This window comes from Athene noctua, unplaced genomic scaffold, assembly GCF_965140245.1.
Source record: "Athene noctua unplaced genomic scaffold, bAthNoc1.hap1.1 HAP1_HAP1_scaffold_44, whole genome shotgun sequence".
NCBI lineage: Eukaryota > Metazoa > Chordata > Aves > Strigiformes > Strigidae > Athene > Athene noctua.
This window is the reverse complement of record NW_027437540.1, coordinates 829,379-899,247: the sequence shown is the minus strand read 5'-3', so window position 1 is coordinate 899,247 and position 69,869 is coordinate 829,379. Positions and strand designations below refer to the sequence as shown.

The following is a 69,869-nucleotide window of genomic DNA, read 5'->3' as shown; positions in this document are numbered from 1 at the left end:
TGTCTGGTGGTTCAAAACTTGTTTGTTATCAGCGGTATTTTTAATGAGCTAACGTGCCAGGTAATTGTCCATATATTTTTGGAGACAAGCACATTTTAGACATGGGTGTGGCTTTACTAATAGACTGTGCAAGGTATTCCCAAGGCAGTTGTGTGTTTTGTAATACAAACATAAAGGAAAAAGACTCTTGGGAGGAGGAGGCACAGGAAGAGCATCTCTCCCCATGGAAAGCTCAGCATCGCTTGGGGCATGAGGGAGCTGGTTTCTCTCTATGCGATGACAGTACAATTGACCTCGGAGTTTCAGTTGGCATTCTGAAGGCAATGAGAATCAGGCCTTTAACTTTAATCTTAAAAATCTAGATTCTCCTCTGTGGCACAGCATGAGTTTGTTAAACCTCCGGTCGTGTCCATTAGTCTCCTATAGCTCAGCATCATAAAGCTCCTTGCAGGGCAGGGTAGGATTGTTCAGAAGGTGTGTAATTCCTTCGCCTGTGCACTCAGTGAGCAGTAGTACAGTCTTTCATACAAGCCTGCAATAATTGTTCTGTCCAGTCTGGAAACTGTTGATGTGAGGCAAATTCATTTTGGCTTATGTTCAGGATTTCAACTAATACATTGGCTTATGTGGGGTTTGGATTTCTTTGGGCTCTTGGAGATTCATTTGCTTTTCAGATAGAAAGGCAGATTTAGTTCATAACTGTATCTTTCTATTCAAAACCTGGGCCAGTCATAAGCTGGCGGTATGAAAGTTGTCCTGGCAACGTAGAATGTGACAATCCTGTCCTCAGCCCAGGCTGTGAAAGGCTGTTGGTCAAGCCTGGGACCTGCTAAAGTCAGGCCTCCGATACTTTTTAATTTTTATCAAGTTTTCCACTGAAAACTACTTGTGAAAATATACTTTCAAATGTATTAGTTTACACTGTCTAAACAAAATCAGATTAATGTGAAACATCGATGTAAATTCACACATGAATATTAATCTGTGAGCGGTCACTTTTCTGGTTACTGGTTTTTTTTCCTGATGTTTACATCAGGTGAGAAGAAATCTTTGTTCACAAAATAGTTTGTGTTAATCATTGTTTACTTTGCTGTCCCGAGAAATGTAAAGAACTGGAAGGTTGACTCTGGGAAGACACCGATGTTTAGAGCAGGTATTGGAGATCTCTCAGTTTCGTTAGAAATTGGGTTTATAGATCTACGTTTGGATCCTTTTCAATAAGAAAGGAGCAGGATGGCTGCAGGCGCTAGGTGCATACAGGTCCCGTAGGATTTCTGTGTGTCAGTGCCGCGCCGGGCGCTGCAGCCTGGGCTCAGAGCTCCCCGCAGTTCGTGGCAATCTCTGCGGTGCCCTTCGCGGGCTGTCGGAGTCACTGTGCAAAGACACAGACGGGCTGATGCAGCTCATAGCTCAGGAGTCGTGGGAATCGGTAGAATGTACTACAGGATTTAGAAATGACTGAATTTTGATTTTTTAAATTCTTTTTAAAGGGGAATAGAGTTTTTTGTTTGTTTGTTTGACAACATGCTCTGTGTTCATTACCTTAGGAAGTGCTTTTGCTCTGCAGAATGCAATGCGGGTAAGTCCCGGGCGATAGATAACCCTGTTTCGGGAAAACAAGGTACTGTGAAATGTTAGACTGAGTACAACAAAGCGACCTTTCTAAGTGTTCCTGTTGGCCCTAAGTGGTTAGGCATGAAAGGTGGGCTTGCTTAAGAGGAGAAAAGAAGGATAGATGTGATTAAAGAAAAACAAATATGCAAATCTCTCCCTTTCAGACATCCGAAGCAGTTTAGGACCATTTGATCTGTGGTCTTGGCAAACGTGTACTTTGAAACCCAGTGAATTCTCTTGCAAAGAGGGAACACTATAAATGCAATAACTGAAGGTGAGATTGGGATATCCTTGGGTAAAAAGAAAAGTAAAAAGTGCTTCATTCTGTAAAGGGTGCTGCTTGGACTGGTGGAGCTGCTGAAGGCGCAGTGCACTGTGACTCCCAGAGTTCAGGACCAACTGCTGAAGGGAAGGTCAGAGGCATTTGCTGAGGCTTATCGGAGGCCGCAGCCTCGGCAACAGCGTGTGCTGGTGTTTGGCAACGTGGACGTTTCCCTGGCAGGAGAAGAGTGTCTGTCTGTCCTGGGGATGACGTGAGTCGGTGACTCTCGTGCCTGGTCCCTTGGTGCATCCACTGAGGGAACCCCTACTGTACCCACCCGCCTCTCTTCCTTTATGCCTCGGGGGAGATATTTTTAAACTCGAGAATCCGGAAAATTGATAATCTTTGCAGTGAGTGGGCGAGAAGGCAGAATAGCTGGATAGCTGAGCAGAAAGCCCCGTCAGCTGTGAGCTCCCCAGGCGCCGAGCACCGTGTGATGCGTGGAACGGAGCGGCCGTTCCTGAGCAGGAGGGGCCGTGGTCGGGCTCCACGTGCCCACAGAGCTTCCCAGCCCCGCACCTGCTGGGAAGGGGCTGCTGGGGCCCAGAGCTGGATCAAATCCCTGTGCGTGGCACTGTGCTCTTCTCCTTGAAGCCATGTGCAGATAATACCTACTGACCCCAGATGTGCTCTGGCACCTGGGCTGTGTCACAGCCTGTAAGGTCTGACCTGATCCCTGGTGGCCAGGGCACAAGTGTCCTGGGAAAGGCTGAACATGTGCCCAGCCCCAGAGCGATGCCAGGGCAGTGACATGGTGTCTCCGTGACCTCTGAGGACACGGGTTTGAAGCTCAAAGTATGAGCTGTGCCGGGTCTTTCTTCAGAAGGCGTAGATGTTGCTGCTGTGTGATAGTCCCTCCCCAGCTCTGTCAAAAGCAGGAGCACATCAGCCTGTGTGTGCCCGCAGCTGTGCCACGGGCTGAGCGCGCTGCTGGCCTGCGGGTCGCTGCACTCCCCTGCTTACCTCTCCCCGTGTCAATTTTTATGCTCTGTATTTCTGATAGTGTAGGCTGATATTGCCAGTTTTTCTGAATTTTTCTGATTCCACCCCCCTCCGCGGGCTGTACGCCGGTCTCTGGAGAGAAGGACTGATAACGCTAAGGAGCCTGGCTCCTGCCCTCCCCATTGCTGGGAACCGCTTATAACAGCCCCTCGTCTCCTCAGGGCCGGGCACAGCTGTGCCTGGGATGGGGTCGAATGGGAACAATACCAGAGAGAGAAAATAATTAGAGGGTAATAGCAATTTTTGGCTGCAACTTTTCTATTCTTGACAGTTTACCTCTGTCCCTTCTCCCAGCCTTTAAAGGGTTTTTATAAAGAATGAAAAGGTAGGATGGAGAGAGGGAAGAAGGGGGAAAAGGAAGAAAAAAATGCAGAGAAGGTGGGAAAAGGAGAGAAAAATGACAGAAGATTGTAAGGGGAGAAGGGAGGAGCGGTACAGAAAAGGATCTAGAGAAGAAAATTAAAACAAAAAAGTGAAGAATTAAATTCTGGTTTAGAAGGTGTAGAATGTTGTTACTTTAGTTCTAAGAAACTGCTGAAAGGTGGAAATATTGAACCCTTAAGAAGGACTTGTGGAAGCTTTTACTTAAGTTCTATTCCATTAAAATGGATAGATAAAAGTAGCTGCTAATAAGCATTCGAAAAGGCTGTTGGTGATTTAAGAAAAATCGAAATGAAGTTCGACTATTTCTGAAACGCTTCTGTGAACAGTTGCATAATTTTGAATGTGTGGTATTTCCTGCGTTCAGAGACACGTTATAGGTGTCTGCCCTATATATCTCTCTATTGTAGCTACGCAGTAATTGAAGACTACAGCCTGTTTTTCAGAGAAGCTCCCAGTTTTGTGCTAAACAGAAACTGAGGTCTTCCTTGCAGTAATATTTACAGTCCTCTGGAATACTATGGTTAGCCAGGTAATAGTTGATGCTTTTCATTTTAAAAGGTCGTACGGTAACATTGAACAGATGGAACTTTTAGGTACGGAGTTTCCTTCTTTCTTTACACAGTGGAGCCTTCACACTTTGGCCTGGAGTGTACTGGCGTCACGAGGTGTGACCTTGGACTTTGGTTGATTTCTGCCAGGGGTCTTCTCATCCCAGGTGAGAAGGATTGCCCAGGTTCTGCCGTGCCCGCGCTGCTCTCCCAGCGTGTCCCTCGGCGCTGCCTTCCCCTGCACAGTGACGCCTCCTCCAGCCCTGCTCTGAGCAGCCGATAGAGTGGGTGAACTTCCCCGCCTCCGGCCGCTCGCAGTCTGGTTTGTGTGCCTTTCCCATCCTCAGCAGCTCTGTGAGGAGGAGGAGGAGGGGTTATATTTTCTCGGCGGAGGCCTCAGCTGGCAGCGAAGGTGGCAGTTTGACTGGAGAAGGGGGTCGGAAACGTTGAGCAGGAGGCGCTGTGGTGAGGGGAAAGGCCGGTGGCTGGATCGTGCATCTTTAGAAGGGAAGAGGATTGGTTGGGGGGGGGCACTGGGAGAGACAGAGCAAAGCACAGGAAGGGTGTTAGAATGAGCGTGCAGTTGGAGACTGTTTTTCACCCTCTAAAGGGTGTAACGTTTACTTCACTTGCTATATACTCTACTCGTCCATACAAGCAGATAAATAGTTACTGGGTGTATAGATATTTGTACATTAAAATTATATTTTACGTAATATGTCTTATTTTAGATGTATTTTCATATATATTACCTATTTATCTTTTTTCTACAAAAAATGATGTACATAATGCAGTAGCAGTAGAGTAGTGCACTACCTTATGGAAGTATCTTCACTTCCATCATTTGATTATTCCCGTTGCAGGCTGTAAGCCTTTGCCCGTGCCCCAGTGCGTGGATCATTCAGTACAGCACTGCTAATGCTGCTTTGATGAGATGGAGTTCTCATGGGGATGCATGCTCAAGGGTGACTGTTCCAGAAATGACTGCTCTGAGTCTGACACCCGTGGAGATGAACTTACTCAGGTGCTGGAATTTCCAAGCATTCTGTTGTATCCCCAAACTGAATGTAATTCACCTTCTGACAGAAGTGGGGTTCAAAGCATGTGAGTATTACCACACCTCGAATTAGTTCATACCTTTTCAGGACGAGGATGGGATGATGTTGACCATGTTATGCAGCGTGACGGGGTCTCCCAGCAGAAAGGTCAGACGTGCCGAGATGGTACCGAGGGAGCGTTCGACTGCAGAGTCTGCAGCGGCTGGGAGAGCAGCAACCTTCACAGCGTGTGAGCACCAGGGCACAGGCCGCACTGCCCCGTGTCTTTAAAGCTACTTCTGTGCTAGCCACAGACTGAAACAAAAATTTTGGAGATGATAAAACCAGCTTCAAACTGCAAATAGTAAAAAGATGGCAGAAAGCAGTGGATTAAAAAAGGGGGCTTGACTGGCGGTTCTGAGGTCAGGTTGTTCTGCCGGCTTCTGCATCTTGGGGGTCTGCACAGTAAAACAATTGGCATGAATCCAGTTGGGTCATTGAAGGTTCAGTTCACGTTAATTCTCTCGTCTTAGGTAATAAATGTAATTAAAATATGTAACTGCACATTGTATAACAGGCTGGAAGGCTGTATTACAGTCTGTTTATGGTAGGGCTTTTCTGGCTCTCTGCAGCCCTTGCAATATTACTCGTTAAAGGGTAATTCAGGTTCGTTTGCTGGTTTCAACCAAAGAAGCGGAGTGAAAATCAGGGACAGCTACAATGCAGTAAGATTATTTTTGCCCCCAGATTGCTGAGCAGACTCCTCTAGCTGTCGGAGAGGTGAAATATGTGGCCTGACTGAAATTCCAGGTGAGCTGTTGGTCGTCCTGTTGCGGGCCCTGGCAGGTGCAGACAGGCGCTGCTGCATCTCCCCTGTGAGACGGGGGGTGCCGGTGGAAGCGCCGCAGTTCTCTTGCCCTGGGCTGTGGAGGGCAGCCGGCCTGTTGGGGCACAGCGCTGTGCTCTGCCCCCTCACACGCTGTGTCGGTGTCTCAAGAACACAAGAATTTGGCCTAGAGAGCAGCGATGCTGCGTGTTGTGCCCTTGGCCCAGCACTGAGCTGGGTGGAGACCAGAGCTGGGACTTAAGGACAGACTTGACCAGTTCGACTTGACTGAAACACTGACCCCATCTAGCATGCCGAATCAGATGGGGGGGTGTTCACTTTTCTTAGATCAATTACATCCTGGGCGATAGATTCCTGCAGTAGTTTCTGCCAGAGTGAGCCTTACTGCCAACAGTCTTTGCTGAATTGTTGCCTGCTGACCTTTTCCTCATGATCTGTAGCCCTCTGACAGTACTGGCTGTGGATCAGAGTCGAGCTTCAGAACCATTTTAAGAGGCATATTTCTATTTTAACATCTTTTTTTTTTCCCTTTTTGAAGTTGGGGATATCATCTATTTGTGATCTATCTTAAGTCATACTGCCCTGTATGTTTATGGTTTGATTTTTTTTTCTTGCCCTTTTCCCCCCCTCCTCAATCAACATAATCAGAATTTCGCCCATGGCATTTCCGAGTGGTGATTTTTCATATGACAACAATAAGGGTGTTTTCCTTCCGTTTGATTTTATTTTTGCCATGGGCTACAAGCCTTAATGGTTTCCTCAATACAAATATGTTTGATGGGAACATCATTTCAGTGGGCATTTCATAGTATGTAATCATGGTGATGTTCATGTATGCCTTTTATCTCAATTTCTCAAAAAAATACGCTCTTGGAAACACGAATAAAATTTTTCTTTTGTACAAAGGGCTTTACCTGAACTCCTCAAAGTGCTTGGAATTAATGCTTTGCCTTAATACAGCAGGTGGAAATTTATTCTGCCGACCATCTTGTGATAAGCATTCTTCTCTTCAGTAGCACTGGCATGTGCTACTGAATGTACTACATTTCACATTTTATGTGAAACCACATTCTTTATTGATTTTGCACCATTTTTCCTCAAATTCTGAAGAACTGTAGCTGCCAGAACTTTCCAGGCTGATTTACTGTTTCGCTGAAACCTAATACTGAGTCTTCAGTCTTCTGAGCATCTTTCCCCAGATGCGAATTTCAGTTTCTCTCTTCCCTGATGATGGTTGGTCTTTCTGCTGTTGAAAAACCTGGTTTTCTTCTTCGGGTAATATTCACATTGCTCTACGTTGTAGCTCTTCTTCTAAACGGTGTAGAAAAACATAACCGCAGTGTAGTTGTATTCATCATTTCCAGCAGCTTTGTGTTTTCTTTCCTTTTCTTGAGTTAAATGAAAACTATTAAAAATGTCAGAAGCTTCTGAAGGTGGGTTTTGGGGGCTGTGACCTCACTGATATTTTATGGGGAAAACACCCTACTTCAAAATGGTTTACATTCTCCTTGCACTCTAGAAAGCACTGAGTTCTCTCAGAGTCCAGGCGTGGTGGAACTAAGTATGACACTATTTAATATGTCAAGTAAAAATGAGTTCAGGGGTCACTTAGCTCGGAACAGAAGGCACAGGTAAGAAAACCTGAAGCTGTCTGGTAAAACTCATAGGAAAAAACCTTTTCTAAAAGATGCCACCAACATTCCCAAGAATGAAGGTCAGCGAAAAGCTGGTTATCGAGCGTCTGTGGTGTCCGACTTGTCAGGTGTCACTTCAGTGCCACAAGGCAGCAGCTCACAGTTGGAGGTTTCAGCAGCATCCACGGGTTTGTGCATGAAGACAGACTGTGCTCAAACTGCATCAGGGCTCCGGGGTTAATCGGCTGCTGTAGGCTCAGTCGCGGCCCCAAGCAGCTCTTCCCATCGCTGAGGGCTTCCTGGAGGATTAAATACAATCTAACATTGCTGTGCTTTGGGGTTTTTTGAAAGAAAGATTGAGCTGTAGAGCAAAACGCTAAATTTCAATCACACTCTTAAGAGTGATTTTTTTTTCCCTGCTTTGCTAAAAGTAATTTTCTGTTTGAATTTAAATGTTTGAACCGGTTTCCATGGTGCAGTATTTCATACCAGTTTTCATTCTTTTTAAAGTCAGAATAACAAAAGGTAGATTTAATCTGTGCTTTTGAAGGGGGGTATTATACTTTGCTAGCCCACAGTACAGTTTATCAAGGGAAGTAAATTGAGCCACACTTGAATGTTGTGGGTTTTTTGCTTTGAGGGTATTTTGTTCCTTTCCTGAGCTCAAATGTGAATATATTACAGATATTAATGTGGTATTCACGTCATCTGAAACAAATTCTTATTTTGAATGAATTTTGATTACAGCTACCTTAAATATTTCCTCCCCTGCCAAAGTGTAACTTCAAAAAGACAAAACTTTCCGTATTAGGGGTTTCTTTACAAAATCTCTACTTTGCGCTTTTTCTTATTCTTTTGGAGGTCTTCATAAAAATTCTGTCTCAGTTTAGCAAACAATTATACATTTTCCCATGTGCACCAGGCATTATGTCAAGTGCAAGGTCCTGCACCTGGGTTGAGGTGATATCAGTACAGACTGGGGGAGGGATGGATGGATGGATGGATGGATGGATGCAGAGCAGCTCTGTGCAGAGGGACTTTGGGATATTGGTGGGCAAAAAACTGGACGTGAGCTGGCAGTGTGCACTCCCAGCCCAGGAAGACAATCATCTCCTGGGCTGCGTCACAAGAAGCATGGCCAGCAGGGTGAGGGGGGGATTCTCCCCCTCTGTTCCACTCTGGGAGACCCCCCTGCAGGGCTGGGTCCAGCTCTGGGGCACCAACAGCAGAAGGACACGGACCTGCTCGAGCGGGGCCAGAGGAGGCCACGGAGATGCTGGGGGGCTGGAGCACCCCCGTGAGGACAGGCTGGGAGAGTTGGGGGGTTCAGCTGGAGGAGAGAAGGCTCCGGGGAGACCTTGGAGCAGCCTTTCTATATGTAAAGGGAGGTTTTAAGAAAGATGGAGAGAGACTTTTTACCAGGGCCTGTAGTGCCAGAACAGAGCGCAGCGGGTTAAAACTGAAGGAGTACGTTCGCACTGGACAGAAGGAGCGTACATTTTTTTTTACAGTGAGGGGGGTGAGGCCCTGGCAGAGGTTGCCCAGAGCAGCTGTGGCTGCCCCCTCCCTGGAAGGGTTCAAGGCCAGGTTGGACGGGGCTTTGGGCAACCTGGGCTAGTGGAAAGTGTCCCTGCCCGGGACGGGGGGGTTGGAGCTGGATGATCTTTAAGGTCCCTTCCAATCCAAACCATTCTATGGTTGTAAGTGATAATAAATAAGTAATGAATTGTGCTCATTCCCACTGTAGTCCACAAACTAACATGGACTTGGCCTGGGAAGGCACCTTTGACACCAGCCGCCATGGGGAATTGTCCCTTTTTGAGGATCTGGAGCTCACGCCCCCGAACAACCCCACGACAGCCAACCTGGGCTTGAGAGGAGAGGGGCAGCCCGTGGGCTGTGCCCAGGGACAGGAGCAGGTCCTCACCGAATCCAAGCAGAACCCCCTCCAGTTTGAAACCTAGATGGCCCCGTCCCTGCTGCAGCATGCCTGGCGTGAAGAGGCAGAAGATGACCTCTCCCACTCTGTCAACGTCGGGCAGTTGTTTGAGCCCAGCGGTGCCTCTTTCCCAGCGGATGGGAGCGACTGGAGCAGTCCGGCATCTCTCGTCCAAGGGCCAGACACCCTTCAGAGCCCACACAGACTTTAGGAGGACGCTCCCCCCATGCTGCTGGCACTGCCAAGGGACAAGATTTTCCAGGGACAGAGACATCTGCATTGACACTGACCAGCTTCATTCTCAGACGACACAGAAACACTTGGGGGAGAAAAAAATACCACCACAAGAACTGCTTGCTGTGTCTTTAAAGGACCCATCAGCAGCCTCTGGTGCGGGAGTTTCCTATAGAGAAGAAATGGAACACTATGGATTTTTTTACTTTTAAAGGAAGAAATGTGAATTATGTCTATATTTTTACCATTTAGTTAGCTAGTCAGTTATTTTCCGTGGACAGGAGATATGTTCTGCTTAGAGAAGAAGTAGTTTATAAATTCAGCACGTTTGCTTCTTGAGATGTTTTTCTATAACCTATTAAATATTCTGTATTCAAAGAACCCTCTATTTTAGCAGCAGCATCCCTTAACAGCGGGGCGATAGGGGAAATGCAGTTTGGGTCGGGGTCGGGTTGGGGGGGGTGCGGGGCTACAGGGGCGGCTCCTGTGAGAACCTGCTGGAAGCTTCCCCGGCCCCAAGGCGGCCCCGCTGCCGGCCAAGGCTGAGCCCGTCAGCGCTGGTGGCAGCGCCGCTGTCAGAAGGTGTTTAAGAAGCCGGGGGAGGAAGCCCCAGAAAGAGCTGGAAAAGCTGCAGCGGGGAGAGGAGGGCAGAGTTTGCGTGTGCCCCCGTGGGAGGGGCGTTCTGCGAGCGCGCGCATCGCTGGGAGCTCGCTGGGAGCTCGCGGGTGGGCGCAGGGGCGGGTGCACGCGGGGTGGGTGCGTGCGGGGGGTGGGAGGGTGCATTCCTCGTGCTGCAGCGTGTGTGTGTGTGTGTGTGTGTGTGCGCAGACTCGGGGTGTGTGTGCACACTGCGCCTTGCGCTCTGTGTTCCAGCGTGTCTCTTGCAGCGCGGGTGTGCGCACGCTCCAGGTGGGCATCGCACCTTCTCTTTGTACCCCGCGTGTGTCTGCAGGCAGTGTGTGTGTGCGCACGTGCCCCAGAGATCTCTGCGTGTCACATTGATTTTTCCTGGCCTCTTTTTGGCCCCCACGTGCCGGTCTTCTCTGTGCCGGGGTGGCTCTGAGCACCCTCCTCTCCGGTAATCAGAGACCCCATCCAGGAAATGATTTATCTTATCTCTGGAACTTGGGGAAGCATCTCAGTGACTTCTGAGGGGAAAAAAAGAGGAGGGGAAAAAAAATTTTAAGAGGGTTATTAGTCAAGAGTCCCCAGCTGGAGTTGCCACTTTTACTAGAAGAGGGAAGAGTTGCGGCAGCGGTTTGCCAGTGATGAAGTAACGGTGGGGCGGGAGGGCGGGACGGGCTCCACCGGGAAGTTGTGAGATGGCAGGGAAAGCACAATGAAGTGAACAACAAGGCAATAAACCATGGGGCCTTTGGTGCAGATGCGGAAGGAAGAGGAGCTCTGTGGCGGCCAGCTGGGCGGTGCTGGTGGCAGGGCCGGGCCGGAATGCACCCCATCCCTGCGCCCCCGCCCCGCCCTGTTTGCATCCTGTGAGCCGTGGCAACCGCGGAACGTGCTGGGGCTCCCTGGGCAATGGGGCCGTGGCAACCTCGGAACGTGCCGTGGCAACCTCGGAACGTGCCGTGGCAACCATGGAACGTGCCGGGGCTCCCTGGGCAATGGGGCCGTGGCAACCTCGGAACGTGCTGGGGCTCCCTGGGCAATGGGGCCGTGGCAACCTCGGAACGTGCCGTGGCAACCTCGGAACGTGCCGTGGCAACCATGGAACGTGCCGGGGCTCCCTGGGCAATGGGGCCGTGGCAACCACGGAATGTGCTGGGGCTCCCTGGGCAGTGAGCCTGCAGCTGGGCAGTCACGCAGCGGATGAGCAATGGGCTGCATCAGCAGCTGTCTGCCTGTCCCGGCGTTTCTCGCCCCCAAACCCTGCCGGGCGCCTCCGGCCCCTTCCCCTTCCCGCCGTGCCAGGATCCGCCGCCCATGTTGGCGTTGGCGCCGCTGGACGTCCCGGCGCGGCGGCGCCGCCACCCAGTTCTGCCCGGCCCTGGCCCGGCCCCCGCTTACCCCAGGGCCGGCCGGGAGCCGCAGCATCGAGGCCGCCCCCTCCGTCCCTGCCTCCCCCGTGTCCATCTCCTTCTCCTCGGGCTCCCCCACCCGCCTGGAGCCGCTCGGCAGCCTGAGCGCCGGCACTGAGCCCCCGGTGACTGGTCCGGGTCGGGAGCTGCCAAGCCCGGCCCCGGAATGGAGCAAGGGGGCCGCGGTGCCGGTGCCGGAGATCACCTCGGCGGCCCATCTCCGTTCCAGGAGCGGCGGGGAGCAACGCGCGGCCACAGCAGCGCCAGGTCAGAGCGGGCTGGGCCGGTTGAGCGGGGGGGCTTTTGGGCGGCCAGGGCAGAGCGGTGACGGCCCAGTCTGGCACACAGGGACGGAGAAGGGGCGGCTGGAGGAGCTGTACCGGCAGGGGCAGCTACTGGGGAGCGGCGGCTACGGCTCCGTGTACTCGGGCACCCGCCTCTCCGATGGCAGCCCGGTAAGTGGCGGGACGGCGGCGGGGCGGGGGGAGGAGGAGCAGGACGAGGAGGCTCATCCCGCCGCTCCCCTTGTCTTGCAGGTGGCCATCAAACACGTGTCCCGGGAACGCGTCACAGCGTGGGGTGAGCTGGTGAGTGACCGGGGCTGCCGGGAGAAACCGGGGTGTCACGGCCTGGGGGATAAGGGGAGGCCCAAGAGGGTGGAAACCGGGACACCACGGTGGGAGCGGGTGGGGAGTCACTGGGGGACACGGAGCATCCCGGGGGAATGGCCTGTCCAGTACCGGGGCGGGGTAGGAGGGGGGCACAGGAGCTCCCCCTTGGCAGGGGGGACCCCCAGGCACCGGTGGGGTCGGGTGGGGGCACTGGGGCACCCCAGGCGGGGGCTACCGGCCCCCTGCCCCGTCCCTCTGACGGCATCGCGTCCCCCCGCAGCCCAGCGGCACTCGAGTACCGATGGAGATCGTGCTGCTGAACGCCGTGGGCTCCTCCGGCTTCCGTGGCATCAGCCACCTGCTCGACTGGTTCGAGCTGCCGGACAGCTTCGTCCTGGTGATGGAGCGTCCCGAGCTCGTGCAGGATCTCTTCGATTTCACGCTCGAGAGGGGATCCTTGTCGGAGGAGGTGGCGCGGGGGCTGTTCCGGCAGGTGCTGGAGGCCGTGCGGCACTGCAACGCCTGCGGTGTCCTGCACCGGGACATCAAGACGGAAAATATCATCATCGACCTCGCCACCGGCGAGCTGAAGCTCATCGACTTCGGCTGTGGCACCTTCCTCCAGGACGCGGCCTACACCGAATTTGCCGGTGAGCCCACACCCGGGGGGCTGCTCCCGGCACTGCACGGCCCGGCCTGGCCGGGCACCGGTTCCCCCTTGGGAGGGGGCGTGGGGGAATTAATTACTCATCCGGCTGCCAAGTTGCTTTTTGGCGCGGGGTGGATGTTGTGAAACGGGAGCCGGCTCCCAGCCGCTGCCACCCACCCTGCCCGGGGCTGGCGAGGGGGGAGCCAGCCTGACAAAAACAAACACCGGTGGGGTAGCAGAGGGTGTGGGTGCGGGGGGGCCTGCAAAACCCTTATACTGGCCAGTTTGGTTTGCAGGCCTGGAAGGGCTTGGGCTGCTCCGCTCCCCTTGTTTGCCTTGGCTTTTTAGATTTTTTTTTTTTTTTGGCAAGGGGTTTTTTTTGCACGTAACAGCCGGGCCCGTGCTGACCTCTTCTCTCACCGGTGGCTTTCTTTACAACCCTTTACAAAGTTTGTAAGCAAGAGTCCCATGCTGGCGAGGGGGTGGCGGGTCACACCGTGTGTTGTCCCCTCCGCCACTGGTGAAGCCCCCGTGTCCCCAGGGACGCTCGGGTGAGGATCTGGGAGTGGGCAACATCCACCTGACGAACTCCGCCTGTCTCCTGCAGGAACACGAGTGTACAGCCCGCCGGAGTGGGTCCGCTTCCACTACTACCACGGCTGGTCAGCAACAGTCTGGTCCCTGGGCATCCTGCTCTACGACTTGGTCTGCGGGGACGTCCCCTTCGAGCAGGATGAGGACATCGTCAGGGGCCAGCTCTTCTTCCCCCAGCCGATCTCCCTCGGTGGGTACCCGGCGTCGAGGCGGGCAGCGGGTGTGGGAGACGGCCCCGGGCGCAGGAGCATCCCCGCTCTTAGGGCTGTGGAGGAGGGTGATGTCCCGGGGTCAGCTGGGGGAGGTGGCGCGTGAGGAGGGTGATCTCCCGCGGTTACCGGGGGGAGGTGGCACGTGTCCTGCCATCCCGCTCTCCTCCAAAACAGCTCCTGGACTGGGAGGTTTGGGGGTAGCTCTGAGCACAGCCAGCATGGCCCGGGCACTGCGGACGGTGGGGGAAGGTGGACAGGAGCCTTCTCTGACCGGCGGTATCTGGTTTCTCTCCCCAGAGTGCCAGCATCTTATCAGGTGGTGCTTGTCCTTGCAACCTTCAGACAGACCATCCCTGGAGGACATTTTCAACCACTCCTGGCTGCAAGGCATTCACCAGCCCTGGGAGATGGCAGACACCCCGCCTGCACGCTTTGGCCTGGGACCCTGGCACATAACTGTCGGGGGAGGCAGCGCCTCCGCCAAAGGCCTGACACAGAGAGAACTGTTTGACCCTGACCAGCTTGTTGTGTACCCCCGAGCAGCTGGACAAGTCCCGGAGGAGCGCTCTGTCAGGCTGAGAATGGAAATGATAAGGAGAAGAAATATACTGTGGTTGTCAGATACCCGAACAGTGGGGAATTTCCAGAAAAGTAGCAATAAAGTAATAGTCAAAGAGCCGTGTAACCAATGAGAATGATGTGTGGATAAAAGGATAAAGTAGATAAGATATGAGAGGAGCCGTAAAGGAGGCTATTCTGCTGCAAAAACATTGTTGTGTCCATCTCTACCACAACACCTCTCCTTGGGTTCTCCTGACCCCGCGTGACAGGAGTAGGACATCAAAATTAAATATGAACCTGCGCTCTCTGCCTGGCTCCTACTTCCGTGGACAAGTCACAGATTCCCTGCCCAGCCTCACAGGGTTCAAGTCCCTCCCTGTCCTTCAGCAGCCGCTCTCATCCTGCCCTTTCCCACCGCCTGCGTTTGTTTCCCCTCCAGTTCTCCCACAAACACGCATCAAATGATCACTTGACGTGGGGAATTTTAATACGCTGCGGGTAATTCAGGTTACCGCTCCTGTCAGAGGAGGCGATTCAGAGCGCGCTTCGCTAGAGAATCCTGCCCTTGAGACAGAGACCGTCTGGAAACAAAAGAAAAGAATAAAAACAGAATTGCCAGAGAGATTGACTGCACCCACCTGCATTCTGCAACCCCAGCAGGCTCTGCTGGCGAGGACGCGCGACCAGGCTGGTCGATGCCCCTGTGTATTTGAAGCACACCCAGAAACCAAAGGCGGCGTTCAGGCTGAGCAGGGATGCCAGTGGGAGTTCTAGCAGAAACAGAGAAGTTTTTACCGTCGCTTGAGCACGGGGAGTAACCAAAGTGTCTTGCTTGCAAAAACGGGCTTATGCCCATTCAAAACAGGTCTAGTTATTAGTGCTGTCGGTAAGTACCAATCTGGGCAATAGCCAAGATTTCTTCACCTTTTTATACCAGAACCCTTGGAGATTATTTTCCTTCCTGTATTGAGATAATCGGTACGGCTAAAATGGAATGTTTAAAGATGGACAGTTATTTTCCAAATCTACTACAATGAAGTTGCACAGTATTTCTCAAAAACCATCTTCTGTCAGTTCATCTGTCACTCATCTCAGGATTTTTCTCCTCCTCCTGCTTCATCCTCTAACCATATTTGATACAGCTGGCTTAGAGTCTGCTCCTCCAAAACAAACTTGAATTCTTGTGAAATGCCATCCACGCCCGCAGTACAACAGAGCAGGGAAATCTGACGTGTTCCCCAAAGCCTTCCTCTACACGGTCAACAGATTTAAGGCACCAACTAAGTTCTTCCTATCTAAGAGAGCTGTTAACACTCCTTACCTGTCACTACACTGGATGAAATGCCAAGTTTCAAGGGACACAGCAGAAAGCAAACCCAAGCTTTGGTTTCAATTTAAATAAACAAAAAAACCCTTTTTTTTTTTCATAAAACAGCTAGTGTAAAGTCTACCTCTTCAGCAATCAAACTGACAAGTGAAAAAAAGAAAAGAACCCTGAAAACCAATTTATATGCTGCAGCAACTCACCAAGGCACCAGAGCGGCCAGCACGCGATGTTGTAATACGAGCTGATGAGGTTTCCAGTCCTGAAAAGAAAAAAGAGAAGTTAGCATTTTGCAACTACTCCGTCCCAGGAAATATTTCGGGAGACAGGAAGGAGGAGGCTTTGCTTGTTTGACTCAGGTGTGACAATTAACGCACATTTCAGGATATATCATGCCTGCGAGAGACACATTAAGGAGTGCCCAGGCCAAGAGCCCTTTCCGGGCTTCCATCTCCTTCCTCATCTTGACGGCCCTGACGGTGACGGAAGCTGCTGGACTCTGTTCTGGTGCCGTGATCTGTAACAACAGACACAGAGCAATGACAGAATTTGACAAGTTTTATACAGTAAGACCCTCAGTCAGCACAGGATTCAAGAACAAAAAGCAGTAATCCAAAACAGACTCTGTAAATGGACTTTACCTTTAGCCAGAGTCGTGTTTAGCATCTTACAAAACCCCAAACCCAACAGGTTCCTTTTACCAGTAAAGACAGGTAATATTTCTTTGACAAACTCCCCTGCCAGCACTGCCACCTCATTACTGAGGAACAGCGTCCACCTTCTCCAGTGAGGTGCAGGTAAGAGGACAGAGAGAGATTCCAACTCGGTTTTGAAAAATCACATCCTTCAGCAGCCAGAGGCAAAGCTCCTGCCTCCTCCAAGCAGAGGGAGCCAGAGGAAGGAAAGGCCTTGCACAGCTCTGCAGTTTTTCTACTGAAAATTCCCACTTGTTTCAACTGGGAACAGAGGATTTCCAGACTGTGCTGCCACGTCCTGGGGGTTTGGGACATCGGTTGCATCGGGGTGCAAGTGGCAGAATTGGAAAGTACTGGGCTAGAACACTAAAAAACCACGAACACCGAAACAACAAATCACACGTGCTTACAACTACGAGCACATTGAACTAAGTTCAGCGTTCATCGGTTCCTTTAGGCGATGAGAAAGGAAACAAAAATGAAGACTTCATTTTCCTTCTCCTGGTCCCTGCCTGGGCAGTACTTCATCACAGGTGTGCTGAGCTGGCGCTGCTCTCAGCTCCAGTCCTGCACTGGAGGCAAGCGCCCTCCTACCCTGCAAATAACTGGGTGCTGTGTGCGTCCTCCTTCCAGACGGTGACTCAGGCTGTCCGCAGAAGGATGAACTGCAGGGATGTGATGGGGCTGTTGTTTCCCCTTCGCTCAGGATACCCGGGAGGCACGACAGCACCTGACAGCACAGTGGGTCAGGGACAGTTGGGCATCCTGATCCCTGGGGACGTTCCAGATCAGTCTGCGAGAACGTAAACATCACACGTTAAAAAAAATCTTGGTGTGCAAACCCCCATGTCAGACAGTGTTTTGCAGGTACCACCCCTGAACAGATCGATAACTGTTCATTTTCCACGGACTGTCTCAAAAAGTAAAATATGACACTAAAGATTCTTGTGTCATTTATCAGAGATAAAGCAGAGAAAAACGACCAATGCACATGGTATTTCCCATGTACAAAATAAGTCTCCAAAATTATATATTCTCATTATTTATAAGGTTACATTAACAGCCCTGTGGTTTGCAGGCCATAAAACGCCAGGACCCGCACTAACACCCTTGACTGTTGCCAGGGAAGATCTGCTTGCGTTGACAAAAGCAGCAGCCTTCATCTGCTCCACTCACCGCACGGCTTGGCCTGAGTGTCCGAGGAAAAGGAGATTTCATGCCTTTTGGAAAAAGAGCAGGTGATCATCTGCTCTTACTCAGCAACTCTCTGCTTTCAAAAAGGCATTTTCAGTGGAATCGGAGCCAGGAGATGATTTGCTTGGTTACACAGCTTGTGAAAGTCTTCTGACTTACCACAGCTAATATTAATCTTGTACTTTATCTTGTTTGGATATGAAAGAAGATAAAAACTTGTCACCCGCTTGTATTTTGCTTTAATTTTTTGAGTTTGACCAAACTATCAACTAGAAGGACTCCAACATTGCACCTGAAAGGCAGCATAACCTAAAGGGACGTCAGTCACAGAGGAAACTCGGAGCTTTTACATAATTCAGCACTTTCTGCTCCATCACCTCAGGTAATCTCTTCAACCCGAAGGTCCTGTCTCCACTCCTACTCCAGGTCTGTCTGGCTTATTCAAATAGTAAGTCTCTGAACAAATGACTCCGCAGGTGACTTTTTGCACTCCCATTCAGCAGGAGATTCTTCAGGCAGAGCTGATCACAACCCCAGCTCTCTGCTCCATCCCTCCTCCGCTTCACCGCAACCTTACGAGGACCCACGGTACAAGTGTTCAGTACTGAACTTCCACAAGGTGCCACTACGAGTGGGAAAATGCATTTTTAAGGTCCTTCACCGTAACAGTCTGTGATGTAAACTCTGCGACCCAGGAGCATGCCATCCCACTCTCCTTTCCCAGGCAGAGAAGGAGCCCGGTGGAACACAGAGAGCTGCGCCTGCCCCAGCCACGGCAGCTCCTGCCGTCGGCAGCACCTTGTGCCTCTGCAGAACACCGTGTGCCGCCCAGCCAGTGTCTTCCTGCCAGAGTCACAGACTGAAAAACAGAAATAGCCGCAGCTTCGTGCAGGAATAAATAAAGAAAATCCACAAGATAGCGTCGCCTTTCCTTGGCATGGTGCCGTCTCAGAGAAATCTCTGTGCAGTGTCCCTGTGCTGTTAAATCCTTCTTGTCTGAAATGTGTGAGACAACTTACAGTAACGAGGAACCCAAGCCTGACCTCTGTTAGGCAGCACTGCAGTAGGATTTTATTTTCCCTCCCCTATAGCACTTGCCCTGCTGCTGACCAACAACCCTGAACTACCGAATACTCCAACTCAACTCTCTAGAAAGCTGCAAATTCCTTTCCCAGCCTCTTGCTGCCCACAGAGGCAGAGTAAAACTCTGCGGAGCCGGCCTGTCCATGGCAGCACTCAGAGCATTTCTCTGCATCCCCAGGAGAACTGCTCAGCCTAACAGCTGCCCAGGGCACTGGGGCATCTCTTCCCCGTCGGCCACACCACACAACGCTGAAGCTGAAGCTTGGCCCCTCACCCTGAAGAGCTTCAACAGAAGCGTTGGACTTGCCGTGGTAATTGATCCATCAGGCCGCTTTACTGCTGAGCAACCTCCCACCCTTCCAGCCCCAAAGCAACACGCTGCCACTTCCAGAGCGCCACGGCGCCAAAAGGAAAACTAAATGCTTGGTGAAACACACGTGAGTCCGCAGAAAGCCTGCAGATCCTCATTTTGATGCATTCCCCAAAAGAATGACTTTGAATTGCAGTGGGCAGTCTGTTTGTGTTCAGAAAATCAGGTAATCAAAAATTAATTTCTCAGCTCCACAACGAACGGATGCCTTCCTGGCTCCCTGACAGAGACAAATGGTGCAGTGATATGCAGCCTCATTGCCTGCAGTTGGTGCCTCAGGGCTCTGGGTCAGAAACTTGAACTCTAATGGAGAGGTGTAGGAATTTAAATGTTAATGCTGCTCAGAATGTAAGAAGTCCATCATTACTGCTGTTGTCAGGGCAGACCTGATGGCTTTCTGGCATACTTTTAATTAACTCTGTGTGCCGGTCCAACCACATTCGCTGTTATACTTGGATTTCAACCAAACACACACATTCTCCTTTCAAACTAAAAATAAGAGGATGATATGGTACTGCCTTCTGCCCTTTAATACAAATCTAGATTTCAAAATTTCACTTAAAAAGAAGCTTTCAGATAGTGAATTTTAAAAAAAAAAATGCCAAAAGGATTTCATTTAATTCTCAGAATGAAGTCTCACTTAAAAAGGAAAAAAGCACTTGTGACTGACCATCACTTGTCTCACTGCTGATTTCTTCATGGGAGCTCTTAAACTGGGCATAACCTTGTTATGGGACTGTGGCCACTCCTGGTGATTTGAAGGTGCTGTCAGAGAAGACAGTGTGCAAGTTCTTCAGGTGTGACTTGTCATTTCCTATTACTGATATAAAAAAAGCAAGGATAATGATTGTAACAACCTTCTGAACCCATACAGAATACATCACATGGCTATGCATTATACCACACAGATATTCTACACCCCTCTGTTCCATTATCCACCAAAAAAAATTGTTCAGGATAGCGAATGCTTCTTCTGTTCCATGGGATCCACGGAACTAGAAACCTGGAGAGTTTCTGCTACCAGCTGATGGCTTCAATTCAAGCAGAAAGCAAAGGAAAATTATGTCTTTAGATTCATTTTTGCACAACTGGAACTCCTTCCACTCAGGTCAGAGAAAATAACAGCCTCTGCCATAAGCCATCTTCCTGTGCTCTACGTCAGCAACAGGCAAAAAGAAAAGTTGCGGAAGGTTGCATCTGTTCTTCTGAACAGCGGGTGTAGCAGGAACCCCCTTATTTGCAGGACGAGGCTGTGAGACAAGACACACCCCGATATGGTTAACAGTCAAGCTCCAACGTTTATTAGAAAAACAAGTCCTTATATATTCTTGTGACAGCAAACCCGTGTGTGGCTCTGGCGCATGCTCATTTCAACAACTCGTTCCTCTCAGCACTTTCAACAAGCGCTACTAAGCGTGCACAACCGGTAGATAAATTTCTGCTTTGTTACTCTACCGATCCCCTTCTTCTCTGTTTCTTCCCTAAGGAGCACAAATTCTTTCGCTTTTCGCCGTCGTTAATCTAGACGCCGTTAATCTTCTAAGACAAGGGCGTCATTAATTTAGACATCGTTAATCTTCTGACTTGAATGCTGATGACACTGCTGTCATTCACCGAGCATAGCCCCGCCCCCATCCAGCTCCTGGCACTTGGGCAGCACTGCTGTCATTCACCGAGCAAACCCCGCCCCCTCCGGACCAGAGACATGGTGGCCTGCAGCCTGCGATCCAAAGCCTACTTGGAGCGCACGGGACAGCACAGCTGGCCAGCCAGAGCCTACTCAGAGTACTTCTTGAGACCAGCATGCCATCCAGAGACTAACTGGAGCCCAGTAGGACACCACCTGGCCAGCCAGAGGCAACCTACAGCCCGCCTACACCACAGGACAGCCAACCAGAGCCTACTCACAGCCCTCTTGGACCCGAGCTGGCCAGAGACCCTACTCAGAGCCCCTGGGCTAGCATCTTGGGGCCACTTGGAGACTAAAGCTGACCACTCACATCCTCATTACAGTTGTCTTAGAGCCTGTGCTGCCACCCAGAGTGTACTGAGAGCCAGAAGGCTATCAGCTGGCCACGCAGAGGCAACCGAGAGCCTGCCTACACCACACGTCAGACAACCACAGCCTCCTCACAGCCCTCTTGTGGAAAAGCCCAGAGCAACAAGGTGGCATCTGGCAAGTGACAAAGATACAGCAGCTTTTGGTGACAATTCTCTGAAGGGAAAGCCAGAGATGATAGGCATCCCTGCTGGAAGGCTCTTTCAGAGGACAGTGTTAAAGAGCGTCAACTGGCAGGTTTGAGCACTCTGGGAAAGGTCAAACACGTTCAAGGTACCACAGAGCTCTCTGCAGCCAAGCCCCAGCGAGGGACTCCTGTGGGCTCACCTCTGAGAACACAGACTGATGGGCCACCAGCCCTGCCGACAGAAAACACCTTCTGAGCACCTGGGGCAGAGCGTACAGCGCCCTCAAACCACCAAACCAGCCAGGTCAGCCCCCCAGACACCCAGCATCTCCCCGCAGCACCTGCAGCCACAACTGCAGCCCAGCCCTGCTGTCAGGAGTCCTCTTGCCTGGTCGGGTCAGCGCTCCCGGCCTTCCAAAGCCCGGCCTTCTGGGAGCTGCACTCAGCCCAGCTCCGGGAAAAAAGAGGAAGGCTCCCCTTAACTCTATGCGGAGACTTCCAGGAATTCTCCCACCTCAGGGAAAAGGAAATGGCATGAAAATTTTTGTTCCGTTTCTCCACAGCAAAATAAAAACCAACCCCTGCAGCAGCCAGACAGCTGTCCCAGGAGTAGAGATCTTCACAGCCCTGAAGTAAACGGGCTTGCCTCTGGCTTCCAGCTGCATGGGATTGCTTGATAGCACCTTACACAAAACCCACAATAAAATACCTCGGACAAGTTAACAAACAAACAGCATTACGGTTGTCCACGGGATTCGGCATTGCCTTCTAAAGCCCCTGTTCTTTGGTACCTTCAGCAAACCGCCAGCTCTGATTCAGCCCTCGCTTGGTTTTCTGGAAGGGTAACAAAAGCAGCTTCAGCAAGATCAGAGTCAGAGCACAACACCTGCTTCCTTCAGCGATCAGGCCCTGCTGCCTCTGCCCAGCTCAGATCCCCCAGCAGCCGCTGGGCCTGCAGGGACTGAACAGCTCGAGTCTGACCAGGGGACGAGGCAAAGCCTGGGGAAGAAGGCCAGCTGTGAGACAGTTTGACAGAGAAGAGGGCAGAGAGAAAATGTGGGGCAATAGAGCTGCCAAAGGAGATTAAAAGAATCGGGCCTTCACGAACCCAATCCATGCACTCGAGGGTTTGTATCTGTACAGATGTTCCTGTTCTCAGAATGGCAGAACACTCAAATCCACTGCCCAGGGAGAACAGGGAACCTTTGGAGATGAGCACAGAGCCCAGCGCTGCCAACTCTTTAACAGCCAGCAGAGCACACCTCCTCCCGGGGGGCAGCTCTCACTGCCACACTGCTGCCAGGGAGGGCAGGGGAGGAGAGTCAGGACAGCTGCAAAAACTTCATGAGACTTCTCCAAGGGGAAAAAAGGGCAAGAGACATTTCAGACAGCATGAAATCAGAACAAAAATGAACATTCCTCCAAAAAATCTCTTAGTGTTTTGCTTTGCCCGAGAGGCACCTCTGTGTCACAAGGTAAATATCCCATTCCACTGCCCAGATGCAGAATTATTCCAACACAGAATTACTCCACTAACCAAGGGCTTTTCTGCACAATAACCTCTGCAGCCCGGGGCACTGCAGCCGAGCATTCGAGTACATGCACAGCCAGTGTGTGCAGGCTGGCAGCTGAAACCTTTGCATACTTCTCTCTCCATTGCTGCGGGAACATCTTGTCTCCTCAACCCTACACTCTGGTTCTGCAACAATTCCCCACAGAGTCAAACGACAGTTTCAGGCGCATCCCACTGCCTGCCCAGGATGGAATCCCCAAAGTGTGACTGTTCCCAATTCCATTTTTCCCGTAGGAAACCATGGCATAGAGAGGAATGTGTGCAGGCCTTCAGCAATGCACACAGCCCGACCACACAGCACCAGCTCCTGTGAGGTGGAAGATGGTGAGACAGAAGTGAGAGCTCTGGGGCTGTCAGCTGCCAGTTCAACACCTGGCAATGACAGAAGTAGTAGAGGAGATTCTAACCGCTTTTAAAATACCAAGAAACAACTGCTACTTGCCTGAAGTTCAGAGTGGAAAATCTCTTTACAACCCGAAATTAAACTTCATGATGTCCTGGTGACCCTGTGTGACCCCTCTTCAAACAAATCACCATTCTGAAACCTCTCGGGTGCTTCTCCTGTGACACTGAACACCTGACAATCTTTCACTGCCGCTGGTCCTGCTGCCTCTCCTGATCCATCACATTTTCACCACCACCTTCAGATGCCTGGTGCTCACCACAGCCAGTGAAATAACTGGCAGCAGAGCGCTGAAACAGAAGGCACGGGCAGCAAGGCACTGCTGTGCACAAGCTTTCACAGTGCAGACGCAGGATAGACAGGGGAAGAATCTGCTGCCCAGCCCTGGAAAACCCAGTCCCCTCAGCCGCAGCACTGCTGACACCTGCAAAGCTTCCTTCCTCAAGTTCTAAGGACAGAGGAGCATCCCCTGGGTGCAGATGCAGCCACCTCTGAGTACTGCCATTCTCAGGGGTTGCATTGCTCATACTCATCAGCAACTTATAAAGCAAGATTTCAGTTAACTGTCCTAAAACCTAAATCCCCAACAGGAATTGCCTCAAAAGGTCGATCAGAGACGAGCCGGCTCCACCTGCTGCATCGCCTCCCCTGGCCACCACACACAGAGCTCAAGCCCTCCCCGGCCTGTCCCAGCCAGCGCCCAGGAAGGTGCTGTCAGACCTCTCCGCTCCCTGACACCCCCGGCCAGCTCCCCGGCACAGGGCACACGCCGGCTGCAGGCCGCCAGCCAGCCTCGGCACAGGGAGTCACTTCAGGAAAACCCACGTTTTCCCCAAAGACCAGGTTCTGCTCCGAGCCCGAGCTACCGCCGCGAGCCCACAGCACCCGGCCTCTGCGCAGCACCCGAGGGTGCGAACCCCGACCCGGAGCAGACGCCAGCCCTGTCCCACCTGCTCCACACGGCATCCCTGCAGCCACAGGCACCTCCTGAAAGGGGGAACCTGCCAGAGCCCTTGTTAAATGTGTTCCACAAAGACCAGGCAGTTACAGAAAACAGATGTCACAGGGAGAAAAGCAGGCAAAAGGAGGAGGAGGAGGAAGTCGGTCTGCCTGGCTCCATGAAATGGGGATGAGAACAAGCAGAGGTGCAGGGCAAAGCAGAACCCAACAGGAGCTGGAAGGTGACGGGAAGAAAAAACAGGCAAGATGAACTACACAGGTGTTCTGGACAGGAGACTGCTTTTGTAAAGATCTGGATGAATTCTTCCTGATCAATTATCCTGATGATTAATTCTCTTTTCCCATGGGCATTTTGTCAACACGTAAGAAGATGCACAGGAGACCCCAGGAGAAGCCCCAACACTCACCTAGGAACGAGGTGACGATCTGCAGACTGACAGCACATCAGGCAGGACAAGCTTGCAGGGAAACACGGTGGCAACCGGTTACATCCCGTTCACAGCAATCCACAGCCGCGGGCAGTGAAAAGTGACGATTTTCTGCAGAGCTGCTGCAGGGGGGAGAGGTGGAGGTGAAGGAGAGCCTGCCGGAGGAGGCTGAAGCAGTGCCCCCCGCGGCAGCTGCTGTGCCGGCAGTTTGCAGCCTCAGAGCAACGGCTGCTGCCGGATTTCCCACCCAGAGGCACTCCCAGTTTCCCGGCACACAGACACTTGTCCTTTTATTACTTTTCAGTTACTTCTTGTACCTTCAGTGTGGGAGATTTCGGCTCTGCCTGCAGATGTCAAGAGACTCTTTCCTGAAAGCAGAGCAGGACGTTCCGACTTGAAAAAAACAGGATTTGTTTTTTTTGGGGAAAGGTGCAAATTTGAAGCTCTGCACAGAACCTGACCTTTGTGCAGAAAGCCAGAGGAGCAGCCGGGCTCTGCAGAGGGGCTGGGCTCCAGCACAGCCCTGCTCACCCCCCATCTCTCCCAGCACCTCCCAGCTGGGAAACACTGTCCCCCAGCCGGAAGGCAAGAGCCCCCCTGGGCCAGCTCTCGCCCTCGGCCTTAATGCCGGATTCTGAGCAGCACCTCTCGGCTCTGGTGACCGGCACCCTCTGAAGCACCACTCCGGGGTGTTTCATCAGACTGAACCCACCCACCCCAAATCACCACAGCGGGCAGAAAATATTAAATGGGTCACTTCTTTCACCCTTGAAGTAAAAATAAAGGGCTAAAATTCCCTTTCCCTGGGGTAAGCCGACAGATAAACCCCGCAGACAGCACAGACCCCAACAGACAGCAAAACCCACCGAGTTCAAGGGAAAAGGACAAGCACAGTCACACAGCAGAACGTCTGGAGTGCCACAACCGGGACAACAAACCTTTCATTTTTTGAAAACTAATTCAGAACCATGAAAAAGTTTGGGGTTTTAGACCAAAGCTTTCCCTTCCCCGGCGATGCCCCCACCCCCTGCAGGGAAATGGGCCCCAGCCCCCTGCGCCCACCCACTGCTGGGCCGGAGCCACCACCACTAGTGCTGGGGCTGCTGGGGCTGGTGCCCCCTTGGCAGGAGAAACACTCAGTCACCACCCAGACCAAAGGGAGTGTTTTCAAAGGAGCAATTCCCCCTTGCCGGGTGAACCAAATCTCTGCAGGAACATCCCTCAGGGGAGACCATGGAGAGCTGGAGGCCTCCTGCCCAGGCCGCCTCCCTCAGAGCACAGAGCCCTGGCAGAGTGTCGCAGGCAGTAGGCCCTGTGGGGCCAGGGGACCCCGGGGGGCTCCAGCACGTTGTGTCCCCCCAGCACCTGCCCACACTCCTGCCTGTGCCGTGAGGGGGCACTGGGGACCTGGGGGCTATTGGGGGGTGTTATGGGGGTTCTGTGGGAGGTGTGGGGGTTATTGGGGTCCTGGGGGATTATTTGGGCCCTAGAGGGAGTGTAATGGAGTCGGGGGGTGGGGGCTCTGTGTGTCCTGGAGGGGTTTGGGAGGGGTATTGGGGTCCTCGGGGGGGGGGGGGGGGGGTGTGTCTTGAGGGAGATATTGGTGTCTGAGGTGGGGGGAGTGGGGACGTCCTGGAGGGGGTTCAGGGGGAGTTACTGGGCTCTGGGGGTGTCTCGAAGGAAGTAATGGGGTCTTGGTGCTTGGGTGGTGTTATTGGGGCCATGGGGGAGTTGAGGGGCTTATCACTGTCCGGGGGGGGGAAGGGGGGGTGGTGTGTCTAAAGGGCTCCTGAGGGCAGTTTCTGGGGGAGATAATGGGGTCCTGGGGAACTATAATGGGGTGCAAGAAGGGTCCAGTGGGGGCTAGTGGGGTGCTGGGAGGGATCTTGTGGGAGTAATTGGGGTCCTGGGGCTCTTCTGGGAGGGCTAATGGGGCTTAAGGTAGTCCTGGGGGTGGGCTGGTAGGGTCCTGGGGAGATACTTGGGGTCTTGGGGGGTGAAATGGAGACCTGGGGGGCCAGTAGTATCTGGGGGGCACTAACGAGGCTGGGGGAGGATTGGGGTGACTGAGGGTGTTTTGGAGGGACCTGGGGTGGCAAATACAGTTTGGGTGCGTTGCAGGGGAGATTTGGGATTCCTGGGGGTCCCAGGGGTACCTGTCCCTCCCCCTCCCCGCAGGCGCTGCTGCCCCAGGGGCACCCCAAGAGCATCAGCCCCGACCCCCTCCAGTACCAGTGCTGGGACGCTGTGGGGGTGGGGGACGGCGCCTCCACCGTCACCAGGGCCACCCTCAGCTGGGTGCTGCGGGGTGAGTTCCCTGGGTCCCAAAACCCCCTTTTCACCCCAAAGTGCCTTTCATCCCCAGGTCGATGTCTGACCCCCAAACCCCCAGTATCACCCCAAAATTTCCCCATTAGTCCCCCAAAGCCTTTTTTGACCCTTAAATCTCCCACTTTGAACCCGTGATCTCACTTTGACCCCCAAATCAGCTGCAGCACCCTGAAAACTCTTATGTTTCATCCCCAAAATCTATCCTGAAACACAAAACCCCACAGTTTCACTCCAAAATGTCTTCTAGCAACCCCAAAAGCCTTCCAATTTTACCCCAAAATCTTCCTTGGACCCCAGAATCTCCCTGTTTTGCCCCAAAGTGTTCTAGTTTGACTGCCAAATGTCCCGCACTCACCCAAAAATCTCTCTTGGATCCACAGAATCCCCCAGTTTGACCCCAGAAATTACTCCAGCAGCCGCCAAACCCACCAGTTTCATCCCCAAATCCCCCCGTTTGACCCCAAAACATGCCTGTATGCAAAATCCCTTTTTCATCCCCTGTACCTCCAATTCCCTCATTTCACCACAATTCCCCCCATACCTGCAATTGCCCCTTTTCACCACAAATTTCACAATGGCCCAAATCCATCAATTTATCCCAAAAGGCATGTTCCCAAAATCCCACAATTTCACCCTAAATCTTCTAGTTTCATCCCGAAACATCTTTGTCCAAATCCACCAATTTCTCCCAAAACTCCCTTGTCTGTAGGCAATCAGGGAGCTCTGGAGGGGTCTGCAGCACAGCTGGGGTGTCTGTTGAGATTTTGGGGGGTTTCCCGCACCCCTGGTGACCGTGTCCCCCCTTTCAGTGCCCCCAGGGCAGGAGAAGGAGGGGCCCTGCTGGAGGGGACCCCGCTGCGCCTCAAACTGCACTGCACCCACGAGCTCTGGGTGGAGCAGCAGCTCTGCTACAAGGAGATCCCCGAGGCCTGCGTGGGCTCCTGCCAGGCCAAACGTGCCGTGAGTGTCCCCCCCATGTCCCCAATATCTCGGGGGGTCCACACCCCTTTTTTGGGGACATCCTGGTGTCCCCAACTCGACACTGACCTCTTGGGTTGGTGGCCTCCCTCTCTCCTCCCACCTTCAGTATCGTATTTATGGGTCCCTGTTGCTACGCCACAGTGTCCCCACCCCCCGGCCACATCACTCGGGGTGTCCCCTTGTCCCGTGGGGTGACATCCCCATGTGTCCCCCCATCAAGCTCTCCAGAGCATTGCCGCCGATCCTGGTCTCTACCAGATGCTTCCACGTTTCAGCACCTTCATCTGGGAGGGGGTGAGTCCCATGGGTGTCCCCAACATGTAGGGTGACACAGGGGTGTCCCCAAAGGTGGGGTGGCCCTTGTGACACCCACAGACACTTTTTGGGGTCTCCCTTTTCCCCAGGTCCATGTCGACATGGTACAGAACAATCTGGTGCTGCTCATCTACCTCCTGGGGATGGCGAAGGCTCTGATGGACAACCCCACCCTCTTCCTGGAGAAATACGTGAGTCTGGGGAACACCACCCCCAAGACTGTCCCCTCCCCTGGGACTCCCCGAGGGATGTCACCAGCCTGTGCTGGTCACCCAGGGCTTCTGTAACCCCCTCCGTTTCCCCCTCTGTGTCCCGCCATGTCCCCCGTCTCCACCAGCTCTTCCCCATCATCACGACACGTGTCGGGAGCCACCAGCTCTCCCAGTCCCGATGTGGGGCCGTCCCCATGTCCCCCCCATGTCCCCCGGTGCCCCCATGTGTCGTGACACCATCATGTTTCTCTTTGGGCTTCCTGGGGAGGGACTGCAGCCGGGCAAGACCTGTTGGGGAGCTCAGTCTTATTTGGGGATGCTCTGTGGGACAGGAGGACAATTGCTTTGAGCTGCAAAGATTTTGGCAAGGATTACCCACACTGCCTTCCATCTGGAATACTGTTCAGTGGAACCTGGGGGTTTTATAATTCAAAAGAAAAATTAAAAAATAGGGGGTGTGTGAATAGCTGTGTGCTAGTATACAGTGAATAATCTCCTCCTGCACAGAATGAATGGCTTTATAGTTAAAAATCTCCATCCATGTTACTAAAAGGGGTTCCCTTACTGATCCGAGTGCTTGCTGATGGATTCCTGGCTGACAAAATCCCCTCCCAGCTTGCTTAAACATTTAAACCCTCTTTCAAGTGCCATTCAGATTATCTAGTGTGATTTCTTCCAATTTAACGTAGTAGCCTAAAGTGAGGATTGTTCTTAAAACCTAGGGTCAGAAGTTCATAGAAACATCTTCTGTGTCTGGGTTAAATGAGTTAAAGCTGTTGCTGTGTCAGGTGGGGGGTTCCTAACGCCGTTTTTCCCCTCTCAGCAGAGATGACCGTGCACATCTCACCTCCAGGAGCCAGGACGCCGTGTCCAGGTTCCAGCCCGTGCTGTCCCCAGAGCTCGTGTCCTCGAGGGGAGCAGGGCGGGCGTCACCCCGCGAGGGGTTGGTGTGTTGCAGCAGTCGGTGCTGTGAGGGCTGGGGGGTGGCAGCAGGGTGGCAGCGGCTGTTTGGGTCCATCATTGGCACAGCCCCCCCCTGCCCGCAGGGGAATCTCTGGGTCCCTGGGGCAGTTTTTGAAGGGTCCCTCCCAGTTGGGTCGATGGACCCAGCGCAGCCAGGAGATGCGGTTGGAGCTGCTGGGCCTGGCAGAAATCCCTCGGCACTTGTGATTCCGAAGAGGCAAATCTGAGCCCACAGTTCTCCTTAGACGACCTTCAGGAGCTGGGGGCTGCAGGGGGGACGGGCTCTCTTTCTCTGCTCCAGGGACTGGTCCCGTTGCTCACAGGAAGGGGAAGAGCTTGAACAGGTGACTCTGCCATTTCCCTTCTTCTGGGGGTTACAGGAGCTGTCCGGGGGTGCGGGAGATGTCAGTTCACCAGCTGAGCCAGACTGGGTAGGGCAGAGATGGGCTGTAAAGCCTCTGACCTCAGCGCTGGGTCTGTGGTGCAGCTGGAATCGTCTCTGCCTGCACGCGTGGCCTGGGGACTCTTGTTTTAAAGGAGATATAATGAATAAACTCAGTGAATCCAGTGCGCGCTCTCTCCGGCCAAATGCATAAGCAGTTTCTTTAGGGTAAGATAAACAGTTCCTTGAACTCGCTGGTTATACTGACTAACTCCCCGTTGCCTAAAATGGGACCAGGGTTGGCTGGGACGTGGGTGCCCCCATCAGAGACACCCACGTTGAGGCAGATGAATCCCACCACAGGCTCCTGTGTTCCTCACCAGGTCTCTGACCACTCTGCTCTTGGCCCTCACTGAAGCTGGGTACAGTCTCTCTCTCATTTATTTGTATCTTTTTTTCTCTGTATGTTTTTTTTTTGTTTTGTTTTGTTTTGTTTTTTATTTTTAACAGTAGGGCGATTCTTAGACATTCAGTTGCAGAAGCTTCTGTTTGCAGATCATGCTTGGCTCTCCAGGTAGGTGTAATTAGCAGCCTTTTCCTCTTCTGTTCATCCCTGATAAGCTCAGGCCCTCTCTCTCCTGTTTCTGAAGCCCGCTGCCCGAGGTGCCTGGCACTGCCCAGGGACATTCTGCATCTCATAACTTCCACGTAACTTCTGAGAGATAACATTGGGATACAAATATTTTGAGCAGAACATGCTGAAAAAGTGAGGTAAACATTATGAGCATAGCACTATATTTTTTAGTTTGTATTTTTATCTGCTACAGATTTAAAGTTTGAACTTAAGCAAACTTAGTTGAATTGATGTGGAAGGCATGTTCAAATCAGCAAATATTTCTTTCAAACACGTATAAGCAAAGTAGCAGTTACAAAGAGTGGTTTGGCTGTAAAGCGTTTTGTATTTTAGAAGCCAAATCTACAAGTTCTTGTTAAATCAAAGTGGCCTAGAAAAACGATCTTTTAATTCTGTGCCACAAATGTTATGACCCGCCGCCTTCTGAAACGTTATTGTCGAAGTTGTGTGGTAGAGACGTAGGCGATCAGTGGCTGGGCTGTGGCCTCTCAGGACACGCATCTCCTTTTGTTCAGAAGACTCTCAGGCTGCAGCAAGCGCCCAGACGTCACAGCGAACACGGAGGGTCCAAAAGAGAAATCAGCAAGATACAAAGGAGGAAAGGGCAAGGAAAAGGCGACAGCCTGAATCCCGTCTGTCCTCAACAATGAACCGCTCAGCTCCGGGCTGGCCGCACAGGCCGCCTGCACTTCAGGGTCTCAGGCACAAACCTTCTGCAGGTCGGTACTTACCTCCTTCCTCACAAACGAAACCCATAACAGGAGACGCCTGACCCTTAGTTCAGTGAAGGGAAAAGCAACTTCTCTTGAGGTCTGTTTGCCTCTTTTGGAGGACGGGCCGAGCCCGAAGGAGCAGAGTGCCCTGACAGCAGCTGCCGGGCAGGCTGAGGGGTGCGGGGAGCCTGCTCCCGGGGAAGCTGCTCCACTCTGCGTGGCTCAGTCACTGTGGGCTGGGCTCTGAAGCCAGGTTCCAGCAGGCACACCGTAACTCCCTGCTCGCTCTGCCCGCTGACTGTCCCGGTACCGCTCCAGATGCGCAGGCAGGGGGACGCCCACCGCTAAGGGGAGAGTCTCGCCTCAGGACGCCGCAGCCCCGAGCTGCGCCCTGCGCTTGGCCCGTGAGGAGCCGCGGCTCCGGCTGCAAACCCCAGCGGGGGGGATGCGGGTGTGGGGCTTGTGCGGGGAGCACCTGAGCCACCGGGTGCTGGGCAGGGGGAGCCCCGTGCCGGCCAACTCGCCCTTTAGCCCCAAACGCCTGTTGGCAGAGATGCCGGTCTCCTGGGGGGTGGGGACGTGCTCCTGCCCCTGGAGAAGGTGCCTGAGTTCCGGGCGTGAGAAGGGCACTGGGGTTTAGAGGTCAGGGTTGAGGCAGGGGTAGAGGTTGGCAATAGCTGGGATCTTTAGTCAAAAAAAGAGATTGTATATTCAAGGAGTTTGTTTCCTCTCCTCTGCTAATCCAGTATGGAATATGAGCCAGAAGAAGAAGCCAGTGCTGTACACACTGCACACTCTTAAGTCTTTGTTTTAAAATATGTGTGAGGTCAACCCAGGACATGCTTTGCAATTTGTGTATTTACTGCAGCGAATGTTCTGCTCTTCCTGGCTATTTCCTGTGGTTTTCAGCTTGCTTGACCTCCACAGAAATAAGCACTGTGTATGTGAAAGAGGCCATTAAGAATCTTCCCTTTATTTTGGGTTATTTTGTGCTCTGTTTTAAATGACGATCAGTATTATTGATGCCAATGTTTACAACAGCCTTCTGGTTCCCTGGTTCAAGTATTCTGAGCCTAATCCAGCTACATGCATTGGTGACTGGGAGAAAGCAAACAGGTCGTCACAGCAAATGTTCCCAGCTGAGTCCTAATGTGGCTTCTGTAGCAGGGGACGGACAAAGGAAGGATGCTCGTGATCCACTGCGATTTGCAAACAGTCTTTGAGTTCTCATTTCCATCATGTTTTTACTCTTCCCTTCTTTGCAGGGAGTAAAACTGATTTTAGCTCTTGAAGAGGCACGTGCAGTATTTCAGCCCCTGAAATCCACGTGTCTGCTGCTGGAAGAAAAAGATCTTTTTCTCGCAAGTAAGCAAAGCAATTTTTCCTGGGTAGTGCAGGTGTTGCTCGTGCAGAGATAGACTGCTGTGTGAGGTCTTGCAGCTAAGACATAAATATCAGTACTGTGAGTTTTAAAACTGTTTGGGTAACACTGTGCTCTCGGTCAGCACTTACACTGATGAGAACTGTGATAGGAGAAAGGGAAAAAATCTGGCACACGGCATATGTTTCCAGCCATCTGGTGGCTGCTTCCACAACTGAACACACAGCGTTTGCCTTGCCGAGTTTGTGGGAGCATGATATAATCAACCTGCCAGGCCTCCCCGTATTTATAGTTTAGCCATCGTCCCCTGTACCAAAGGGGCTTTAACTGTTTGGTTGCTTGATGGCAGCGCATGTCTCACATTCATGGATCACCTGTGCAATGGTGTCCATGGTTCAGTCACCCCTCGGTCACAAGCCCATCTATATATTCCATCTCCTCCCTGATGGCCTGAGGCATCATGGGCCCAGCGAGCCAGAAATCGTTCACCCTTATGCTGCCAGTCCAGATCCACTCGAGCCACCTTAATCTGCCTGTTGGTTGTTCTGATGTTCCTCAGTGGCCCGGCTCTTGGGTACGTGAGCACCTACACGCCGTACTTTCACAGCCAGGTTCTCTACCCCAGCAGCAATATCTCGCCCTCACTCAGCAGCCCGGATGGGTTTGCCTCTGCGCTGCCCGTGGTCCCGTTCCCACTGCTGTAACCACCCCCACAGCGCATTTGCCACCCCCACGAGTCAGTGCAGACAGAGCACTGGCCACCTTTCTCGCTCGGCGGCAGCCAAGGCCACCTGGATGGCTTTCACCTCTGCACACTGACTCGGTAGGCACGGGCCAGGCCCCAGCACGTTGCAGTGAGTTATGTCTCTCTGGAATTACCTGGGTGACACAATACCTTTTCTAAATATTTTACTAGTTTTTCAGGATTCTGCACCCGTTCGGGAGTGAAGTTCCAATACACCGGAGGTTCCCACTGTCCTGGGCACTTGCCCGTGCTGTCCCACACCCCCAGCCACTCAGAATTCTCCAATCTTGGGGTAGATCTCCTGGTGATACTCTTAAATAGTTGCTTAACCCTGAACAAAGCCTGAACCACATGCAGGAACACCCTGGCTCCCAGCTGTAAGTAGCCTCAGGACTGATGACTTCATCGTGCCATAAATCAGTGTTAACACGGTTCAGCAAAACAAAAATCTTAATCCAACTCCCACGGGTGATGAGCAGCAGCAAGGAGACTATATATGGCAAACGAGGCAATTTTGAGGAGACGAGCGATTGACGTTATGGCCAGCAATTGGCCAGCCACTATCATGAACGCTTCTAAGAAATGGTTATAACACACTGACCAGATCTGTCATCATCTCAACCCTTTGAGCCCCACGCTGGGCACCAGAAAGGACTGTTGTGGTTTGAACTTGGTCAGAGCCAAAGTCCATGCAGCTGCTCGCTCACCCTCCCCCATCCAGGGAATGGGGGAAGAGAGTGGAGGGACAAAAGGAAAACTCGTAGGTTGAGATAAAAACCCACCAGTTTAGTGGTTGTAATAAAGAACCCCAATAACAATAATAGAAAGTACAAATGGGTGATGCCCAAGGCGATTGCTCAGCACCCACCGACCAATACCCAGCCCACTCCCGCCCAGCAATCCCAACAGAACGGAGACCCTGTGGTCACAAAACTGGAAGCAAGAGAGAACACACTTGCTTTATATCCTGAGCATAACGTCACGGGATGTGGAACACTCCAGTGGCCACTCTGGGCCTGGCACTCCGGCTGTGCCCCTCGCAGCTCCAGAAAATTAACTCTATCCCAGCTGAAACCAGGACACTGTTGCAGCAGATTAAACATACTCTGTGAGTGCGGGAGAGAACTGGACACGGGCGGGCAAACGCCTCAGGTGACCGCCAGGGCGAGACGGGGCCGGCTGGAGTGTTTCTGTCGGGACCAAAGCAGAAGGCCCGGGGGAGTGCCGGGGTGTGTGAACTCTCTGGGACAAGCCTGAGGGTACAGGAAGGTCCTGAGGGGACATGATGGGGGCCTGGGGACACCCCGAGAGGAGCCATTGGCTGATGGCGATCTGGGTCCCTCCCCCCCGCAGCGGAACCCCTGCCCCACCCAGCCTGGGTAACGGGTCACAATATGACCCCCCTTTGTGACATCACTTTGTGACAGCCCTTTGTGACACCCCACTGTGACCGTTTCCGTGTCACCCCCGGCACCGTATCTAAGCAGCGCAGCTCCGCAGTGTCTGACAAGACGGGGAAGGGACAGGGCAGGAGCACAGCGGGGAGACTCCTGAGCACAGCCCACGTCTTTCCCCGCTGCCCCTGGCGTTTCCCTTAACCTGACCCCCCCACTGTCCCTCAACCACTTCATTTCTGAGGATGGCAGAGAGACCCCCCAGCAGCCCCAGGGTGGTTTGGGAGGAGGTGGGTGTTCCCCAGGAGAGCAGCTCTCCTCCAGAGCCCTGTGAGGTGTCCGTGGTCCAGCCGCTGCAGATGGGTGAGTAGAGGGCTCCCCGGGGCTGGCTCGATGCTGGGACCCCGTTTCCTCGGCGTGGGGCCATGTAAAGCTCTTCGCCGTCTGGGAGGCTTGTTGGCGAAGGTGGCGTGTCCTACTGACTCTTCCTTGTTTCTGTGTAGACGAGACACTGCCAGAGGAGGATCCAGAGCTCTCAGAGCTCCAGACAGAATGGGATTCTGAGAGCGCCTTGTTGCTTTCTTCAGATGACAGCAGCAACATAATGGTAACGAGCTCCCCTCTCGCAGGGACCCTTGTCCGTGCATCGGCTGGTGCAGGTGAAGGGACCCAGAGATGTTTGAGCTGCTCAGCCAAGCTCAGCGTGACAATCTTCCCCCCGTCCCTCCTTCCGTAGGTGTTTGGCGAATACCTCCAGCCTTCTCAGAGGATGGACGTTCTCCTCGTGGCCATCGAGGCCTTGACGGCAGACGATGCCCACGACAGGCAGATGGGCAGAGACGTCGTGGACATGGCTGTGACAGCCCCTGTTTCCTGGCTGACAGATGTAAGTGCCCCCTGGCTGGACTGTCCTTCCCTGTCAAGACGTGTCAGGCCTTGACTTCCCTCCTGCCCTAACCCGGCTCTCTCAGGCATGTGAAACCATTTCAAGGCAGCAGGGAGGGATGGGAATGGCAGCACCATCCTTACCCATGTCCCCTCCAGGTGCCAAAAGTCATGAGATATATCCACAAAAATGTGGAGCACATCTGCACAGAGTCATCCCGGAACAGCCTGGACTCACTGCTGCTGATGCTGACCAAGTGGAGCCCCAGGGAGGTGGTCAGGAGCCTGTTGAGCATCTCTCCAACATGTGACAGGTACTGGCCCTGACAGCCTTGAGGGCTCGTTCCCCGCAGGGAGAGTGGCCCAGAGACCCAGAGACTCTATCGCTGCCAGACCCACGGGAAACTGCAGGATATCTATCCCTGAGGAGCAGGGCTCTCCATGCCACTAAGCTTCCCCCTTCAGGCAGAGCCGGCCAAAGCGGAGTCCCTGCCCCATGGGAACAGAGCCTCACCCCCCTCTGCCTCCCCGGGCACCCCGAAATGAGGGGGGTGGGCAGTGCCGGGGTCTGGAGGAGCCGAGGCAGCCCGACTGACCGAGTTTTCTCTGGCTCCACAGCGCTGCCATGGCCATGTGGGAGGTGGCGATCTCCATGCCCTGGGCTTTGGGGAACGTCCTGACGGAGCTGTTCAGCGTGCTGCAGGACTGGCAGCATCGCCGGGTGTTCAGCTCCGCCACGGATGACGCCTGCATCTACCCCTTGTCTGTGAGTGACCCACGCTCAGCCCCAGCTCTTTGTCCTCCTCCTCCTCCCCCCCTGCTCAGCACCAGCCAGACCCCTGTGCCACACGCTTGGGCCCACCCCATGCTGGTTTGGCCCCACCAAGCCTGTCCCGGCACAGGCAGCGCTCTGCCCTCCCCCCTGCCTGCGTCCCCCTGCCCAGCTCTGCCGCCTGGAGACCCCGGGAAGGGGCAGAAACCAGAGTCAAGGCTGTTGCTGGTCCTGGGTCAGAGACGTGGGGACTCGGGGGTGGCTTCAGGGGGAGAGGAGACCCTTGCCATGGACCGTGCTGGTGGCGGGGAGGGAGCCCTGCAGCTCTGCTGGTCTCTCACCGCTGTCTCCATTTTAGCTCCTGGTCTATGCTGACATTGATGCAGAGGAGTTTGCTGCCCTCTACAAAGCCCAGCGGTACCTGAGGCGTCCCAGCCCAGTGATGCTCTCGCTGGTGCTCGCAGGCCTTGTCACGCTCTCAAAAATACCTGAAACGGTGAGAGGGGGTCGGCAAGGGGAGCCACATCGGCAGCCGGGGGCTGGGGCGGTGGTGGTGTCTTTCACTACTTCACGAAAAGGCAACGTTGTGTTTCGTACAGGCCAGAAAACTGCCAGTGCTGCTGCCTGACGTACTGGAGATCCTGACACATGCCAACACCCATGTCAAGACCAAGGCTCTGGTGTTGTTCAGCAACGTGATGGGTCACATGAAGAGGGAAGAGGCCGACCTCATCTCCCTGAGGCTGGCGGAGATGCTCCTTCCCCTCTTCGATGATGTAAGGCTGCCACGGGAGCCTGAGCTGAGGCAATGGATGCAAGATGGCTGCCCTTGAGTGTGGCCATGCGGGAAGCATTTGGGCAGGGGTCCCCCCCTTGTTCCTCTTGCGTAGTCTTTTGGGGCTCTTCCCCTCCCCGCTCCTCTTCTGTGGCCTTCCAGGGCTCTGGGGCCGCTGAGCCGCAGCTGCAGGTCTGGCCGACGGCTCCTGCCTTCAGGATCCGACCCCAGAGCAGCTCCTCTCCCCCAGCCACACTCACGGCCCTGCTCCCCGGGGGCAGGGTGCTGAGCTCCCTCTGTCCTCTTCCCTGCCAGGAGTCCAGAGAGCTGCGGGAGGTCTCCATCCGCTTCTTCAAAGATGTGATGAAGGCTGCGATGGGGAGAAACAAGAAAAAAATGGTGAAGAAAGTGCAGAGTGTGCTGCTCCCACTGTTCTTCCATATGAGCGACGAGGTCAAGCACGTGGCCAAGGTGCAGTGACCAGCGATTGGTGTCGCGGGGGAGGGCGTGCTGACACCTCGGGGGTGGCCTGGGCATGAGGGACAGTGGGATTGTGTGTCACCGCAGGGTCCGGCTGCACTGGTCCCACCGCTGCAGAGGTGGAGGGGGAGGTAGGGCCCCCCCACCCCACAGGAAGGGTCCCTGCAGCCCCAGCACAAGCAGAGCCAGAGAACCTGGCACGGCCATTTCCCTGCTCGGCAGGGGCCCGTGGCCACACGAGTCCCCACAGGCTTTGTGTGCTTTGAGCCCCAATCCCTGTTGGCCAGGGCTGTGCCCAAAGACCCCCAGGGGATGAAGGGGACTGGCCCTGCATCCCGGGATCAAAGCTCTGCTCGCCTGGAGCCTGGATAGGAAGGAGCTGGGGCAGCCCCTGCTGGAGAGCCAAGGGTCCTGCTGCCAGGGGTGCCCATGGGATGGGCTGTCGGCTCTGTCCTGCCTCCCTCGCTGCCCCGCACCCCCGTGCCTGTCCCCATCACTGGCAGCAGCTCGGGGGATCTCTGTTCTGCCTCAGGGAGTGCTGCCCCATGTCCCTGCCCGTCCCCTGCCCCCCCCACCACCCCCCCCCAGCTCAAAGCCAGGCCCAGAGCAGGAGGATGCCAGGTCTCCTTCCCTGGGCTCTGGTGCCGACTCCCAGCCTCTGCTTCTCCGCAGGCTTCCTGGGAAACCCTCAGCGCCTGTGGAGAGTTCCTGGGCTGGAGGAATCTCAGCTTCCTGGCTGAGACATGGCAGACACAGCGGATCAGAGAGTGCTTGGTGAGGACAACCCCCAAAGCCCAGGGCTGGCTGGACGGGGGCTGCATGCCCGGGGCAGGGGCACCCCTGGGGAGGGCTGTGCCGCTCCGCATCGCTGCCCTGCTCCGGCCCCGCTGCTCCAGCTGCACCCTCCTTCCCTGCCCTCCAGCACGCAGTCCCCAGGGGCTCTTCTCCAGGAGAGCCCGGCCCAGCTGGGCCCTGGCAGCGGGACGGAGGGGTCTCAACACCCCCAGCCCCCTCTGCCTGCGGCTCTCTCTGGCCCCCAGCCCCACGGGACTCCTGGCTGGGAGACGGGAGTCACTGGGAGGGAGCGGGGGTGCTGGCAGGAGGGACTGGTCCGGACGGCTGCGGAGGGTCCGTACCAGCCCCGTGCCCTTGTGCTCCCTCAGATAACACACAACAGGAGCAGGATGGAGGAATATCTGTTCCAGAGCCTGTCATACCTGAAGGACCCGCAGGCCACCATGCGAGAGGAGGCCGTCAAGTTCATCAGTGAGTCCCCAGGGACCCATTTCTGGCCCCCCAGCCCCAGTCCCCACTGGTGGGCTCGCTGGGGGTCTTGCTGAGTCCCAGTGCCCTCGGGAGCTGTCCTTGCTGGGGGACAGCCCTGCCGAGGGGGAGCAGAGCTCTGACATTAGCTCTGTGCCCTAGGGGTTGTTGCGGAGCGCCGGAGGATCCTCAGCCAGGAGAAGCTGTGGGAGATCTGCGACGGTGAGTAGTGGACAGAGCCCGGGCAGGTGCTGCCGTGCCCAACCCCGCTCCAGGAAAACACTCTGGGGCAGACGAGCACTTTCAGGAGGTTTTTTTTCAAGAGCACTTTCAGAAACTTGTTTGTGTCTTAACACATAGGTTAGCTTATCTCTTCTAGCAAGGTCTTGAAATTGGGGGAATTTTGTTTTCTCACCAAAAAGGAAGGGAATCTGTGGGGAAAGAACATCCGTCTCTGCCCTGCCCCTTGCCAGGAGGCCGATGATGTCCAGACTCCACATTGTGATGCTCAGATCAATACACGGGCTTGTTGAGGCCACACGCAACTCTAGACTAGCTCATATGTCAAATGAAAGAAAGACTCTGTGGCCTGGCCCAGTCCTGAGCCCCTCTGTGTGTCGGGAGCTCACGGGTCGTTCCTGAGCAGCAGCGTCAGCCGCTCTGGTTCTCTCACCGGCTCCTCCTGGCCAGGGAAGGAGATGGCTGGGGCTGGCATGGGCTGGGGGGGGTCCTGGGGGTCTCTGCGGGCAGTGGGGGCTCACGGCTGCTCTGCTCCCTTCTCTCGCAGCGCTCCTGCCCTTGAGGAAAGACTCTCGACTTTCCGTCAGGGCCCTGGCAGCCGAGACTGTCTCAGTCCTGACAATAGAGCAGAGTCTGAGATCAAGATGGAGCCCGCGGTCGCTGTGCTGCTGGCTCTGATGGGCCTCCGGGAGACAAAAAAGCCTGCACTGGAATAATTCCTGCTTGGGAAAAAGGCTGTACTGGGATAATTTTTTAAATAAAGCTGGAGCCACAAGCTGCTGGGACTCCGTCGTGTCCTTCCCACGGGGACCCCCCTGAGTGTGCTGAGCAGGGTCCCCCCCGGCCTCTGCCGCTGCCCCCAGCACCGCACACCCGGACCCGGGGTGTCCCGCGAGAGCACAAAGCCCCGAGAGGAGGAGGAGGAGGAGGGAGCCTTTAGCCCATCCCACCCCGCCCGAGACACTCGGGACACGGAAACGCACCCGTGCGCCAAGCTGGCACGTTGCCACTTGTCCCAGCACCAAAATCCTCTCTTGTAGTGGGGAGCTGGGCTGGTTTTGACTGGGCACTGGTTGGTTGCTAGAACATTTTGGGGTAAAACTGGGGAATTCTGGGGATCAAGGAGAATTTTGAGGTGAAACTGGGAGGCTTTTGGGGGTGCTGGTGCAGATTTGGGGGTAAAACTGTGGGATTTTGAGATTCAAGATAGAATTGAGATGAAAAATAGGATTTTTGGAGGTGCTGAGGCTGATTTGGTGTCAAACTGGGGAATTCTGGGATCAAAGTGGGAGATTTTGGAGTCAAAAAAGGGAGATTTGGGAGTCAAACGTGGGAATTTAGTGGCAAAATTGGGGGATTTGGTGGTGAAACATGGATTCTGGGGTCGTGGATGATTTGGGGAGGAAAAGGGGGTTTGGGGGTCTCACCCCGCAGCATTCGGGTAAGGGTGGCCCCAGTGATGGTGGCAGCACCGTCCCCCAAACTCACGGGCCTGGAGCACCCCCGGGGTGGCCAGGGCGCCCATCAGGCTCTGCACAGCACCTGCCCAGTGCTCCCAGTCACCCCCAGTTACAACCTCCCAGTAACCCCCACCTGCCCCACCTCCTTCCCAGCTATTTCCCAGTCCTTCTCCTTAACCCCCAGACACCTCCCAGTAGTCCCCCACCATATTCAATTACCAGTGACCCTCAGCCCATCCCAGCGCTCCCAGTTCCTGCCCAGTTCCCCCCATCTACACCACCTCCCTCCCAGTCTCTCCTAGTGCCCCCCCAGCTCTTCCCAGTAGCCCCCAACCACCTTTCAGTGTCTCCAGTCCTCTCTCAGTGCCCCCAGTTCATCCCAGTGCCTCCGAGTCCCCTCGCAGTACCCCTCAGCTGCCTCCCAATTGCCTCCCAGTATCCTCCAATCCATCCCAGTACTCCCAGCTACCATCCAGTTACCTCCAAGTCCCCCCAGATCTTCCTAGTAGTCCTCATCTGCCTCCCAGTGCCCTCCAGTCCCCTCCCAGCACCTCCTCTGGTGATCCCCAGTCCCCTCCCAGTCCGCCCAGTAGCACCTGGAGTGCCTCCCAGCTCTGGTACTGGAGGTAGTTGGGGCTGATGCTCTCAGGGTCCCCCTGGGGGAGCAGCACCCTCTGAGGGGGGACACATGGAGAGGGGGTCAGGTACCCCTGGGACCTGTAACCCCTCCAAACACCATTTCTGCCCCCCCCCTACCCCAGTCCCTCCAAAACCCCTTTAGCCCCCGCCCACATCCTACTGGCCCCCCAGTTCTCCATTATTCCCAGGATTCCAACAGTCCCAGGAACACATGGGAACCTCTAAGTCACATGGGGACACTGCAGGGGGGCACATGAGGACACTGTGAGCCGCCAGACCAACCCCTGAACCCACAGAGGTGGTCCCAGGACACTGGGAGACACTGGGGGTGACACTGGGGGACCCCCAAGCAACCCCACATCCCCAGAGAGACGTCCTGGGACACTTGGGAACACTGCAGGGGGGACACGGGGACAGTGGTGGGTCACCTCGGTCCCGGGACACTGGGGAGTGACACAGGGAAAGTGGGGGACCACCAGGTCACCCCCTGTCCCCAGCATCAGGGTCCCAGTGGGGTCACTGGGCAGACTGGGGGCACTGTGCCACCGCCTGGCAGTCTTGTTGGCTTTCCCGACGGAGGAGGGGGGTGGCTGTGGACTGTCCCAGGCTCTGATCTGGGGGGGACAGTGGGGGAGGTGATGGCAGAGGGGAACAGCTTGGGTCCTGGGGTGGGGACACCCATGGGGGTCCCAGTGTCCCCCTTGGTGTCACTGGTGGGGGCAGGGACACCACGATGTACTTCTGGACACTGCCCGTGACAGTGGCACTGGGGCCCGTGGGTGCCGCTGGCACCAGTTTGACCACAGGCTGGGCACTGGGCACAGTGGTGCTGCCAGGGGAGGTGGCCGTGGGCACCGGGCTGAGGCTGAAGGTGAGCACCTGGGGGGCAGGGGGACACCGTGGGGCGTAATCCTCTGTCCTCAGGGGGAGTCCCGTGAAATAAAGAAGTGGCACTTGCAAAGGTAACAGGGAGTTGAAAACATTTTTTTCTAAGTTTGTTTAACTTCATCCATAACAAACACCTTCCAGTGCTGTCATTCCCTTGCACACAAAGCCTACCATAACTTACCTTTTGAAGTCATGAAAAATAAATTAATTCCAGGCTTTGAGCAGAAAACTCATCGGGCACCTGGACAGCTGAGCTGTTGTTTGACCTCATTGTTATGGATTAGTCACAATTTAAAGTGAAATAACCACCTTCACATCTGTTTTAGTGGTCAATAAAATTTATTAGCAAGCGAAAGTGAGCAAAACAGCGCCGGGTGTGCCGGGGAGTCTCTGCTCCACCAAGACACACACCTTACATCCCGGAACGGAGTCCTTTTAAAGCGCAGCCTTCATGAATATTCATGAGGGTGGGGGTGCTCCCTGAGGGGTTTGATAAGTCGTCAACAACTTTTCGGGGGTTTTCTTCCGCGGGCTTTTTGTTGCCAGGAAACGTTCCCTGGCTTTCCACCGCGGGGAGGAGGGGATGGCTCAGCACAGGGGTGCTGGTATCCACGGGCCAGACAGGTCTGGCCATAACACCATTTGGCCTGAAGACAGCGGCCATTTTAGCTCCCTTTAACAACTGATTTTAACCATAACAACTATATACATAATGCATTCTTTCTTATTTCCTTTTAAACCTTAGGTTACATGTAAAGTGCAAAAACATTTAGAACCATAGCACTGTCTGACCAACAGAGTTCAGTTACAATACAATCCGACATTAACACCATCTCTTTTCATATTTAATTTACTGAATAATGTATTTAACCATAATTTGAGATTTGAATAACGAATACCATATATGTTTTATTACACTCATCTAAAAGCCTTTAGAGAAAGAAAGGCTTAAAAGATTTGCAAGGGAGGCCCCGGAGCATTTAAACACAGATTCTCTCCTTCAAGTTCCCTGCAAGGGAAGGTCACAGGGTGTCTCGTGTCCAGGTCTCTCTTACTCACCACTAACATGAACAGCCTGGACAAAGCCAACCCGCAGTGGTCTCCAGAAGCCTGCAAACTGTGGTGGTTTGGCTTTTGTTTGTTTGTTTGTTTGTTTGTTTTTTTAAATAGTATTTTTACAGAGGATTTTGAAGTGGTCTTGTGAGAAACAACGTGTGGTAGGTGTTTTGGGAACCACAGTTGTGTCGGGAACAGCAGCCCCGCCCGGTTCTTCCCCTCTAATTAAACTGCAGCCCAGTGCTGAGTTACACTCAGAGGAGAAAAAAAACTTTTTCAGTTGAAAGATTCCATTGAGTAAATGTTACTTAGCTAAGGATCTCGAGGGGCTGGAGCGAGGGCAGAGGAGGGCAACGATGCTGGGGAAGGGCCGGGAGAATCAATCCTGTGAGGAGGCAGGGAAGGAGCTGGGAGTGTTCAGTGTGAGGAGGAGGAGGCTGAGGGGAGCCCTCATCCCTCTCTGCAGCTCCTGACGGGACATTGCAGAGAGGCTGGGGCTGGGCTCTGCTCCCAGGGGATCAGGGACAGGACAAGAGGGAACGGCTGGAAACTGCCACAGGGGAGGGTCAGGCTGGGCAGGAGGAGAAAATGTTTCCCAGCAAGAGTGGTCAGAGAGCGGAACAGGCTGCCCAGGGAGGGGGGAGTCCCCATCCCTGGGGGGGTTTCAGGGCCGTTGGGATGAGCTGTGGGGGATGTGGGGTAGGGGAGAGCTCTGTAGAGTCGGGCTGAGGGTCGGACTCGCTGATCCCGAGGGGCTTTTCCAACCCGAATGATTCTGGGATTTAGGATAAGCCTGTTACTGCATCGCGTCATCGCTCTGGCTGATGGATGTTACCCCAATGGCATCCCGTGAATAGAACGGGACCTTTGGCAGGGGCAGCACTGGGGGCAGCACCTGGTGCCCGGCAGCGCCCTGCAGATGGACACCTTCGCCCTGCAGACTGTGAGCGGGGACCGCGCCAGAGGCACCGGCTCCACTTGTGGCAGAGACTTCACGCCATCGTCCCGCTGAGCCCGAGGTCACCCGCTCCACTGACGGAGCCAACTCCGCCTCATCCCTCCTGCCTGCAAAGCCTGTCATGAGAGATGGAAGCCGAAGTTATGGGCTAAATGATCTCACTGCACATTTTGGAGGGGCGGCCTCCATGGCAGAGGGAATGAGATCTGTGGAGACACATTTGGAGTGGGATGGGGATTCCTTAGAACGTATTGGAAACCTGAGCATAAGGTAAAGGGCATATAAATGGTATAACGTAAGGGGTGGAGCCTGTCCTGGTTTCAGCTGGGACAGGGTTAATTTTTGTTCTTAGTAGCCAGACTAGCGCTGTGTTTTGGATTCGGTAGGGGATTTGCTGTGAGGAGAATGCTGATAACACAGGGATTGTTGTAAGAGATCAAGGTCTCTCCAATTCCCGCCGTCCTGTCCATGCGCAGGTGCACAGGAATCTGGGAGGGGGCGCAGCCAGAGCACCCAGTTAGCCGGTGGCATATCCCGTATCCCGTAACGTCACGCTCAGGGTGTCGAGGGGGGGCGGCTGGGAAGCAGGAGGTTCTCTCTTGCATCTGGGATTGCGATTGGGGGTCTCGGGATTTGGGGATGGATGACTGGGAAGGGGCTGGGTATCAGCGGGCGGGTGGTGAGCAGTCCCAGGGTGCGTCACCCGTTTGTATTTTCTATGATTTTTTTATTACAATTACTAAACCGTTTTTATCTCAAGCCATGAGTCTCCCTTTCTCCCTCCAATTCGGTTCCCCATTTCCCGGGAGGGGGAGGGTGAGCGATTGCCTGCGTGGGGTTTGGCTGCCGGGCGAGTTCAAGCACGACAAGGGGCTGAGCAAGTGCAGAGCCCAGGTTTGCTCTTGGGCCCAACAGACTGCCCAGGGCTGGTGAAGGCCGGGGACAACCTTCCTTCCTAGGAGCTTCGGTGTGGCCTGAGCTGATGGTGTGTTGGATGGGTCTGGGACAGCAGCAGTCAGGGTGCTCCAACCTTAGGGATGGCGGTTTCAGTCACAGCAATAAATGCAGGACATGGTTCCGTGGGTGCGTATGCCGGGTCGCAAACCGTCTGCGTCACTGACAATGTAAAAGTGTCATCAGCATTCAAGTTAGAAGATTAACGATGTCTAAATTAATGACCCCCTTGTGTTAGAAGAGTAACGGTGTCTAGATTAACGACAGCTAAAAGCGAAAGAATTTGTGCTCATTAGGGAAGAAACAGATAAGAAGGGAATCGGTAGAGTAACAAAGCAGAAATTTATCTACCGGTTGTGCACGCTTAGTAGCGCTTGTTGAAAGTGCTGAGAGGAACGAGTTGTTGAAATGAGCATGCGCCAGAGCCACACACGGGTTTGCTGTCACAAGAATATATAAGGACTTGTTTTTCTAATAAACGTTGGAGCTTGACTGTTAACAGGCCGGCTCAGCACAGTTTTACTCTGCCTCTGTAGGCAGCAAGAGGCTGGGAAAGAAATTTGCAGCTTTCTAGAGAGTTGAGTTGGAGTATTCGGTAGATCAGGGTTGTTGGTCAGCAGCAGGGCAAGTGCTATAGGGGAGGGAAAATAAAATCCTACTGCAGTGCTGCCTAACAGAGGTCAGGCTTGGGTTCCTCGTTACTGTAAGTTGTCTCACACATTTCAGACAAGAACGATTTAACAGCACAGGGACACTGCACAGAGATTTCTCTGAGACGGCACCATGCCAAGGAAAGGCGACGCTATCTTGTGGATTTTCTTTATTTATTCCTGCACGAAGTTGCGGCTATTTCTGTTTTTCAGTCTGTGACTCTGGCAGGAAGACACTGGCTGGGCGGCACACGGTGTTCTGCAGAGGCACAAGGTGCTGCCGACGGCAGGAGCTGCCGTGGCTGGGGCAGGCGCAGCTCTCTGTGTTCCACCGGGCTCCTTCTCTGCCTGGGAAAGGAGAGTGGGATGGCATGCTCCTGGGTCGCAGAGTTTACATCACAGACTGTTACGGTGAAGGACCTTAAAAATGCATTTTCCCACTCGTAGTGGCACCTTGTGGAAGTTCAGTACTGAACACTTGTACCGTGGGTCCTCGTAAGGTTGCGGTGAAGCGGAGGAGGGATGGAGCAGAGAGCTGGGGTTGTGATCAGCTCTGCCTGAAGAATCTCCTGCTGAATGGGAGTGCAAAAAGTCACCTGCGGAGTCATTTGTTCAGAGACTTACTATTTGAATAAGCCAGACAGACCTGGAGTAGGAGTGGAGACAGGACCTTCGGGTTGAAGAGATTACCTGAGGTGATGGAGCAGAAAGTGCTGAATTATGTAAAAGCTCCGAGTTTCCTCTGTGACTGACGTCCCTTTAGGTTATGCTGCCTTTCAGGTGCAATGTTGGAGTCCTTCTAGTTGATAGTTTGGTCAAACTCAAAAAATTAAAGCAAAATACAAGCGGGTGACAAGTTTTTATCTTCTTTCATATCCAAACAAGATAAAGTACAAGATTAATATTAGCTGTGGTAAGTCAGAAGACTTTCACAAGCTGTGTAACCAAGCAAATCATCTCCTGGCTCCGATTCCACTGAAAATGCCTTTTTGAAAGCAGAGAGTTGCTGAGTAAGAGCAGATGATCACCTGCTCTTTTTCCAAAAGGCATGAAATCTCCTTTTCCTCGGACACTCAGGCCAAGCCGTGCGGTGAGTGGAGCAGATGAAGGCTGCTGCTTTTGTCAACGCAAGCAGATCTTCCCTGGCAACAGTCAAGGGTGTTAGTGCGGGTCCTGGCGTTTTATGGCCTGCAAACCACAGGGCTGTTAATGTAACCTTATAAATAATGAGAATATATAATTTTGGAGACTTATTTTGTACATGGGAAATACCATGTGCGTTGGTCGTTTTTCTCTGCTTTATCTCTGATAAATGACACAAGAATCTTTAGTGTCATATTTTACTTTTTGAGACAGTCCGTGGAAAATGAACAGTTATCGATCTGTTCAGGGGTGGTACCTGCAAAACACTGTCTGACATGGGGGTTTGCACACCAAGATTTTTTTTAACGTGTGATGTTTACGTTCTCGCAGACTGATCTGGAACGTCCCCAGGGATCAGGATGCCCAACTGTCCCTGACCCACTGTGCTGTCAGGTGCTGTCGTGCCTCCCGGGTATCCTGAGCGAAGGGGAAACAACAGCCCCATCACATCCCTGCAGTTCATCCTTCTGCGGACAGCCTGAGTCACCGTCTGGAAGGAGGACGCACACAGCACCCAGTTATTTGCAGGGTAGGAGGGCGCTTGCCTCCAGTGCAGGACTGGAGCTGAGAGCAGCGCCAGCTCAGCACACCTGTGATGAAGTACTGCCCAGGCAGGGACCAGGAGAAGGAAAATGAAGTCTTCATTTTTGTTTCCTTTCTCATCGCCTAAAGGAACCGATGAACGCTGAACTTAGTTCAATGTGCTCGTAGTTGTAAGCACGTGTGATTTGTTGTTTCGGTGTTCGTGGTTTTTTAGTGTTCTAGCCCAGTACTTTCCAATTCTGCCACTTGCACCCCGATGCAACCGATGTCCCAAACCCCCAGGACGTGGCAGCACAGTCTGGAAATCCTCTGTTCCCAGTTGAAACAAGTGGGAATTTTCAGTAGAAAAACTGCAGAGCTGTGCAAGGCCTTTCCTTCCTCTGGCTCCCTCTGCTTGGAGGAGGCAGGAGCTTTGCCTCTGGCTGCTGAAGGATGTGATTTTTCAAAACCGAGTTGGAATCTCTCTCTGTCCTCTTACCTGCACCTCACTGGAGAAGGTGGACGCTGTTCCTCAGTAATGAGGTGGCAGTGCTGGCAGGGGAGTTTGTCAAAGAAATATTACCTGTCTTTACTGGTAAAAGGAACCTGTTGGGTTTGGGGTTTTGTAAGATGCTAAACACGACTCTGGCTAAAGGTAAAGTCCATTTACAGAGTCTGTTTTGGATTACTGCTTTTTGTTCTTGAATCCTGTGCTGACTGAGGGTCTTACTGTATAAAACTTGTCAAATTCTGTCATTGCTCTGTGTCTGTTGTTACAGATCACGGCACCAGAACAGAGTCCAGCAGCTTCCGTCACCGTCAGGGCCGTCAAGATGAGGAAGGAGATGGAAGCCCGGAAAGGGCTCTTGGCCTGGGCACTCCTTAATGTGTCTCTCGCAGGCATGATATATCCTGAAATGTGCGTTAATTGTCACACCTGAGTCAAACAAGCAAAGCCTCCTCCTTCCTGTCTCCCGAAGTATTTCCTGGGACGGAGTAGTTGCAAAATGCTAACTTCTCTTTTTTCTTTTCAGGACTGGAAATCTCATCAGCTCGTATTACAACATCGCGTGCTGGCCGCTCTGGTGCCTTGGTGAGTTGCTGCAGCATATAAATTGGTTTTCAGGGTTCTTTTCTTTTTTTCACTTGTCAGTTTGATTGCTGAAGAGGTAGACTTTACACTAGCTGTTTTATGAAAAAAAGAAAAGGGTTTTTTTGTTTATTTAAATTGAAACCAAAGCTTGGGTTTGCTTTCTGCTGTGTCCCTTGAAACTTGGCATTTCATCCAGTGTAGTGACAGGTAAGGAGTGTTAACAGCTCTCTTAGATAGGAAGAACTTAGTTGGTGCCTTAAATCTGTTGACCGTGTAGAGGAAGGCTTTGGGGAACACGGCAGATTTCCCTGCTCTGTTGTACTGCGGGCGTGGATGGCATTTCACAAGAATTCAAGTTTGTTTTGGAGGAGCAGACTCTAAGCCAGCTGTATCAAATATGGTTAGAGGATGAAGCAGGAGGAGGAGAAAAATCCTGAGATGAGTGACAGATGAACTGACAGAAGATGGTTTTTGAGAAATACTGTGCAACTTCATTGTAGTAGATTTGGAAAATAACTGTCCATCTTTAAACATTCCATTTTAGCCGTACCGATTATCTCAATACAGGAAGGAAAATAATCTCCAAGGGTTCTGGTATAAAAAGGTGAAGAAATCTTGGCTATTGCCCAGATTGGTACTTACCGACAGCACTAATAACTAGACCTGTTTTGAATGGGCATAAGCCCGTTTTTGCAAGCAAGACACTTTGGTTACTCCCCGTGCTCAAGCGACGGTAAAAACTTCTCTGTTTCTGCTAGAACTCCCACTGGCATCTCTGCTCAGCCTGAACGCCGCCTTTGGTTTCTGGGTGTGCTTCAAATACACAGGGGCACCGACCAGCCTGGTCACGCGTCCTCGCCAGCAGAGCCTGCTGGGGTTGCAGAATGCAGGTGGGTGCAGTCAATCTCTCTGGCAATTCTGTTTTTATTCTTTTCTTTTGTTTCCAGACGGTCTCTGTCTCAAGGGCAGGATTCTCTAGCGAAGCGCGCTCTGAATCGCCTCCTCTGACAGGAGCGGTAACCTGAATTACCCGCAGCGTATTAAAATTCCCCACGTCAAGTGATCATTTGATGCGTGTTTGTGGGAGAACTGGAGGGGAAACAAACGCAGGCGGTGGGAAAGGGCAGGATGAGAGCGGCTGCTGAAGGACAGGGAGGGACTTGAACCCTGTGAGGCTGGGCAGGGAATCTGTGACTTGTCCACGGAAGTAGGAGCCAGGCAGAGAGCGCAGGTTCATATTTAATTTTGATGTCCTACTCCTGTCACGCGGGGTCAGGAGAACCCAAGGAGAGGTGTTGTGGTAGAGATGGACACAACAATGTTTTTGCAGCAGAATAGCCTCCTTTACGGCTCCTCTCATATCTTATCTACTTTATCCTTTCATCCACACATCATTCTCATTGGTTACACGGCTCTTTGACTATTACTTTATTGCTACTTTTCTGGAAATTCCCCACTGTTCGGGTATCTGACAACCACAGTATATTTCTTCTCCTTATCATTTCCATTCTCAGCCTGACAGAGCGCTCCTCCGGGACTTGTCCAGCTGCTCGGGGGTACACAACAAGCTGGTCAGGGTCAAACAGTTCCCTCTGTGTCAGGCCTTCGGCGGAGGCGCTGCCTCCCCCGACAGTTATGTGCCAGGGTCCCAGGCCAAAGCGTGCAGGCGGGGTGTCTGCCATCTCCCAGGGCTGGTGAATGCCTTGCAGCCAGGAGTGGTTGAAAATGTCCTCCAGGGATGGTCTGTCTGAAGGTTGCAAGGACAAGCACCACCTGATAAGATGCTGGCACTCTGGGGAGAGAAACCAGATACCGCCGGTCAGAGAAGGCTCCTGTCCACCTTCCCCCACCGTCCGCAGTGCCCGGGCCATGCTGGCTGTGCTCAGAGCTACCCCCAAACCTCCCAGTCCAGGAGCTGTTTTGGAGGAGAGCGGGATGGCAGGACACGTGCCACCTCCCCCCGGTAACCGCGGGAGATCACCCTCCTCACGTGCCACCTCCCCCAGTTGACCCCGGGACATCACCCTCCTCCACAGCCCTAAGAGCGGGGATGCTCCTGCGCCCGGGGCCGTCTCCCACACCCGCTGCCCGCCACGACGCCGGGTACCCACCGAGGGAGATCGGCTGGGGGAAGAAGAGCTGGCCCCTGACGATGTCCTCATCCTGCTCGAAGGGGACATCCCCGCAGACCAAGTCGTAGAGCAGGATGCCCAGGGACCAGACTGTTGCTGACCAGCCGTGGTAGTAGTGGAAGCGGACCCACTCCGGCGGGCTGTACACTCGTGTTCCTGCAGGAGACAGGCGGAGCTCGTCAGGTGGATGTTGCCCACTCCCAGATCCTCACCCGAGCGTCCCTGGGGACACGGGGGCTGCACCGGTGGCGGAGGGGACAACACACGGTGTGACCCGCCACCCCCTCACCAACATAGGACTCTTGCTTACAAACTTTGGGTTGTAAAGAAAGCCACCGGTGAGAGAAGAGGGCAGCACGTGCCCGGCTGTTAGGTGCAAAAAAAACCCCTTGCCAAAAAAAAAATAAATCTAAAAAGCCAAGGCAAACAAGGGGAGCGGAGCAGCCCAAGCCCTTCCAGGCCTGCAAACCAAACTGGCCAGTATACGGGTTTTGCAGGCCCCCCCGCACCCACACCCTCTGCTACCCCACCGGTGTTTGTTTTTGTCAGGCTGGCTCCCCCCTCGCCAGCCCCGGGCAGGGTGGGTGGCAGCGGCTGGGAGCCGGCTCCCGTTTCACAACATCCACCCCGCGCCAAAAAGCAACTTGGCAGCCGGATGAGTAATTAATTCCCCCACGCCCCCTCCCAAGGGGGAACCGGTGCCCGGCCAGGCCGGGCCGTGCAGTGCCGGGAGCAGCCCCCCGGGTGTGGGCTCACCGGCAAATTCGGTGTAGGCCGCGTCCTGGAGGAAGGTGCCACAGCCGAAGTCGATGAGCTTCAGCTCGCCGGTGGCGAGGTCGATGATGATATTTTCCGTCTTGATGTCCCGGTGCAGGACACCGCAGGCGTTGCAGTGCCGCACGGCCTCCAGCACCTGCCGGAACAGCCCCCGCGCCACCTCCTCCGACAAGGATCCCCTCTCGAGCGTGAAATCGAAGAGATCCTGCACGAGCTCGGGACGCTCCATCACCAGGACGAAGCTGTCCGGCAGCTCGAACCAGTCGAGCAGGTGGCTGATGCCACGGAAGCCGGAGGAGCCCACGGCGTTCAGCAGCACGATCTCCATCGGTACTCGAGCGCCGCTGGGCTGCGGGGGGACGCGATGCCGTCAGAGGGACGGGGCAGGGGGCCGGTAGCCCCCGCCTGGGGTGCCCCAGTGCCCCCACCCGACCCCACCGGTGCCTGGGGATCCCCCCTGCCAAGGGGGTGCTCCTGTGCCCCCCTCCCACCCCGCCCCGGTACTGGACAGCCCATTCCCCTGGGATGCTCCGTGTCCCCCAGTGACTCCCCGCCCGCTCCCACCGTGGTGTCCTGGTTTCCGCCCTCTTGGGCCTCCCCTTATCCCCCAGGCCGTGACACCGCGGTTTCTCCCGGCAGCCCCGGTCACTCACCAGCTCACCCCACGCTGTGACGCGTTCCCGGGACACGTGTTTGATGGCCACCTGCAAGACAAGGGGAGCGGCGGGATGAGCCTCCTCCTCCTGCTCCTCCTCCCCCCGCCCCGCCGCCGTCCCGCCACTTACCGGGCTGCCATCGGAGAGGCGGGTGCCCGAGTACACGGAGCCGTAGCCGCCGCTCCCCAGTAGCTGCCCCTGCCGGTACAGCTCCTCCAGCCGCCCCTTCTCCGTCCCTGTGGGCCAGACCGGGCCGTCACCGCTTGGCCCCGGCCGCCCAAAAGCCCCCCCACTCAACCGGCCCGGCCCGCTCTGACCTGGCGCTGCTGTGGCCGCGCGTCGCTCCCCACCGCTCCCGGAACGGAGATGGGCCGCCGAGGTGATCTCCGGCACCGGCACCGCGGCCCCCTCTCTCCATTCCGGGGCCGGGCTTGGCAGCTCCTCACCCGGACCAGTCACCGGGGGCTCGGTGCCGGCGCTCAGGCTGCCGAGCGATTCCAGGCGGGCGGGGGAGCCCGAGGAGAAGGAGATGGACACGGGGGAGGCAGGGACGGAGGGGGCGGCCTCGATGCTGCGGCTCCCGGCCGGCCCCAGGGGAAGCGGGGAGCAGGCCAGGGCCGGGCAGAACTGGGTGGCGGCGCCGCCGCGCCGGGACGTCCAGCGGCGCCAACGCCAACATGGGCGGCGGATCCTGGCACGGCGGGAAGGGGAAGGGGCCGGAGGCGCCCGGCAGGGTTTGGGGGCGAGAAACGCCGGGACAGGCAGACAGCTGCTGATGCAGCCCATTGCTCATCCGCTGCGTGACTGCCCAGCCGCAGGCTCACTGCCCAGGGAGCCCCAGCACATTCCGTGGTTGCCACGGCCCCATTGCCCAGGGAGCCCCGGCACGTTCCATGGTTGCCACGGCACGTTCCGTGGTTGCCACGGCACGTTCTGAGGTTGCCACGGCCCCTTTGCCCAGGGAGCCCCGGCACGTTCCATGGTTGCCACGGCACGTTCCATGGTTGCCACGGCACGTTCTGAGGTTGCCACGGCCCCTTTGCCCAGTTAGCCCCGGCACGTTCCATGGTTGCCACGGCACGTTCCGAGGTTGCCACGGCCCCTTTGCCCAGGGAGCCCCGGCACGTTCCGTGGTTGCCACGGCTCACAGGATGCAAACGGGGCGGGGCGGGGACGCAGGGATGGGGTGCATTCCGGCCCGGCCCTGCCACCAGCACCGCCCAGCTGGCCGCCACAGAGCTCCTCTTCCTTCCGCATCTGCACCAAAGGCCCCATGGTTTATTGCCTTGTTGTTCACTTCATTGTGCTTTCCCTGCCATCTCACAACTTCCCGGTGGAGCCCGTCCCGCCCTCCCGCCCCACCGTTACTTCATCACTGGCAAACCGCTGCCGCAACTCTTCCCTCTTCTAGTAAAAGTGGCAACTCCAGCTGGGGACTCTTGACTAATAACCCTTTTAAAATTTTTTTTCCCCTCCTCTTTTTTTCCCCTCAGAAGTCACTGAGATGCTTCCCCAAGTTCCAGAGATAAGATAAATAATTTCCTGGATGGGGTCTCTGATTACCAGAGAGGAGGGTGCTCAGAGCCACCCCGGCACAGAGAAGACCGGCACGTGGGGGCCAGAAAGAGGCCAGGAAAAATCGATGTGACACGCAGAGATCTCTGGGGCACGTGCGCACACACACACTGCCTGCAGACACACGCGGGGTACAAAGAGAAGGTGCGATGCCCACCCGGAGCGTGCGCACACCCGCGCTGCAAGAGACACGCTGGAACACAGAGCGCAAGGCGCAGTGTGCACACACACCCCGAGTCTGCGCACACACACACACACACACGCTGCAGCACGAGGAATGCACCCTCCCACCCCCCGCACGCACCCACCCCGCGTGCACCCGCCCCTGCGCCCACCCGCGAGCTCCCAGCGAGCTCCCAGCGATGCGCGCGCTCGCAGAACGCCCCTCCCACGGGGGCACACGCAAACTCTGCCCTCCTCTCCCCGCTGCAGCTTTTCCAGCTCTTTCTGGGGCTTCCTCCCCCGGCTTCTTAAACACCTTCTGACAGCGGCGCTGCCACCAGCGCTGACGGGCTCAGCCTTGGCCGGCAGCGGGGCCGCCTTGGGGCCGGGGAAGCTTCCAGCAGGTTCTCACAGGAGCCGCCCCTGTAGCCCCTCACCCCCCCCAACCCGACCCCGACCCAAACTGCATTTCCCCTATCGCCCCGCTGTTAAGGGATGCTGCTGCTAAAATAGAGGGTTCTTTGAATACAGAATATTTAATAGGTTATAGAAAAACATCTCAAGAAGCAAACGTGCTGAATTTATAAACTACTTCTTCTCTAAGCAGAACATATCTCCTGTCCACGGAAAATAACTGACTAGCTAACTAAATGGTAAAAATATAGACATAATTCACATTTCTTCCTTTAAAAGTAAAAAAATCCATAGTGTTCCATTTCTTCTCTATAGGAAACTCCCGCACCAGAGGCTGCTGATGGGTCCTTTAAAGACACAGCAAGCAGTTCTTGTGGTGGTATTTTTTTCTCCCCCAAGTGTTTCTGTGTCGTCTGAGAATGAAGCTGGTCAAAGTCAATGCAGATGTCTCTGTCCCTGGAAAATCTTGTCCCTTGGCAGTGCCAGCAGCATGGGGGGAGCGTCCTCCTAAAGTCTGTGTGGGCTCTGAAGGGTGTCTGGCCCTTGGACGAGAGATGCCGGACTGCTCCAGTAACACGGGGATCAGTGACCAGTAAGACGTGAGTCAGCAGTTAGCCCTGGCAGGCAAGAAGTCCAAGAGCGTCCTGGCTGTATGAAGAGGAGCATGGCCAGGAGATGAGGGGGAGGGAATTCTCCCCCTCTATTCAGTGCTCACTAGACCACATGCCCAGGTCTGCACCAAGTCTGGGGCCTCCTGCCCCACTACAGGAAATACGTTGATCAACTGGGCAAGTTCATTGAAGGCACACCAATAGAATTGTGTGTATGGGAGCATGCAGGGGGCTGGAGAACTTCCCACCCGAGGAAAGGCTGTTGGAACACGGCCCAGTATGGAGATGACAAGGCTTTGGGAAACATCGTAGGAGCATTTCAGTACCTGTCAGACAGTTAAGAACATTGAGCCATGCTCTTCATCAAGGTGCATGGTAGGGAAATGAGAGGCAAGGGACAAAAGATGAATGAACGTTCAGGTGGGAGATGTGGACCCTGAAGGTTGATGAGGTCATAACCATGAGGTCACTTACTGGAAGAGGTTACCCTGAGAGGCTGTGCAATCCAGATCCTTGAAGGTTTTCCAGCCTTCTTTCCCCCTAAACATGATGTCCCATGATCTTGCTCAAGCAAAAATAAGCAAAAGCCTATGGCACTAGGAAAAGCTCGGCCTCTCCTGGGCCTTCCCTTCCCTATGAGAGAGGTCTTCCACAACCCTACACTTCTTCCACCCTCAGCCTTGACAGCTGCACACACCTGGCCTGCCCACTTTCCTTCGCCACCGTCACTTTTGTAATCAAGGCCCAACACACATTTTGCATTCCCGCTCCTGGAGCCCATCTGGCCATGGAGGCAGGGAGAACCCAGGGCCACTCTGCCTGGCACTGGGCACAGCTTCTTCCTGGGCACATCCCCAAGGACTTCTCCTTATGGGTGTCAGCCTGTAGCCTGGCAGGGGTGACGCAGGGTCAAGGGCTGCTGGGGCATTGCTGAAGGAGCTCAGCTGGGAGGCTGTTAGACTGAAGATCTAAAGGGCCCTGGTTCCACCACAGGCTTCAGCAATGATTTTTCCCCTTAGATTTTTGCAGAGCCCATCTGCCTTCTTCCAGCCTGCCCTGGCCCTCCTTGCTCCTTCCTTTCTTGCCACAGCACTGCCTGTGTGCTGTAGCTGCAGATCTACAGGCCAGAATGAGCCTGCCTCCAGCACCACAAGCCCCAGCCTCCTCCTGGGAAGGAGCCTCCATTCTGGGCTTCTTTGGGGTCATCTCCAGCTGCGCCTCCTGCCCTTAGTGGCAGAAGGCAACGCAGGCAAAGTTAGTGGCAGTTTCCCGTAGTGCAGGGCACATGCAATGGAGCTGTGAGCTTTGGCGAGGTGCTGCCAAGGCTGGCTGAGGTGAGGGTCAGGAAGCAGGACTTGCAGATACCTCCCCTGTAGAAGCAAGAGCTCTCTGCAGTATTACTGGAGCAAAATATTATGTGTGTCGGGACAGTAAACGTTGACAGCGTGGTTATATCCTGTTATGGAGGAGGCAGGACCAGAGCTGGCTGAACGCCATGGCTGGTGGAGTCCTGGCCATCTTCTGAGTATTGTTTCTTTGCAGACCTGGCTCCTGGCTGCCCAGCTTTAAAAATGACTGCACGTAGGGGTTTTTGTGTGTCAGTGTCACCGTGCTGGCTGTCCTGGGCTAAACTTGGGCAAACGCCCTGCTGTCGGTGAGCTCTCTGGGATGAGGAAGAGCACAAGAGGAAGCAGAGGCTTAAATGGCAAAGCTGATTCTGGACCTGTTTGTGGAGCAAGGGAGTACGAATACATTGCTGGATGTGGCATGTTGCAGCCATCCAAGGGTGCTGGAAATGATGAACACACCTTTCTAAACCCAGTGCAAACAGCTCCAGCTGGCCCCAGCACCTGCATCAGTAGCCAGGTCTGAAGCGGCTCTGGAGCCATCTGAGGGCTGCTTCTGGCTCATGGTGTCTGCAGGATGAGAAAAGCCCCTGCAAGCATCTCTCTCATTCGTGTCCTTGTCCCAGGATCCCATTCAGGGCCACGTGCTGGAGATCTGGCACAGCCTAGTTTCACAACACCCTGTGTGTCACATTTGTGGGGCTTGCTGCTTCACAGCAAAAGTGACTGGATAAGGCCTGCCAGGGGCTTGGAACTGGGGAGGGATTGAGGTATTGGCTAGAGGTGGGGTTTGTCTGGGTCTTTGTCTTGAAATGTCCTGGAAAACAGTGACAGACATGGCTCTGCTCCTTCTTTCAGTACCCCTGGCATAAACCTGCAGACAGCTCCTGTGAAGAGCCCCTTGGAGCACCGCCTGCCTCACAGAGCCCAGAGCAGGCACTGGCTGGAACACGTGCAGGTTGCTGTTGTATTTAGTGCCCATTAAAGTTCCTCGTTACAGCTCTCTCCCAGTGTGCGAGCACTGCAGCTGCAGTTAGCTGATGTGGGACCTTTCTTCCTCCCCGGAGCCAGGCAGAGAGCTGGAAGCTGGCGGTGATGAGTGTCCAGAGGTGAAATGGGATGTCGTGGGTGTGCAGTGGCTTGGCTGTTGGGAGCAAGCAGCTTTTATTTTAATGCGGTTGAAGAAATCCCGAGTAAGGCCTCCTTCTGAACACTGCTTCACGGCTCAGTAGACTCCCGTAGACCAAATTAAATGTTCAGAGCTACCGACACAGAAGAGGGAAATGAAGAGGCTATTATATAAAACCATTTTATAAACCATATTGCATGTGAGATCTAATGGTGTAAACTTTCAGCCTTTTCATGTTTATCACAACTGTGATGTTTCTTTCAGAAGAAGATGGGAACGAGGAAGCAGAAGTTACCTAGGCTGAAGGCAGAGCAGGACCAGTTATGAATGACCAGGGGTTGCTTGGTCCAGACAGGCGAGGAAAGAAACCCCAGGATTAGGATGAACTTCACTTCTGATGAAACAGCCTCAACACCCTGGCAGTGTGGAGGCTACAAAGGACTGAGAAGACTGCAGTCCTGGGCTTTTTGTGGGACTGTTACCTTGAAATGGGCTTTGCCTTGGCGAAGCGATGGCAAATCACACATTGCCACTTGAGCACCGACTACAACATCATGAGCCCATGGGACTCTGTTCTGTAGGACTCGGAAAGATTTAGTTGGAGTATGAGTCCAGTTGAACAGCATCTCCAGGAGACAGAGATCCTGGTCTGAGCACAACACGACACTCCGAGCTTTCCTGACCGAACCCCTGCTTTTCTACACAAATGCTAGTGATCTCCGTAGGGAGAAGGCTGTTTCAGGCAGTCCTCCTGCAAAGCCCTTACACTGGTTAAATCCAGACAAACAGGAGGGCCCTTCTGCAGATAGCCACAGCAAGCAGAAAGGCAATCATTTGTTAAAGCCATCTGGAAACCTGTTCCAGCAGAAAACAAAATCCTTAGCAGACTGTTGGCAAAACTTCCCACATCTCCAGGCCAGGGGGCCATCAGCAACATATCCACACCTCCGACATCGGGGGTCCACAACAAAGGTGGTTTCCAGCCTGTCACATCCTCTGAGCTAAAACTATCAGCAGGAGCTGGCTCATCCCAGGACTCACACCAGTCAGGCACACAACCTGCGGTTCAGAAGTACCCCTGAAAAGACCTCGACAGCCGCATTAACACACAGGCGTGCATTTGAGGTGTAGGCACTGCCCGGTAATCTCTTCTTTGCAGCAGATAGAGAGGCGCAAATTCAGCCTTACTTCTACTGAAACTTTCCTTACAGATAACTCGTTTTCTGTGTTCATAAACTGCAGTAGGGACCTGGTTAGCAGGTGCCCGAAGCTGCAGTTTTCTTTCCCCACTGCTGTCTTGCCTTCCAGAAATCAATCAATATCAAAAGCTCCCTACGAAGACTGCCTAAAAAAGCCAGCTACAAGTGCCTTGGCTTGTTGCTATTTTTGTCAGACATCAGGCAGTCAGTCTGGCTTCATTCGAGTACATTAGGACAAGTTCAGTTCATATTTACAAGGATTCACAGCAGGCCCCATCCGTCCCTCCAGCCCCCCCCACCACTCCTGGGCAGCCTCCCTGGGAGCAATAAGCACAGAATAAGAAATCTCACTTCAAAATAAGATCCACAGCCTGCGGTTTCAACGAGATGCACAGAGCACTGACAAAATGTGGTGACACTATGATCACAGAGTATTGCAAACCAGAGAAACCACATATCGTAGTCCAGCTGATGAATAAAGAGCGAGCACAGCAATCAGATACTTTATGCTGGTTGTTGTGGTGCTGAGCACGGCTGAGTCAGTGTGGCGTGGGTTTGTACGCAGGCAGTGACAATCCATTGCTGTCTGTGACTTTGGCTGAGGCATCATTCAGACGACTCTCTCCTCTCTCCCTGCTCTGCTCGGGCAGCGAGAGGCCTGCGTGCTGCACGCACGAGGCACTGCAGCAGTACAAGTATCTCTGGGTGGATCAGGCTCGCGTGGCTCTGGGCGAAGTCGCCCCTCGGATCCAAGGGCAGCTCCTGTCTGAGCACAGACGCTGGTCTGGAGCTGGGAGCTGCAGTGTTTGATCTGCTGCCTTTTCCTCGGGGAGATGCCAAAGAGTTGTTCTGCCGTGGCAGCTGACCGCTGCCCTCTTGCCTCTGCAAAGGGTTAAATCCCCAGAGTGCCGGTGTCGGTGTGGGACTGGCACCCACTCTTGGCTGCGCGGAAGTGTCCCTGCCCTTCTGGAGATGCGCTGCTGCCAGCTGACGAGACAGGAGGGCGCACGGCTGTGGCTCAGCCTTTCGCTGTCACTGATGGTACAGAACCGCAGTTCAGGGGCCACGTCCCAGGTTTCTGGCGTGATTTTGAAGCGTTAACTGCTGTCGTTCTCATTCCTGGCCCCTCTGTTCCTGTTCCGCAGGGCTGATCTGCCTGGCCGCAGTCTGCGCTTCTGGTTCCACGCTCCTGCCAGCAGACAGGGCACGGAGAAAGGGCCCTCAGCGCCGCTTGGGTGTGACCTCTCAGCTCTCTCCCAGGGGGGTGTCGTTTCCAGAGGGGTGGCAGGATACAGCTGTGTAAATATTTCCTGCGGGAGCCTGACCTGGTGGCTGTCCCTGTCATTGGCTGGGAGAGAGAATGACTTTGTCCTGGTGGTGAGTCTCCTGGGGAATGTGCGCGCTGACGTGCAACAGGTTTATGCAAACACTTGAATTGTAAAATGATCCGCAGGTGCAGTTCTTTACTAGAACGAAAATAAATGCTGAAGATTTGATGTGAGAGACCAGGGTGATCTGCATTTATGGAAGTAATTTATCGTGGTCAGACTCTTGCTCCCAGGTGGGCAGATTCAGCTGATTAAACCCAGCGCCTCTTGGTTCGAGTCACACCCTCACTTCAGCGGCTATGAGTTTGTGCCATGAGAATTTTTCTTTTTCAGGTGAGTTGTGTTGTCCCTTTAGCCATTTTTTTTTCTCTTGGAGAATACTGAACTGTGTAAAATTAGTCTGACACTTTTGTTTTACACTGATGGGATCTGTTGTCTTGGAGTAATTCCTACCAGCACAGGCAAGTGCTTTGGGTTTCAGGATCTGAATCTCCACATGGAAGCTATGATAGCAAGTTTGATGAAAACCTGTGCATTTCAGGGTTATGTCACAGGCATTTCTTCATACACGAGTTACGTGCATTTGAAATGTGCCTGACAGTTTTCCGCGGGGATTTGGCAGGTGTCAGTGTAACTCCTCTGCATGTGGGAGATGGAATAGCAGGTTCTGCCTTGTGCAGTACAGTGGGTTTGAAAGGATTTAGGGTCCAGCTGTGACCTCTTTTGCAGGCACGTGTCGCCTGTTGTGGGAATCACTAGCAGATGAGCCAGGTGTGCAGTCACAGGTAGTCATAATTCTTTGTTGTCCTGCCTTTATGGGATGGCAGAGTGAGGCTGTGGAGGTGAGTGTGTCTGACAAATGTTTGCTCCCATCTCTGCAGGTGATCTTAATCTCATTTTGCATCCATCTCCTGTTGCTTGACTTGATGGAAATCAAGGCTGAGTTGTGTTCTGCAGCTTTTTTCCCATGCGCTTCCGCTTCCTTGCACTTTACAAAGTCTTGTCAAAGGGCTTGAGACAGGTGCTGGGTTCTTGCCCTCATTTGGATCAGGCGGAAGGATTCCGGAGTTCAAGGAATGCCGGACAGGATTGGTCGTTCCGCACGCGGCTGGCAGTGAGCCTGCCCACACGCAGCCTCCACTCAAACCTCCCCATTTGCTGTGGCTGCCCAGGGCTCAGTGTGGTTTGTCCGTGGCTCTCCAGTGCAGAAGCATCCACCCTCGCCTCGGTCGGTGTGCTGTGCCGGGGGGTGAGGGGCAGCACTGGTTAGGGACCGTGGGAGCTGCTGTTTCTTTCCTGTTATGAGATGAGCCACAACTCTGCTTTCTTTGCTGACACTTGGGCTGCCAAAGCAGGCAAAGTATCGACCTTTTGTTGTTCGTGTCGGAGCTGATGTTCTGAATTCCCTCTTCTGCTGTTGGTTGCAAAGGCCTGGCACGAGGTGGGGGTGGCGTTTTGCTGGGTGCTGTGGAGATGCAGACGAGATGGAGCCTCTCTAAAAGCTTTCTCAGCACAAGAGCGTGGCGTAAGAGGGTGGAAGGAGCATTATCTCAGCTCTGCAGAAGGAACTGGACGCTGTAACATGGCATTAAACTGGTTTTGTGTTTCACAGAGTACTTACACCTGCGCCAAACCACGCTGGGGTTTTTTCTTGTAACACCACGGTTAAGCTTTGGCAAGAGGAAAGGATGTTCCTTGTGCCACCGGCCTGGCTGGAGCCTCAGTGCCAGCGGCTCACGGCAGGGCATCTGGGTCTGCATCTGTGCCCGCAGGTGCTCCCCATGTGGGGGCTCATCCTGACCCGGGTCACTGAGGCTGGGTCCCTGTGAGGGTCAGCACTACCGGAACAACAGTGGGCTGGTGGATTTTAGGAGGGGGGGTGTTACACATCATCTGCTGTAAACCAGCGTGCGGAAGAGACCCAGGTGCGAAGCACGAGGCTTTGCTGGAAGAGCAGCTTGTGTGGTTGTGTGTATGGAACTGTGCTTTGTGCCCCTTGGGAAGGGGAAGCACTGAGTCATTTGTGACTTGTCTCTGGCCTGTAATTTTGGGAAGTGGGGCTTTGGATCTTGAGGGCCGTTCTGCAGGGCTCTTGGATATCTGTCGGTCTGTTTCCCTGCGGGACTGGTTTACATTATCTTATGGTCAACGCAGATTGATTATGGTAGAAACCAGGCAATTTCCTTCTGATTTAATAATGTATTCTTATGATAATCTCGTGGCCTGTATAGGTCTAATAGTTCTGAAAAGCTGGTTGATGTCTATCACTGAATGGGCTACGGACCAAAACTGTTAATTTGGGTGCCTGGAAGACGTGTGTGTAGCTCCCACCCTGTCAGAAGGCAGGTGGGGAAGGGGCAGACAGGCCCTTTCCCACGCAGCTCTGCAGTTAGCACTGACTTCTGCTGGCTATGAGCTCGCACCTCCTCTTTGGCAAAACGGTCTTCCTGGGAAGACCAACCCAGGGGGGGAGTTGTTCCCTTGGTTTCTGTGGCCAGCACCTGGAGCACAACAGGGTGAAGATCTCGAGTTACAGAAACTAAATCTAAGCTGGTTTGCTCTTGCCCGCTCCAACCGGAGCGTAACTCCCTGCACCAGCGTTTCCTGAGTGAGGAACTGACATTTCCAAAGGTGCGTATCTAGGGAGACGCCTCTGGGCATCTGAGACAAGCTGGCAGCTCGCAGGAGAGCGCCGGTGCCGTGTTTGGGTATGGGTGTGCAGCTGTTTTCCCTGAAATGCCCCTCGCCGTTTCTGGCGGGGCTTGGGGGGCTCCCCCGGCTGGGCGGGTGGCAGCTGCCGTAGCCACGGGGATGGGAAGGAGAGCGGGGATCTCCCCTGCCCGCCCTGCCTTCGCCTGCTCGGTAACCGATTATGACCTCACCTGTTCCGTGCCCCAGCAACAGTTCCCGGGCGCGGGGAGCTGGGCTCCACCCGTGGCCACAGCCCGGGCTGTCTCCAGTGCGCGAGGAGCTGCGATGGATGCCACACGCGCGGCGGGGCTGAAGGGCCGAGGCAGGAGCACCAGCTCCGTGCCGGGCCGGAAGGCAAAGCTCATCCAGCACGCCCGGGATCTGCGCACCATCATCGCCTTGCAAGGTGCTGCCCCTTGGGCTGCGCGGGGACGGGACGGGGCGGGCGGGGGGCTCTCGGTCCCCCCATCGTCCTGCGTGGTCCCAACAGCACCTTCGTGTCCTGCAGAGCAAGAGAGGGAGGCTTTCACGTGGTCCTGCGGGGAAGAGCTCCAGCAGAAGAGCGAGCGGCTGCCCCGCCTGTGTGAGGCGGTGCAGGACGTCCGTGCCCCGAGCGGCGCCCAGAAGGTACCGGCAGGTCCCGTCTGCTGTGCCCCTGCCTGTGCTGGCCCTGCAGAGACAGCGCCCCCCTTGCCCCTCATGCGGCTTCCTCTGGATGTGACCGTCCCCAGGCTGGGGGGATGTTCTCTTTGCCCCTCTCCTGCCCCCGGTGCCCAAGCTCACCACCTCCCAGGTCTGCGGAGCGCAGGAGCCCTCGGGTGTGGCTATGCCGGGGAGAGGCAGGAGGCCATGGCAGGCTCCGGTGGGCAGGGGCTGCTCGCTGGGGGCCAGGGCTCCGGGGCGCTGGGAAGAACAGCGTGCGTGGCGGAGGGGCCGGGGGCCGGCACAGGGACAGCCCCACGGGGCTGGTGCGGCGAGACACGGGGTGTTCCCGTGTGGTGCCGTGGGTCCCCTTCCACCGCTCAAGGGACCCCCTGGAGCTCCCCGAGCAGATCCTTGGCCCCAGCAGAGCTCCTGGCCGTCCCAGCCTGCGTGTCCCCAGGGCTGCCCGGGTTCCTGCAGGCTCCAGCTGCATCCCTGGAGAGAGAAGCTCTCTCTGCCCTCCCCTACCTGTCCCTGGGTTGTGACCTGGCTGTAAGGCCGTGGGGACAAGGGGTGCTGGCCCCACGCAGCTGCCTTTCCCTGGGGTCTCTTGCAGGGACAGGGCAGTGCCGCCGCTCTCTGCCAGCAGCCACATCTGGGGCACCAATCGATGGATTTTATTGGCGCCCAGCCCCGGGTCTGCGCTGTGCAGAGTCCCTAAGCCTGACCCAGCGCTGCCCTCAGTAGTTGCCCAGCTCTGCCTTAGCCCGACCAGCCCCCCAGAGCAAAGCTCTCCAAGAGCCCGTCCTGCCAAGGGAGCGACGATGTCCTGCAGCAACGTCCTGGCATCTGTAGCTCTACCTCAGGGGCAGTTTTCCAGACAGGACCCTTCTCCTGTGAGAAGGTGCCCAGAGAGCCCTGCCTCTGGCCTGGCCAACGCTCCCATGTCCATGCAGGTGACCCAGGAGAAGCTCCGGGCTGAAATCCATGCGCGGGTGAACACCTGTAACTTGCTGCTGGACCAGGTGAGGCAGCGGAGACGAGCCCGGGACGAGCTGCAGAGGCGGCTGCAGCGCCTGCAGGCTGTGGAGAAGGAGGACAAGCAGCAGCAGGCGCAGCTGCAGGTACCCAGGGCCCCTTCCTGGGGTGGCAGCACCCGTGAGGGGCCTTCATCCCAGCCCTGCACCCCCCCGGTGGGTTCCAGGCTCGGCACGTGGCGTCACCCCGTGTCCGCCCTCCTGTCTCTGCCCCAGGCCATTCGCCAGCTGGAGAACAGCATCGAGAAGATGCTCTTGAAAGTTCAGGCTGCACAGAAGGTGACAGCCCTGTACGTGGAGGTGCGGGATGCCCTGCGGAAGGTGAGCCCCTCCTCACTGTGTGCCATCGTCCCACCCGCTCCCCCTGCCAAGGCAACGAGGTGTCCAAGGGGTTGCTCTGGTGTTACGCCCCCCCGCATCAGCCAGGTCCTCCTGCTCCCTCCACCCCCTGTCACAGTGTGGGGGACCTCTGGGGCTCAGTGGGGTGACGTGCTGTGCCTCTCTCTGTCCCAGGAGCTGGACCACCTGCCTATGCACCTGGACCTCCTGTGTGGGACGGCTGAACGCTACCATAGGGAGCTGGAAGATGCAGAGCTCGTGGCTGCAGATGCCCGCAGAGCGGCTGCTGTAACCAAGGTGAGATGGCCCGGGGCACCGTGGGGCCCTTTCCCACACTCCAGAGCCCACCGACAGCACCACGCGCCCCGGCTGGCCGGGGAGTCTTCCTGCAACAGAGACTGAGCTGGGCTTGCCCACGGCACCCGGCTGCCTCCAGAGCTCCTCCTGGGTCTCGCTCTTGGGCCAGAGTGCCCTGGGGCTGGGGACAGCCTGCCCGAAGCGCCAGCCACGGTGAAGGCAGCGTGCTCAGCACGGGGAGGGCAGGCGTCCTTTTTGACACTGGTCATCCCAGAAGCTCAGCTGGCTCCCAAAGGTCCATTCCGGCTTCCACAGCTAATTTTCCCTTCTCTGATATGCTGCAGGGCGACGTGGAGAAGTTAAAAACCCAGATGCGGGCGGACAGAGAGTTCTGGTGCCGCTCCGAGGCCGCGCAGAAGCTGCAGCTCAAGGAATTCTTAAAAAGGCATCTGAGAGAGGTGAGCTGGGGGGGCCAGCACAGGCAGGGCTGCGGGCAGGTGACAGGCACCAGTGCGGAGCCCCCCGTGGGTGGGGGGCCTGCAGGGCCAGCTCCCCCAGGGTGCCAGCAGCTCGGGGGCTGACGCTGAACATCCTTGCAGCAAGCCAGGCACAAGCTCGCCGTGGACTTGTCGAAACTGCAGCTGCAGGACCCTCTTGCGGGTGAGTGCCTGGCGGGGTGCAGGGGGGTGGGACGTGGGCACAGCTGCAGGCAGCATTCCCTGACGCTTCCCTCCCACGCCAGGAACCCAACTGGAGGACACCAAGTCCCAGGAGGAGTACAAGGCCTGGGTCACCAAAAAGGTGGAGGAGGCCAAGGCTGCGGTGCCGTGCTCCCACGTCTGGGTAAGTAAAACCCATCTCTGTTAAAACGCAGGGCTGAGCCGAGACCTCTCTGCTGGCCTTGTGTCCCGGCGGGGTGCTCTGCTCTGCTCTGCCCCTGCAGCCCCCCAGACCCCTCCTGTGCAGGCAGGGATGGAGCTGCTTTTCTCCATGCCGTGAACCTGCAGCAGTCCCTGGGGCAGAGACCTCCCCGAGGCCACGGCCCGGCTCCTGTACCCTCCAGGAGGGCCACGGGCTGAGTCCTCGTGCTCTCCCCTGGCCAGGACATGGCTGGCAGGTTCCTGGAGCAGCAGAAGGCCTCGGCGGACCTGGAGCGGTATCTCCAGCAGTGCAAGGAGAAGCAGCAGGCGCTGAAGGAGACGCTGCACCAGCTGGAGCTGAAGCACGATGAGCTGAAGCGTCGCCAGCCCCCCAACACCCTCAGGTACTGCTGGCCTCGGGACAGCCGTGCCAACTGGGCCACCACCCTTGGAGGAGGGATGTGGGCATCCTGGGTGTCCCAACAGGGCCCCTCTTCCCCCGTCCCGCTGCAGCCCCCACCCCTCCTGCTCTGGGAGGTTTCCTGAGCAGAGTGCTCCCCCAGCGCTGGGCCTGGCAGAGCCCCCAAAGCTCCCGCTGCGGGTGGCACCAGGAGGACCCTTGCTCCTTGCCTGGCGTGGGGAGTGGGACCAGCAGCGTGGGGTTGGGTTGCAGGCAACATCTCTGCTCTGCAGGCGGTGCGGGGGGTGAGACGAGCACTTTTGGCAACAGATGTGGGGTGTCTCTGCACCCTGATGCAGTTGTATGGATGTGAATGTGTCTGGCTGCAGGAAGCTGGAGGAGGAGCTGAGGAGGGAGCTGCAGCGGGAGGAGGCTCGGCGGGAGCAGATGCGAGCCCAGATGCTGAAGGAGGAGGATCTGCTGCTCCAGTTTGACCACGCTGTCAACAACCTGGCCGTCCTGCTGCGTGGCATCACGGTGCCCGGCCAGGTACCCGTGCGGTGCGGGGGTGAGCACGGCTCCGGCCGGTGCTGGGGGTGCAGCGGCACAGCACAGTGATGTGTGGAGCGGCCACTGTCACCCCAAGAGACTCTTCTTCCCCACCAACGTAGTTGTTCTCTCTCCGATTGCAGGACGCTTTTGTCCAGGCCTGGAGTACGCAGGAGAAGCTCCAGCACTGTAGGCAGAAGCTGCAGTACCTGGTGCAGCGCACGGCCAGCCTGCCCCCCGAGAGCCACAGCCTCAACGAGGACAATGCGGTGCGTGCTGGGGCTCCATCCCTGCGGTGGTCTTTGGGGACCCGCACAGGGCTCTCCCAGGTGGCCCGTCCCAAGCTGTCCTCCTAGATGGGAGCACGGACGTGGCCCCGGGGAAGAGCCGTGGCGCAGCTCAGCCCCAAGGGGCACTGGGCGCTGCGGGGTGTCCCCCCATGGGGACATGGAGGTGAAGCACCCCTGGGTTTGAACACCCCCTCCCCTTCAGCAGTTAACCCAGGGTGTCTTTCACAGACTTTTGTCAAGGTCCGAAATCTCCTGGAGCAGACGATGGCACAGGCTCCCCGGAGCCTGAAGATTTCCTTGGAGGACACCAAGGGTAGGAGAGCACAGCGGGGACAGGTCCCCCAGCGCCTGTCCCAGCCCCTGCCCACAGGCAGTTCTGAGCGTCCTCGCCTGTCTCCCACTGTCCCAGCAGACCCCGACCCAGGAGCTGCCTCCAGACCTTGGGTCTGACCTTGGCTGTCTCCAAGGCTTTGAGCACGGGGCGTGGTTTTAGGTGGGGATGTGGGAGAACGACGGCAACTGTTGGGGTGGTAAGCGCTAAGCCCCAGCAGAAACAAGGGGAGATGCTGTGGGGCAGGGAGGGGGCCCTCGTCTTCAAAATCCCCTGCCCTGAGGGTGAAGAACCAGTGCTTGGCTCTGCCTCTGGCCTCCTCTGATTGGAGGCTCTTGGAGCAGACAAGGAGCTTCTGCAGCTCACGGCCCTTTTTCCCAAAGCGGAGGTGAAGCCACCGCCCCGCAGCTCCAGACCTTGGTGGGAAGCCCCAGCAGTGTTGGGGGGGGACCCCAGCGGTGGCATCCCCAGGCCCTGCAGGTCACCCTGGGACGCTGGGCTGGGAGAGCCCGTCACAGTGCCTGTGCCCGAGGGCCTGGCACGGGGCTCTCTGGGATGCCACCAGCCCTCCAAAACGGGCCACAGCTCCCCAGGGACACAGGCACAGCGGAGGTGGCCCCGCAGACCCTCCCCAACCTGCTCCTCTCTGCTCTCTCCTCCAGACCCCCCTGCTTCTGACGATGATGACGATGACCATGTCCTCTGCCGGGAACACATCAAGAAGCAGGGGCGGCGCCTGATCGAAGACAAAAAGAAACAGCAGCCCTTTGAACTAAAGCTCTGGATGCCCCCGACCACCCCTTCTGCTCCCGATGCCCCCAACCACCCGCTGCACCCTTTGTCTCAATACAGCAGTTATTCTTAGGCTGAATACAGCAGGTCTGTGTCCTTCTTCCCAAGCCCACAGCAGAGCTGGACCGGGAGCTCCTCAGTCACTCCTGTCAGGCAGAAGCAGCGGCGTCAAGCCCCGAGGGGAGCTGAGCTGGGTTTGGAGGCAGCCCCGTCCCCCTGCCCCTCGCCCAGCTGCTCTCCCCGCAGAGGTGGGGCTGGGCTGGGCTGGGCTCAGCTTTCCCAGGCAGAGCAGAGCTGGGGGCAGGCTGGCTTTCTGCCCCCTGGCCCTTCCTGGGACCTCTTCCCCCCCTGACAGCTCTGGGAGCCCGGTGGGCTGGTGTCTGCCTGAGGCAGCTCTGGGTGTCACCGAAATCCGGGATAAAAGAACTTACCTACACCAATTTGACGCAGATAGGCAGACACTCCTTTATTGACGGCCGGACGTGTAGGGGAGTGCTCTCACCAACAACACGTGCCAGGCACCAGAATCATACACCTTCTATAGAACTTACTCCTACATATTCATTAGGTCTTCATGTATAAGCACACAGCTTCCAAGAAATCATGAACATATTCTCTTCCTATTTCCGATTCTGCGCAGCAGAGGTTAGAAATGTCTAGAAATGGCTCTGGGGTGTAATGTGAGTAGGTGGTCCGTGGGTCAGCGGTCGCGATCTCCCCCGGCCGGAATCACCTTTTGCTTAAGGACACGGTTTTCTTGGCAGGTACCTGCAAGCTGTTACGGTTACGGCCCTCAGTTCCCATTAATCCTGGACCTTGACAACTCCTTGCATTCTTCTAGTCCTATGTATGCATTATAAATCAGTTTACAAATCACCTCGTGTTTTGTTACCTAGGTTCTAACCGTTCCTACTAAACAATCATGACCAATCCCTTCAGCCTTGGCACAGGGCTGTATGGGGAAGTTTAGAGTAGCAGTCGGTTGCTAGATTCAAAATACAATAAATGTAAAATTATTTTTTCTAAAATATCTCTTAATTCTATACTTATATTAGAATCAAACACAATTTAATTTCAGTTGTTAATAAAATCAGTAAGACGGGGAACCGTGGGGCAGGGGCTGAGGCCCGGACAGGTACCGGATCTCAGGGGGTGTCTTCGTGTGCGCGCGTGGGAGCGGAAGGGCAGAGCCTGCCTGGGAAAGGGAGAGCCCCTGGCCCGGGCTGTCTGACCTGGCGTGGAGCCCTCGTGCCTCTTCCCTCCCCTGCTCCCTGCACGCACATTGTGCCACTCGTCCCCCTGAGCTCCGAGCGAGCGTCGGGGACAACCTCTGGGCTGCAGGGAGGTGCCTGGAGGGAAGGGCCGCCCCGAGGTGCCCCAGGCCGGCAGAGGAGGCTGCAGCAAGCCTTTGGCTCCAGGTGGGATCCTCAGCCCTGCCCAGGGCTCACAGACACCCCCCCGCGGAGGCCGCGTCGTCTCCTCTGCAAAGGCCGAGAACCGGGGGCTGCTGGTCCCCAAGCGCAGCCAAGGCCGGGGGCTGCTGCCAGGGCCCTGTGGTCCCCGCTGGAGCCCCCGGCCAGCGGCACCTCCTCCAGCTCCGCGGGGGCCATCGGCCCCAGCGCGAGCTTCCCCTGCCCTTCCGGGCGGGGCCGACGGGAAGCGCCGCCGCGGCCGCGGCTCCGTCTCCCCGAGGCCGCTGCCAGCCGCTCGCTCCGCTCGCCGTGTCTCGGTGTCGGCGCTGCGGCGCTCGGCGCTGCCGGAGGGGCCGGCGGGGCCGGCGGGGCCGGGTGCGGCCGCTCGGTCCCGGGACGCCGGTTCCTCCGGGCGGGGGATTCCCGCGGGCTCTGTGCGCGGACCCGGGGCGGGCGGCCGGGAACACACGGGGGGGGGGGATCTGCGGAGGGTCTGCGCGTGTTGGTGGGAGAGAGAAAGTGGGCGAGGGGCGGATCAGAAGTGCAAAGGACAGTTAAAAAAATGAGAGTGAAATGGGGGCTTCTGGGCGCCAAGGCCGCGTGGAAATTGCACTTTGGGCAAGAGTGAGGT

At 55.1% G+C, this 69,869-nt stretch overlaps 1 protein-coding gene across 1 annotated transcript; it reads left to right on the top strand.

Annotated features, from left to right (window-relative positions):
* The first annotated feature begins 62,574 nt into the window (after window positions 1–62,574).
* On the top strand, window positions 62,575–67,899 carry LOC141954959 (coiled-coil domain-containing protein 183-like). Its single transcript, XM_074895052.1, has 12 exons — window positions 62,575–62,916; window positions 63,888–64,055; window positions 64,185–64,289; window positions 64,482–64,604; window positions 64,949–65,062; window positions 65,204–65,264; window positions 65,347–65,447; window positions 65,708–65,868; window positions 66,224–66,413; window positions 66,557–66,682; window positions 66,932–67,016; window positions 67,697–67,899. The coding sequence occupies exons 1-12, from the start codon at window positions 62,575–62,577 to the stop codon at window positions 67,897–67,899; spliced, it is 1,779 nt and encodes a 592-aa protein (XP_074751153.1).
* The last annotated feature ends 1,970 nt before the right edge of the window (window positions 67,900–69,869 follow it).

Bases quoted from the DNA above. Each gene is read 5' to 3' on its own strand.
- LOC141954959 (XM_074895052.1), top strand. From the start codon at position 62,575: ATGGATGCCACACGCGCGGCGGGGCTGAAGGGCCGAGGCAGGAGCACC. The intron at 64,290-64,481 runs GTGAGCCCCTCC...TCTCTGTCCCAG, and splicing joins TGCGGGATGCCCTGCGGAAG to GAGCTGGACCACCTGCCTAT. The intron at 66,414-66,556 runs GTACCCGTGCGG...CTCCGATTGCAG, and splicing joins GCATCACGGTGCCCGGCCAG to GACGCTTTTGTCCAGGCCTG.